Here is a 72,089-nt window from a genome sequence, read left to right as displayed (position 1 = left end):
TGATTCGAAATATCGGGTTGTCACACACACTATTGGTGCTAGGCTCTAAAACTCCAAGCAATCAACCACAAAAGAAAGGTATGTTATTCTACTTAAAGTTTTATATTACAAGTACCCCATAACATGCTAGTTAGGTTGTAAACCTTGGAAATCAAATTTGCATGTATTTTAGAGAAAACATAGATCCAAGGTTTCTAGGGTTGCATGTACACCATAGGAGTGTTAGAATGCTCAAAACCCAATAGTGGTATCAGAACCTAGGCTTCTTTTCTTGATACTTGATGCAAACTTGTTGAAAAATCTCTAAAATCTGTTGTCTGTTGCATGAACTCGGCGAGTCCATCGTGGGACTCGACGAGTCCATGTGTAAATTCATCCTACTCGTCGAGTAGGTTCTTGCACTCGACGAGTAGGAGCCCCAGAATATAGCTTTTTGAGTTTTGCTGCTGGAAATTGACTAGAAACATTACCCTAAACTGTTTTGGTGTTTTAAAACTTGTTTTTGATGGTGTAATGGTTATGCTAATCCATTTACAATGGCTAATATCAAAATTCCTTGTAAATATGATTCTTGAAAATTTGATATTGATGTTCATGTTCTTATGATCTATTGTTAGATCATAGGAATTATTTGATGAATTGTTTGATGATTAATTCTTGATCAATTATGTGTTTTAATGGAATCCATAATTTGTCCTCAAGTTATGGATTACCAAAAGTCACTCTTTTAAAGTCCATATTAAAACACATAGGTTACATAAAATGAAAGGTCACTCATTTTAATGAACCATTAACTCATAAGTTATGGAGTTGAAAAGTCTTGAATAGTTTCAAAACTTGCCCTCAAGTTTGGAATTTGTAAAGTCTCACATATTAATACATTAAGTTCCAAATTGAACCTTAGAATTTTAAAAGTTTAAAATTCAATCCTTATACTTCTATAAAATTAAAAGTTTAATTATTATATATATGTATAAGAATAAGTCAGTCTTACCGTTAGTAGGCCTCATTCACGAAGCCGGTCTATAAGGGGGGTATAAGGTTACTGCCTATAAAATGGTGGTTTAATGGGTGTCCACTCTCACCCACCGCTTCCTTGACTGGTGGAGGGTCATTAGCCGAACGGGTAGGATAGGACCTTAATCCTCATTAAAAGTATAATGAAATTATAAAGTAACTAAACCTTTATTAATTCCCAATCTTAGTTACTTTAGCAAAATGTGAAATAGGTGCTAACCCATGTAATTACACTTTGTACCTTACCAAGTCGTTAGTGGAGCGTGTTTGGTTAACCGGCACACTAACAAGGACTAGTAAGAGTGGCAAAGGGTGACTTATGTTTTATCATAGATCGGTGGAGCGTGTGTGGTTAACCGGCACATCGATTAGGTGATAAAATTAAGGGTACCAAGTCAATTTGCATGGTTATTCACACCTTGTTTGTGATCCTCGGCATCGCAGTCACAAACGTGAGAGGGCACAATCGAGATTTAAACAAGTCATTTAAAGTTCAATGTATCTCAAAAGATCTAGGAGTTTCAAATCCAATTAAAACTTATTAATTTATTTTGTTTATAATGGTGGAAATTGGTAAATCATCATTTACCCACCTTCAAATATTTTATAGCTTGGATTACGGCATCCCTCTTCCAAGTTATGAAATAGTTTGTAGGATCCTAGCCTTAATATTTCATTTGGGTGACTTATTAAGGACTTCTTATCTAATTAAAACTTGTCTTTCTTTCCTTTCAGATGTCTTCCAACACTGCTACTGGCTCAAACCCTACAAGCTCCTTTTCCCTCATGAACTTGTGTGGGAAAGTCACTTTTGATGGTTCTAATTTCAATGAATGGATTAGGAACATCAGAATGATTACCCGCTATGAGGACAAGGAATATGTCCTTAACAAGGAGCTTAAGTTTATCAATGAGTCCACTGCTACTCCTGAGGAGATTGTGGAGTATGTTGCACATGAGAGGGATGCTACTAAAGTGTCTTGCATTATGTTAGCAACGATGACTCCCGAACTCCAGAAATCCTATGAAGATTTCTACCCCTATGAGATGCACCTGGATCTGATGGAAAGGTACCATCAGAGCGCGCGTCAAGAGAGGTATGAAATCATCTCCTCCATGATAACAGCCAAGATGAAGGATGGTGAACCCATCACCGGTCACTTGCAGAAAATGCAAAGGTTCGTGGACCAGTTGCTAAAGCTTAATGTGGACTTCCCTGAGGACATGGCGATTGATATCATTCTCCATTCCTTACCTCGAAGTTATGATCAGTTTCGTATGACTTATCATATGAACAAGGAGGAAGTTACACTTAGCAAACTTCAAGGACTTTTGAGGACCGCTGAAAGTGGCCTTAAAGGTAAATCGACTGTTACTTCTACTCCTACTCCTACAACAGCCCCTGTTCTGGAAATTGGGCAGGGAAAGGGGAAGAAGAGTAAGACCCCTTCGAAGGGTACCAAGGGAAAGTCCCTTGATGTCGTCTCTTCAAGTGGGACCAAGAAAGGTCCTATTCCTCCTTCTTCAAACCCAAAGGAAGCACAATGCTTCTACTGCCACGAAAAGGGGCACTGGAAGCGAAGCTGCCCTAAGTACTTGCAGGATGTAATGGATGGGAAATTTAAACCCACCCATGTAGGTATTTATACCATATTGTCTAAAAACTCATCGCATACTAACTCTTGGGTGCTTGATACAGGTTGTGGTATTCACATTTGTACTGATTTGCAGGGCCTAAGAAGTTGTGAGGAAGTGGAACACGGGAAGATAAAGTTAATCATGGGCAATAGGAAAGCATCACCTGTGACCAAGATTGGAGTTTATTCTTTATTTCTTAATAATGGGTTAACTTTAGATTTGAATAAATGTTGGTACTCGTCAGAAATGGCGAGAAATATTATTTCCTTTCATAGTTTGTACGAGCAAGGATTCACATTTTCATTTGACAATAAATTTGGTGCTATTGATGCTTTTTATAATGATGTGTTTTATTTTAAAGCATTACCTTGTGATGGTGTATATGAAACTGTGTCGATTGTAGAGAACTTAGGGAATAATGTATTTCATATTGATTCTTCGATTACCTTGGATAAAGCATCCTTGTGGCATTGTCGTCTTGGACATGTTAACAAGAAGCGCATAGGCCAACTCCAAAAGGTTGGAGTCTCGGAATCATTTGACCTGAAATCAGATGATAGTTGCGAGTCTTGTTTACTTGGAAAAATGACAAAGTCACCCTTCACTGGTTCTTGTGAGAGGGGTGAAGGTTTGTTGGACCTCATACACACAAATGTGTGTGGACCCTTCAAAACCGCCACAACAGATGCTAATCGCTATTATGTGACTTTTACTGATGATTACAGTTGATATGGATATATCTACTTAATCAAACATAAGTCAGAAACCTTTGAGAAATACAAAGAGTTTAAGCAGGAAATGGAGAATCAACTGGGCAGGAACATCAAGATGCTCCGATCCGATCAGGGAGGAGAGTATCTTAGTATTGAGTTCCTTGACTATCTTAAGGAATGTGGGATTGTCTCACAATTGACACCTCCTAGGACACCACAGTTGAATGGTGTGGCTGAGAGGCGCAATCGAACGTTGTTGGACATGGTTCGTTCCATGATGAGTCGAGCTTCATTACCAATCTCATTCTGGGGGTATGCCTTAGAGACTGCCGCCCATATCCTTAATCTAGTCCCTACCAAAAAGGTTGCCAAAACACCTCACGAGATGTGGACCGGAAAAGTTCCAAATCTAGACCACATCAAGATTTGGGGTTGCGAGGCTTTCGTGAGGCGCGAGTCTCACGACAAGTTCGAACCTCAAAGCGAGAGGTGTATTTTCATCGGCTACCCATAAAAATCCTTTGGTTACCTCTTCTATAGACCTAGTGAGAATGTGGTCTTTGTGGCAAGGAGATGAGTCTTTCGTGAGAGAGAATTTATAAGCCAAGGAGACAGTGGGAGTCAAATTGACCTTGAAGAGCTTCAAGAGTCAAGTGGTGAAGGAACCTCAAACACTAGCGACCAACCTGAGGAGGAAACTCCTGTTGAGCCGATAGATGAGTCCGTACCTCTGATGCGTTCCACTAGAGTTAGGAGCACACCTAACTTTTATTATGGTTATCACATCACTACTGAAGGTGATACATTTATCAGTGACAGTACATTGATAGATTTGGATGAACCTAATAATTACAGGGTGTAACACCAATAAAATTTAGGTCAAAAATAAATTGTTCAATAATCTTAATTGGGATGAACAAAGTGGTAGAGATTGTAACAAGGTTTCCAAAAATATAAAGAACACTGAAATCCGAGTTATAATGAATAAGTTATGACCAATCGAAGATCCACGACAAAACCGGCAAAACATTGTTCAGTGTAAAAAGTGAATTTTCAATAAAAGGCTTTTTAGCCATAACAATCTAAATGAAAGTTGTATATTATGTTAAACCGAGAACTTTCATAACAAGAACGTCAAAATCTGCCTTCGTATGAGGAATTACGATTTTTCTAAAGTTCAGTATAGCAATATACAACTAAAAACTCGAAATAAACATCGAATGATTTTTAGCCGATACAACCTAAACGAGAATCGAAGGTCTCGTCAATAGTAGTACAACGGTAAAAAGACAGACGAAAACGGACTTCGAATAAAGAAGTTATGAATTTTTTACGGATTTCCTGTCCCGGTCTGTTAAAAATAATAATATTAAAAATAAATTCAAAATTAGCCGACGAAGTCTAAACGAAAGTCGTAGAGTATAATTTTACCTACGCGTGCATATAAAGAATGTCGAAAACGGAGCTCGTATGCGAAATTTATGAATTTCGCAAGTTTCAGGCATAAAAATCGAAAAAAATATTGAAAACCGGGAAATTTCGCATGGTCACTATTCGGCCACGTCACCTCGCATGCGAGGCTTCCCCGTGTCCGCCCCGTGTCGTCTTCTGATTCGACCGAAGGCGAGGTCCAAGCGAAATCCGACGCATGTTGCCTCCTCCTCGCATCCGAAGCGCGATCCACTCCAGTTCCGACGTGTGGCTTCGCGGTGGCATCTTCCGAGCTCGGACACGTGCATCCCTCGCCTGCGAGACGCATGTGCTGCTGACTCCTCCCTTCGCATGAACCCTCGCAGGGTATAAAATAAGGTGCGAGATCCTCCGGTTCCTTCACCATTTTTACCCCATTTTTCATCCTTTTTCACTTCTTTCACCTCCCTAAACTTTCTTACAACCCCCAAAGCCCCGATATCATATCTATAACCCGAAGCAAGCCCCGAAGCCCCAGAATTCTCGAGAAGCTAAGCTCTTTCCAGTCGAAGTGCTGCCTGCGTAAAGACTGGTTTTAATAAAAAACTCGCGGTTTCTTCGAGAAAGATCATTTATAGAAACGAAACGCTGCCCAAGTCACCACTTATCAGGTGAGTTCATACCCCTATAATCTACCTTTTTAATGGTTTTAAATGCTTTTTAGGGGGGAATAAAAGTTTAACACAAGCTAATTGTGTTAATAATTACATGTGATGTTAATCACATAAACGATTTCCTTATGCGTTTAATTACCAGATGCTTCCAAAATAACTTAAAGTCATGTAAAATCTTTAAAGTCATGTATACACTTTTCAAAATCACATAGACCCTTTTTAAAATTTTGATAAACTCTTTTAAATATGTTTGTAACTCTATAAGTATATAAATAAGACTTAAAGGAGTTTATCAAGAAAAGGATACGTATAATACTTTTAGTATATACGTATAATACTTTTAGTATATGGATAATATATTAAAGAAGTAATAATACATCATACCGGGTTTGCATTAACAGAGGTATAAATACAACGTACCAGGGTTAGCAATCACGGGGTAATAATACATCATATGGGGTTTGCATTAACAGGGATACAAATACAACATACCAGGGTTAGCAATCACGGGGTAATAATACATCATGCCTGCTTTGCATTAACAGGGGTACTAATACAACGTACCAGGGTTAGCAATCACGGGGTAATAATACATCATACCGGGTTTGCATTAACAGGGGTACAAATACAACGTACCAGGGTTAGGAATCACAGGGTAATAATACAAACTAATTTATGAAAACAACAAGAAATCTATTTTCTAGATAACTATACGAGATCTAAATAACTTTGTCAAGAAAAGGTTATAATTCAATATTTACTCAAACTAAAATGTGATGGTACATTTTTAGGAAATAGCAATACTTGTTATGTTATATCCTTGTAACCAGAATCTCCTGCTAGCTACAGTCCGACAGACCAGCCATGGGGTGACTAATGTCACACATTTAGATGCGACACCAGTAGGTCGTCGTGTTCATTCTAGTCCAGCATGGTTACAACTTTATCACATTTTAAAACCCTAATTAAGCAAGTTAATATTAGAGTAGTTATTCAGAAACGGTTTTATGGGGATTTTAAACTACTAATCAGAAACGGTTTTTTGGGGATTTAAAACTATTAATCAGAAACGATTTTATGGGGATTTAAAACTACTATTTAGAAACAGTTTTATGGGGATTTAAAACTACTCATTAGAACGGTTTTATGGGGATTTAAAACTACTTATTAGATGGAATTAATCATTCACTCTCTTTAAACTAGTATAACATAAAGGACCTTTAGTGGCTAATTCTATAATTCCTTAGTTTATACATCAGAGTTATGTATAAGTAATATCCGATTGACAGTGAAATGTGTGACTTCCGCCTTACTTCCTGTTCCTTGTTTGGTTGTTGGCTTAGGGAAGATTCACCCATTTAACTATCGATTCGATATTAGGTTATATATATCTAGTATAAACTAACTAATTGCAGAGGAAACTATTGAGGTTATCATTTTATCACATCAGGAAATATAGGATTTTCTGGAGGAACCAACAAACTTTTCCAAGAACTTAGAGTATACTTTATATAACTAAAATACTTATGAACTCACCAGTTTAAATACTGATCTACTCTTTCAAAATAACTTGTATTCTCAGGAATCCAGTAGACAGGTACACTCCTGAAGCTTTTGAGAAGACGACCTAGTACCGTGCTGTGACTCTTGTCTTCTACTGTATCTACTTTGATGTTTGAATATGTCATGTTTAAACACTTACGTAAAACTTATACTTATTAATGCAATGGTTGTTTGTACTTTTATTACTATATTGCACGTGTTGTGTTACTTACATGACGTCCTCCGCTCATAACGTTTCCGCCGTTCTGGTTTGGGGTGTGACAGATTGGTATCAAAGCATTGTTTATAGTGAACTCAGTATATCAGTCATAAAAGATATACAACTATAAACCCATTTGGATAAAAACACTCTGACCAAGAGTTATACTTTAAAAATATAACAATATTTTATAAAAGTATAAGTACATGCAGAATATATATACTAGAATGAGTATCACAAGAAGAACAAGACAAAAGTATTTGGATATTGGACATTACAGTTAAACCTGGACAGTTATGTAATCATATCTGGGATCAATATAGCCTGATCAACTATATTTATTTGAGATATGACCAACATGTGTTTGGGAGTGATTGTAGTGTTGCAACAAATCTAAAACTTACCTAGGTAGCAAAAGAATTCTAGATCCAACCATAAAGGTTAAAATACTATAGGAGTATTTTAGGATGTTATAACAAGAAAACTGAAAACTTATCAACTTCTTATATCTAGAAGTCCAAGAATCAAACTTATAATTAAAATACCATGGAAGTATTTTAAATTACATAAATAAACTTTTGGGAAATTTTAAAAGATCTTTTATGGTAAGTCTATAATTACTAAGTGGATACATTAAGGTTATATATAGTTGAGATTTTATAGACTTAGAGTATGTGATTTTCACTCTACTTCCTTTTCCTTGTTTGGATGTGGTTTTAGAGTAGGATTACTTATTCAAAGTTCTATTTGATCTGGAATATATATAATCGGTACACACTATGTGATTATAGAAGGACCATAAAGGATCACCTTCGTAAAAATTTAATTTTCTCATAGATTCTTTAGATATTCCCATGCTCGTATAAACCCCTTAGATAGATGTAGTCATTCCAACAATCAATAGAAGCGTCAAGGAGGATCCAACAGAATTTCATTAGGAGAATTCTGAGAAAGAAACAGATGAGAAATAAAAAAAACTATAGAAATCATTTAGTGCCCTTACCCTATTACGGACACCAATGAGAGATTCGCATGAACTTCCGAGATTCAAAATCTTCATTACAAAGTAATGGGGATCAGTGTCAGAATCGGAAGTAAGATAGCTCAGGAATTCAATATACCTATGGAGAAGAAGGACACCCTATTGATACCAGGAGAGAACAAATCATTACCGCCCAGAATAGAACAGAGAACGGAGGAAAACCACGCGTGATTCATGTAAAGTGTTTGAGCGCCTTTTCTTCTAAGTAATAACTAGTAAATCGATTCAACCTAGTGAGTTAGTATTTACATTACTCACATTAGGTTTTGAGCTTATCGTCTTTCCCTAACACGGCTAATAACAATAAATCGGATCACGAAATCTCAATTGATAGTGATTACTTCTCAAATTCATAAGTCTATATTATGTAGACTTTATTATGAATTGTTTTCAAATCATTTCGAAAGTTGGAAAACGATATCCACCAATCGAAGGTAACTTAGTTCGGATGACACTCGGTTCATAACCATTCTAGAAACTTATTTCTGCTCCTTACCAGGACTGCATCATAGGGATGCAGGTTGAATCATTGAGAACAATATAACAAAATGAAAGACTTATATGTAGATACAAATGATTAGAATACATCTAGAGCCAATGATAGTCGCTCACGAGCTCATTTTCTTATCATGTAACAGAATCATGCCTCTGAAGAAACGTAACCAACCCACCAGCAAAACACCAATCCTCCAAATAGATGCGACTCCTTTTCAAGTTGCAGTCACAACAGTTGTAGCAGCTGTCATGGCACACCTTAATGCTAACAACGCAAATGTTAGTGGTAATGCTATCGGCAACCCCGATCGTGGTGATGACCAAGTACAGCAACGAGTACCTGTTCGTAAGGACACTTCGAACCTTAAGCCTAATATCCTGAAACGAAAGTTCAAGAACAAGAAAGAGGGTTGTTCAACTCAAGAACCTAACAGAGGGCAACGAACTGGGGCAGTCAATACCCCCATCAGCCCTGTTATTCCAGCACCGACCACGCCGTACTTAGGAAACCTCCCACACTGCAGCAAGTGCAACTACCATCATCATGGAGTTTGTCGAGAGTTGCATTGCAATAGATGCAACATGAAGGGGCACACCGCCCGTATCTGTATAACTCTGATTGAGTTCATCACCTCAACTACCAATGTTGGAACCATTCCAATATGTCACCTTTGCGGTGAAATAGGACATTACAAGAGGGACTGTCCAATAGAAGAACGACGGGGGAGCAGGAGGAGTTTGACCCCAATGCATGGGAAGGCATCAAAGAACCCTGCTATATTTTTGGTACGCTTCCAAACCCAAATAATTATCTATAATTATGATTACTCTCCAGTTCAAATTAAATCACAACATTCATATAAAATTTGAAACCCTAACAGGTAAGCTATGATGACTTAGGGTATACATAAGGGTCATTTATAATTAAGATTTGTAGACTTAGAGTGAGTAATCTCATCTCATTTCCCGTTCCTTGTTTGGTTGTGGATTTAAGGCAGGGTTGCTCAGTCAAAGGTCTTACCAATCTTAATTATACATGACTTGTATACACCAAGCGATTATAGAGAGCCCTAGTAAGGATCATTTCATAGAAATTCATAATTTCAAATTATCAGAACCCTCGTATTGGTAATACCCGCCAATTTCGAATCAAAAAGGAGATTCGTAACAGTAATAATAAAATAAAAACAGAAGCGTTGAAAACTTAGGTACATAGGATAGTTCATCATCCTAGTAATCATTCCTCCCAGAACGACTAAATATATGTTTCGTCAAGAAGTTCTGACATCTTCATCTGACATGGTTTGGCTTGGTCCTTACCATGCAAAATTCTTATGCTGTGTAAAAGAAATTTTTCCATAATCAGCCGTAAGATGAAATTCTTCCAATCCATAACGCAAACCCTTATGTCATCTCTAATTTCAAAACTTCAGAAGTACCCATGCGAAGGTACCACGCCCTTCTAGCCTACTCAGTAGACAGGAAACTTGAAACGAAAAGCACCGAAGTCAGTAACCACTGAAGTACCCTAATAGATCTCATAGGATAATCATTGTACCGCATGTCAAGTTCAAGAATAGAGACTAAGAACTCATTAGGTTAATATATCGCTGCTAAGTGTATACGCGAGAGTGGTATATAATTTAGACTTAACAAGATTTAGGATGTGTAATTCCGCCCTATCTCCTGTTCCTTGTTTGGTTGTGGACATGGGGCAGAGTCACTCATCCGAACGTTTTGTGAAATCTAAATTATATACGACTTGTATACACGAGGTGATGGTGGAGGAGCCAAGTATGAGTCTTATCATGAACTTCGGAGCAAAAGCCTTCATCATATATTCTACCAGGAGGAATTCAATGTGAGACCACGATAGTGGGTCGAGCTACTAAATGACTACGAATTCGAAATTCGTTATCATCCCGACAAATCCAATATAGTAGCTGACACCCTAAGTCAGAATGAGTACTCAGGTCGTAGAGCTAATCATTGACTATGATAACCCATTTAAATCTGTCCACACAAAGTAAGGAGGTTCAACAGGAAGCCTTGAAACCTGAAAATGTGGCAGGTGAAACCTTGGGAAGAATGGATAAGAACTTGGACAAATAAGTCAAAACCGTATGCTTCATGTCATTAAAAGACACACGGAAGATAAAGAAACTAACTATTAAGTGTGTCCGAGAGATTATCTAGACTGCACGGTGTTCCAAAATCTGTTATCTTTGTTCGAGATAGTAGAATCATCTCCCAGTTCAAGCAGTCACTTCAGAAATCTTTGAGAACTAGGCTAAACATATGAATAGCCTACTAATCCACAAACCGGCAGACAGAATGAAAGAACGATTAAACCATTAGAAGTCATGCTAAGAACGTATGTGATCGACCTTGGTAAAACATGGGATACCCACTTACCAATAAGTCAAGTCCTTTATCATGCTAGCACTTAAGTTTCTCCATTCGAAACCTTCTGTGGTCGCAAGTGCAGATCCTATCTACACTGGACTAAATTAGGTAACATGCAACTAGCTAGAGGCCTAAGTTCCACACAACACCTTCGCTTGTCCGAAATTCATACGAGAAACTACCGAAAAGAGAATACGAATCAGGAAGCGACATAAAGCTTCCAGAGTTAATCAGAGAAGCTACGACTTCGATAAAAGAAAACCCTTGGAATTCCAGGTTGATGACCTTGTCATATGAAGGTCTCACCCCGGAAGGGCAAGATACACTTCAGAAAGTGTGGAATACTAAATCCAAGGTACATAGGACCATTTGAGATTCTTACCAGAATCGGTCTTGTAGCTTATAAACTTAAACTACCAGAAAAATTTAATAACATTCATCCCATCTTTCACATATCTAAAGAGGTATCTAACCGATGAAACACTTGTTATTTCACTCGATGAAATCAAGTTAAATAAACGTCTACACTTTGTAGAAGAACCAATAGAAATCATGGATAGGGAAATCAAAAGAACCAAGCAAAGTCTTATCCCGGTAGTGAAGGTTCGTTGGATTGCAAACCGGGGACCTGAATTCACTTGGGAAAGGGAAGATTAGATGAAACAAAAATATCCACATCTTTTCCGTAGTCCATGAGTATCACTTTAGACTTAATTTCGGGACGAAATTCCCTCTAACGGGGGGATAATGTAACACCAGTCAAATTTAGGTCAAAAATAAATTGTTCAATAATATTAATTGGGATGAACAAAGTGGTAGAGATTGTAACAAGGTTTCCAAAAATGTAAAGAACATTTAAATCCGAGTTATAACGAAGAAGTTATGACCAATCGAAGATTCGCGACAAAACCGGCAAAACACTGTTCAGTGTAAAAAGTGAATTTTCAATAAAAGGCTTTTTAGCCATAACAATCTAAATGAAAGTTGTATATTATGTTCAACCGATAACTTTCATAAAAAGAACGTCAAAATCTAAGTTCGTATGAGGAAGTTATGATTTTTCTAAAGTTCAGTATAACAGTATACAGCTAAAAACTCAAAATAAAGATCGAATGATTTTTAGCCGATACAACCTAAACAAGAATCGAAGGTCTCGTCAATAGTAGTACAACGGTCAAAAACACAGACGAAAACGGACTTCGAATAAAGAAGTTATGAATTTTTAACGGATTTCCAGTCTCGCTCTGTTAAAAATAATAATATTAAAAATAAAGTCAAAATTAACCGATGAAGTCTAAACGAAAGTGCTAGAGTATAATTTTACCTACGCGTGGATATAAAGAACGTCGAAAACGGAGCTCGTATGCAAAAGTTATGAATTTCGCAAAATTCGGGCACAAAAATCGAAAAAAATATTGAAAAAGGGGAAATTTCGCATGGTCACCATTCGGCCACGTCACCTCGCATGCGAGGCTTCCCTGTGTCTGCCCCGTGTCGTCTTCTGATTCGACCGAAGGCGAGGTCCATGAGAAATCCGACGCGTGTTGCCTCCTCCTCGCATCCGAAGCGCGGTCCACTCCGGTTCCGACGTGTGGCTTCGCGGTGGCATCTTCGGAGCTCGGACACGTGCACCCCTCACCTGCGAGACGCGTATGCTGCTGACTCCTCCCTTCGGCCGAACCCTCGCAGGGTATAAAAGGAGGTGCGAGATCCTCCGGTTCCTTCACCATTTTTACCCCATTTTTCATCCTTTTTCACTTTTTTCACCTCCTTAAACTTTCTTACAACCCCCCAAAGCCCCGGTATCATATCTAAAACCCGAAGCAAGCCCCGGAATTCTCGAGAAGCTAACCTGTTTCCAGTCGAAGTGCTGCCCGCGTAAAGCCCGGTTTTAATCAAAAACTCGCGGTTTCAAAAATAAATATCATTTATAGAAACGAAACGCTGCCCAAATCACCACTTATCAGGTGAGTTCATACCCCTATAATCTACCTTTTTAATGGTTTTAAATGCTTTTTAGGGAGGAATACAAGTTGAACACAAGCTAATTGTTTTAATAATTACATGTGATGTTAATCACATAAACGATTTCCTTATGCGTTTAATTACTAGATGCTTCCAAAATGACTTAAAGTCATGTAAAATCTTTAAAGTCATGTATACTCTTTTCAAAATCACATAGACCCTTTTTAAAATATCGATAAACTCTTTTAAATATGTTTGTAACTCTATAAGTATATAAATAAGACTTAAAAGAGTTTATCAAGAAAAGGATACATATAGTACTTTTAGTATATACATATAATACTTTTAGTATATGGATAATATATTAAAGAAATAATAATACATCATACCGGGTTTGCATTATCAGGGGTACAAATACAACGTACCAGGGTTAGCAATCATGGGGTAATAATACATCATACCGGGTTTGCATTAACAGGGGTACAAATACAACGTACCAGGGTTAGCAATCACGGGGTAATAATACATGATATCGGGTTTGCATTAACAGGGGTACTAATACAACGTACCAGGGTTAGCAATCACGGGGTAATAATACATCATACCGGGTTTGCATTAACAGGGGTACAAATACAACGTACCAGGGTTAGCAATCACGGGGTAATAATACATCATGCATGCTTTGTATTAAGAGGGGTACTAATACAACGTACCAGGGTTAGCAATCGCGGGGTAATAATACATCATACCGGGTTTGCACTAACAGGGGTACAAATACAACGTACCCGAGTTAGGAATCACGGGGTAATAATACAAACTAATTTATGAAAACAACGAGAAATCTATTTTCTAGATAAGTATACGAGATCTAAATAACTTTGTCAAGAAAAGGTTATAATTCAATCTTTATTCAAAATAAAATGTGATGGTATGTTTTCAGGACATAGCAATACTTGCTATGTTATATCCTTGTAACCAGAATCTCCTGGAGGGAGAGCGGGCATTATGTGTATAGATCTATACAGGATCGATAATCCCACATCCCGACTGCTAGCTACAGTCCGGCAGACCAGCCATGGGGTGACTAATGTCACATATTCAGATTCGACACCAGTAGGTCGTCATGTTCATTCTAGTCCAGCTTGGTTACAACTTTATCACATTTTAAAACCCTAATTAACCAAGTTAATATTAGAGTAGTTATTCAGAAACGGTCTTATGGGGATTTAAAACTACTAATCAGAAACGGTTTTATGGGGATTTAAAACTACTAATCAGAAACGATTTTATGGGGATTTAAAACTACTATTCAGAAACAGTTTTATGGGGATTTAAAACTACTTATTGGAACGGTTTTATGGGGATTTAAAACTACTTATTACATGGATTTAATCATTCACTCTCTTTAAACTAGTATAACATAAAGGACCTTTAGTGGCTAATTCTATAATTCCTTAGTTTATACATCAGAGTTATATATAAGTAATATCCGATTGACAGTGAAATGTGTGAATTCCGCCTTACTTCCTGTCCCTTGTTTGGTTGTGGGCTTAGGGCAGATTCACCCGTTTAACCGTCGATTCGATATTAGGTTATATATATCTAGTATAAACTAAGTAATTGCAGATGAAACTATTGAGGTTATCATTTTATCACATCAGGAAATATAGGATTTTCTGGAGGAACCAACAAACTTTTCAAAGCACTTAGAGTATACTTTATATAACTAAAATACTTATGAACTCACCAGCTTAACTGCTGATTTACTCTTTCAAAATAACTTGTATTCTTAGGAATCCAGTAGACAGGTACACTCCCGAAACTTTTGAGAAGACTACCTAGTACCGTACTGCGACTCTTGTCTTCTACTGTATCTACTTTGATGTTTGAATATGTAATGTTTAAACACTTATGTAAAACTTATACTTATTAATGTAATGGTTGTTTGTACTTTGATTACTATATTGCATGTGTTGTGATACTCACATGAAGTCCTCCGCCCCCGAACGTTTCCGCCATTCTGGTTTTGGGGGTATGATACAGGGAAGCCATGTCAGGCATCGAGTCTGCTAAATGGAAGAAAGCTATGGACAATGAGATTCAGTCCATGTATGACAATCAAGTTTGGAACTTGGTTGACAATGTACCAGGTCGTAAGACAGTTGGGTGCAAATGGATCTTCAAGAAGAAGACCAGCATGGATGGGAAGGTGCACACTTACAAAGCACGACTGGTGGTGAAGGGCTTTACTAAAACTCCGAAAGTTGACTATGATGAGACCTTCTCACCAGTAGCGAAGATTAAGTCTATTAGGGTTATGCTGGCCGTAGCTGCATTTCATCATTATGAAATATGGCAAATGGATGTCAAAACCGCTTTCCTTATTGGAAAGTTGGCTGAGGATGTTTACATGGCTCATCCAGAGGGTTTTGTCGATGCAAAGTACCCTAATAGAGTGTGTAAGATTGAAAAATCCATTTATGGATTGAAACAAGCGTCTCGCAGATGGAATCTTTGCTTCGATGAGAAAGTCAAAGAGTTTGGTTTTTCGAGGAGCGAGGATGAGTCCTGTGTATATGTCAGGGCTAGTGGGAGTATAGTTAGTTTTTTGGTACTGTATGTGGATGACATACTACTCATAGGAAATGACATCCCAACTTTGCAGGAGATTAAGTCCTGGCTTGGGAAGTGTTTCGCTATGAAGGACCTTGGAGAAGCTGCCTATATCCTAGGGATAAGAATACTGAGAGACAGGAGTAAAAGACTAATTGGACTTAGTCAGAGTACCTACTTGGATAAGTTGTTGAAAAGGTTCAACATGGAGAATTCCAAGAAAGGAGACTTACCGATCCAGCACAATGCCAGACTGAGTAAGGCTCAGAGTCCGAGTATAGAGGCTGAGATAGCAGAGATGAGTCGATTACCATATGCTTCCGCTGTTGGCTCGATCATGTATGCTATGAATTGTACTCACCCTGATGTGGCCTTTGCTTTGAGCATGGTCAGCAGATATCAGGGAAACCCTGGCAAGGCTCACTGGACTGCGGTAAAGAACATTCTCAAGTACCTACGGAGGACTAAAGACTGGGTTCTTACCCTCGGTGGTAGTGATGACTTGAGAGTAGCAGGGTATAGTGATGCTAGCTTTTAGACTGGTAAGGATAATTTCCTCTCACAGTCAAGCTGGGTCTTTGCCCTAAATGGATGAGAAATTACTTGGAAAAGTTCCAAGCAGGAGACAGTAGCTGATTCCACTTGTGAATCAGAGTATATAGCAACGGATGAAGCGGAAAAGGAGGCAATATGGCTGAAGAACTTCATTGGAGACCTTGGAGTTGTACCAGCTATACAGGAGCCTATGGAGATTTTCTATGACAGCAATAGTGCGGTTGCCTTAGCCAAGGAACCAAGAGATCATGGCAGATCCAGACACATTGACAAAAAATATCACTTCATAAGACACAAGACAGAAGAAGGACTCCTCGTGGCAAAGAGGGTATCGTCAGAAGAGAACCCTGCAGATCCCCTCACGAAGGGACTAACTAGGGTTAGGCATTTGCAGCATGCGGGGAGCATCGTGCTGAGAGACGATATTAGTTTTAATAATTAGATAGTTTTTCTAAAACTTGTAAAATGTAATTAACATTTGATGATTAAATAAAAGTTGTTATTTATTTATGAGTAAAGTGTTACTATCCTATATTGATCGTTTACTATTTTTTCAATTTTGCATGTTTTGACTTCCAGAATAATTATTTTATTCAAAACTCTCCACAGTCGGTCATACGTTGGAAGTAGGTATTGAATTAAGACTGTTATGAATTTGGCTTGTAAGATTTTTCTAAGGTGCATTAGACATTGCAATGGTTGCTACAACATTCATGAGTGCTCATAAGTTCTAAGTATTGGATTAAACCCACACTCACTTGTATCACTTCATGGAATTTATCTCGAGTGATCGTGAGACGGTAATATCATATATATCTTCAAACCTAGAGATATAAGTCGTTGACTATGAGTTGGTTATCCATTGATTGTACGAAAACGCATCAGTAACTTGATGTCATAAAACGTGCTTTTGTGCTTAATTCAACTTGTAGTTAGTACAAGCATATGAGTCGAAGTTTATCTGTTCCTTCTAGCAATAGAAGCGATATCTGGGCCCCTCGATGATTTGGTTTTGACTTATGTATCGGGCCCGGTCAGAACCTAATTGACGTGTTCAATTTAGTTCTATGTCAAACAAATCAGAGATCGAGAAACAACTGCTGGACAATAAGTACGACCTTGTTCCATGTATTTTTCCGGCTGATATCTTGAGAATAGAGGATTATATGATCACTTATCTAAAATTGCGCTTCATAGTTCAACAAAGTTTTAAAAGAGCTATGATTGCTCGTTGGTTCCTGAAGTTATACTTGCAACTATAGTTATCAGACTTATCCAATTGGGAAACTGTTGGATAAGGTGTCTAAGTCTGTAACTATATTTGGTATAACTTGACCTGAGCCGACATGGTCCATTTGGGTTGCACTTCACCTAACAATTTGTATGGATATACTTTTGAGAATAAGATGCTTATGATCTATTAATATATTATAAGTTATAATATATTAATTATATTATTTAATTAGTGTTGATCAAGAATTAATTTTGAAATTAATCTAATGATCAAAAGAGGCTAATTAAATATGGACTATTACATATATATATATATATATATATATATATATATATATATATATGGATTGGGCTAAGATTTATTTAGGATGGGCTAAGAGTATATGGAAGTCCATGGAGCTTTTAACCCATGGATCCTAGGTAAATGAAGAGTCATGGGTATTAGGGTTTAAACCTAATCATCCATAGTATATAAAGAGGTCCTTGGTTCTAGAATTGGCACTAGTGTGTGTGAGAAACAAGGGTGGGCCGATTCTAGCAAGCATTAGATTCTCTCAAGTATTTCCAAGTTGTTTTGGGTGATTTGTGACACCACTTGAGGCATCCACACTATTGGTGCTAGGCTCTAAAACTCCAAGCAGTCAAGCACAAAAGAAAGGTATGTTATTCTCCTTAAAGTTTATTTTACAAGTACCCCATAACATGCTAGTTAGGTTGTAAACCTTGGAAATCAAATTTGCATGTATTTTAGAGAAAACATAGATCCAAGGTTTCTAGGGTTGCATGTATACCATAGGAGTGTTACAATGATCAAAACCCAACAAGGAGATGGGTGTTCCTTAAAAGAGAACTCATATCCCAAGAGGACAGTGGGATGCAAATTGACCTCAAAGAGCTTCAAGAGTTAAGTGATGAAGGAACCTCAAACACTAGCGCTCAACCCGAAGATGAAACTCCTGTTGAAGCAATTGACGAATCCTTGCCTCTAAGACGTTCCAGTAGAGTTAGAGTGGCACCTGAGTTTTATGGTTTCCATATTACTACAGATGGTGATACATTTATCAGTGATAGTACACTGGTAAATTTGGATGAACCTAACAATTACAAGGAAGCCATGGCAGTCCCCGAGTCTACAAAATGAAAAGAGGTGATGGACAATGTGATTCAGTCCATGTATGACAATTAATTTTGGAAGTTGATTGACAATGTACCAGGTCGTATGACGGTCGGGTGCAAATGGATCTTCAAGAAGATGACCGACATGGATGGGAAAGTACACACATATAAGGCGCGATTGGTTGCGAAGGGCTTTACTCAAACTCATCGAGTTGACTATGATGAGACCTTCTCACCAGTAGAGAAGATTAAATCTATAAAGGGTTATGCTATCCATAGCTACATTTCATGATTATGAAATATGGCAAATGGATGTCAAAACCGCTTTCCTAAATGGGAAGTTGGCTGAAGACGTTTACATGAGTCAGGTAGAGGGTTTATTCAATGCAAAGTACCCTAATAGAGTGTGTAAGCTTGAGAAATCCATTTATGGATTGAAGCAAGCATCTCGTAGATGGAATCTTTGTTTCGATGAGAAAGTCAAAGAGTTTGGTTTCTCGAGAAGCGAGGATGAGTCTTGCGTACATGTCAAAGCTAGTGGGAGTATAGTTAGCTTTCTCGTATTGTATGTAGATGACATACTGCTCATATGAAATGACATCCCAACCTTGCAGGAGGTTAAGTCCTGGCTTGGAAAGTGTTTCGCTATGAAGGACCTTGGGGAAGCTCCTTACATTATAGGGATAAGGATAATAAACAATAGGAGTAAATGACTAATAGGACTTAGTCAAAGTACCTACTTGGACAAGGTATTGAAACGTTTCAACATGGAGAATCCCAAGAAAGGAGAATTGCCTATCCAGAGCAATACCAAACTGAGTAAGACTTAGAGTCCGAGTACTGATGTCGAGATAGCAAAGATGAGCGAAGTACCATATGCTTCGGCAGTTGGCTCGATCATGTATGCTATGACTTGTACTCGCCCTGATGTGGCTTTTGCTTTAAACATTGTCAGCATATATCAAGGGAATCCTGGTAGAGCTCACTAGATACAGTGAAGAACATTCTTAAGTACCTGTGGAGGACTAAGGACTGGGTCCTTACTCTCGGTGGGAGTGATGACTTAAGAGTGACAGGGTATAGTGACGACAACTTTCAGACCGACAAAGATAATTTCCGCTCTCATTCGGGCTGGGTATTTACGCTAAATGGAGGAGCAGTAACATGGAAAAGTTCCAAAAAGGAGATTATAGTTGATTCAACGTGCGAATCAGATTACGTAGCAGCAAGCGAAGCGTCGAAGGAGGCAATATGGTTGAAGAACTTCATCGGAAACCTTGGAGTTGTACCAGCTGTAAAAGGAGCCTATGGAGATTTTCTGTGACAACGAGGGTGCGGTCGCCTTAACTAAGGAACCGAGGGATCATGGCATATCCAGGCACATCGACAGAAAATATCACTTCATAAGACATCAGGTATAAGAAGGACTCCTCATAGTAAATAGGGTATCGTCAAAGGACAACCCATCAGATCCCCTTACGAAGGGACTGGGTAGGGTTAAGTACCTGCAGCATGCTAGGAGTATTGGGCTGAAGGGCGATATTAGTTTTAGTGATTAGATACATGTTTAGAAACTTGTAATAGATTACATGTCATTGACATTTGATGATTAAATAAAAGGAGTTTTATTTATGAGTAAAGTTACTATTCTGTGTCAATTGTTTACTATTGTTTCATTTTGCATGTTTTGACGTCCAGAATAATAAGATTGTTCAAACCATCCACATTCGATCATACTTCGGAAGTAGGCTACGAGGTTAGACTGTCATGAATTAGCTTGTAGATTGTCTAAAGTGTTTAGACATAGCAAAAGTTTGCTACAACATTCATGAGTGCTCCTAAAAGAAGATTTGAGTATTGGATTAAACCCACGCTCAAATGAATCACTTCATGGAATTTATCACGAGTGAATGTGAGATGATAATATTGTATAGTCTTCAAACCAAGATATATGAGTTGTTGATTACAAGTTGGTTGTGCATTGATAGTACGAAAACGCATCAGTAACTTGATGTTGTAAAACGTGTTGTTGTGTATGATTTAACAAGTAATTAGTACAAGCATATACGTCGAAGTTTATCTGTTCCTTTTATCCTAACATGATTAAAAGCAATATCTTGGGCCCATTGATGATTTTGTCTTGACTTATGTGTCGGGTTCGGTCAGGATGCAATTGATGTGTTCAATTAAGTTCTATGTCAAACAAATCAGAAATCGGGAAAAAAATTGTTGGACAATGAGTATGATTTATTCCATGTCTTTGTCCACACGATATCTTGAAGAATAAAGGATTATATGATCCCTTATCTAAAGGACGCGTGAAAGCTCGACATCGGCTTTTAAGAGCTACGATTGGTAATCGGTTTTACTTGTAGTTATAGTTATTAGACTTATCCAAGTGGGAGACTGTTGGATTAGGTGTCTAAGCCGAAAACTATAGTTGGTATGTACTTCACCCGATAGTAGCATGGTCCTTTTGGGTTGCCTTCACTAGAACAATTTGATGGGACGGATATTTGAGAAAGAGGTTATTTGTGATTTATTAATATATTATAAGTATAATATATTAATTGAGAAATCATATTATTTAATTGGTATTGATCAAGAATTAATTTGGAATTAATTTAGTGATCAAAAGAGACTGATTAAATAAACAGGGGCTGATTATGTAAATCAGTGATACATATAGTTTGGGCTAATAATCCATGATTGATTAGTGACAGGCTAAGCTTATGTGACAGTCCGTGAGGTGTTGTTCCAAATGGGTTATTGGATTAAAAGACTAAGAGTATGAATTAGGGTTTACAAGTGACCCTTCGAATTCTACACTATATATGTAACCCCTAAGCACCAAAAATTGACATACAAGTATTATAAGAAGAGTATAGCCGATTTTTAGTGCCTCCAAGCTTTCTCTCATTGTCCTCTAATTGTTGGCGGTGTTTGTGACTTATTAGAGGCATCACATTTGAGGTGCTATGCTCTTGAAAGGCCAAGTTCGACAAGCTACAACAAGAGGTATTAATATATCTAGTTTTTATGTTTCAAATATCAAAGTTGTATGCTAGTTAGGCTTCATGCTTTGGGAAAATGAAAATTGCATGTATAACTAGAGAAAACTTAGATCCAAAGCATTAGGGTTGTATGTGCACCATAGGGATGTTATAGTGCTTAAAACCCATCAAGAACTAGGGTTTTGTGATGACAAATTCTTTGAAGCTTTTTCCTCCAGATCTGATATCCTCTTCTTACTTTCTTCAGGATGCTTCTCCAGATCAAAAATGTACAAGTCGCTTTCCTTTTCATTAAGCTTTTTTACTAGATCGCTACTATTCTTCTCACATTGTCCAAGGTTACTGCAAAGAACTTGTACCAATACTTGTAAAGGTCTGATCCTAATCATTAAGATTACAGATTGGTTATCTGTTATATATATATATATATATATATATATATATATATATATATATATATATATATATATATATATATATATATATATATATATATATATATATATATATATATATAACTGCCTAATATACATAAGATCACAAAGATCATAGGTTCACGTTGACGCTGATAAGATCTGGTGTTGGTGTTGGTGGTCAGCATCACTACTAGAAAAATATCCTTTTACGACGCGCAATGCGTGTCGTAAAACACTCAGACGATGCGCAAACGCGTGTCAAGGAAGGCCCTGTCATAACGAGAGACGACACGCTTTTGCGCGTCGTCTATTTACGACGCGCATTTATGACACGCATTTACGACGCGCAGTTATGACACGCAATGCGTATCAAGGAATGCCCTGTCATAAAGGAAGACGACACGCATTTGCGTGTCGTAACCTTACGACGTGCGTGTTTATGACACGCAATGCGTATCAAGGAAGCCTCTGTCATAAAGGAAGACGACACACATTTTTGCGTGTCATAATTTTAAATGTTTTTAAAATTATATATTTTTGATACATTTACTAATTTTCAAATTAAATAACACATTAAAAGTCTCATAATACAAAATAAAATACTATAAACAATAAAGATAATTCATTGCACTAATATGTCAAAATTCAAATAATCATTCCAATAGTAAGTAAATGTAACACATTGCTAATATTGCATAATATTTATTATAGAAAACAAAACATGTACAACATTAAAAGAAACCCATTACTAAATTCTCCTTTGACAATTTCCTTTCTAAAAGAATAACCTGAATAGATAAATTGCAGTGTAGTCTATAACAGGCTCTGAGATAAAGTTGGTTGCCCGTGAATACCATTCTGCATCTTCTTCCTACTCGAAAGATAAAGATAAATCTAAAACAAATTAATCAATTTTCTAGATAAATATTTGCAAACAAACTCGTGGAATAGATAAATTATTATATCACTATATGAAAAAAGGTATTCGTATACATACTTGAACATGTATTAACTATTTTAACAAATAGAAGCAATTTGGCAAATGTCAACAAAGAGTTTGATAAACACCAGATTTCGCAAATGTCAACCTATAATTACCTTACTAAAGAGAACAGTTTGAACCCTTTATGTCAATATATGATCCTTGTTGAATGGAGTCCTTTCCAGGGGTAAACTTACTGTTTATCACAGTTTTTGGATGGTAACTGTCATGAAGCAGACAAAGTATTAGAAAGATAACAATTGTAAAAAGGAAAAAGGATCTGCAAGTGTAGAAGGATGCTTTGATTTCATTGGTATCACCCATCCTTTTGTAATTCACCTTTCAAAACTCTAAAACAAAATAGAAGAATAAACATTAGTTAGTTTGACTCAAAATCGACACCTAAGTTTTTTAATTATTATTATTTGGCATAGAATAAAATGTGGTTATGGATTATACATTAAGGAGCTTTCCCACAATAGTAAAATCAACAGATACATCATAGATACTAACTATTATCTAGTCACATAATCAGTATCATCAGTATCAGTATGTCTGCTATATGCAGTGACCAAGAATGGAATAAACAGGGTAAAAATTAAACAAACTAATAGAACATCATTGAAACCCAAATAACAAAATGGAAGGTTGTAAGCCTTTAAATACACTTTTACCATCGTTATTGTTTGGATCTACAGCAAGCCTAGCATCATTATCAGCCAAGAAAGCAACCTTTTCCTGAAAATTCCTTCAATGCGTATAATCTTGTCCCCTGTTTGAAGTAAATCTCGTAAAGTATGCATGATTGGAAGACTAGCTCCAACAGTGGCTTCATAAATGTAATGAGTAAATGATTGCCTTTGAAGAGCTCTCGTGTTCAAATACTGTAATTAAAGGAATGGAATGGAATGAGTGATTACATTCAATTGTAGGAATAGAATTTTAATATTGTTACCTTATCAAGTGGTAATGACATGAATTCCTTCTCGCAACCAGTCATGGTAGTGATCTGCTACAACAGTACTTGTTGTACAATCTACTATTACTGTATTAGGAATAAAGGGATTCCCATGAACATGTTGAACAAACTTTTCCAAATCAGCTTTTTCCCTTTTCTCCTTATGAACTTCTTTCCATGTAGAAAGGTCAACACCCCTACATCACCAAAATCAAAAAATTAAAAATTAATATAATGATCAATGAAATTTTCAACAAATGAAACTTACGTGTCACTCAGCAGCATTTTCTTTGATCCAAGGATTCCCATGACACGTAAATCTGTGTTGGATTTTTCCTTTAGCACTGCTGCCTGAAAAACATGCAAGTTATAAATGTTTAGATTCATAAGCAATTAATAAGAAATGATATGAAATATAAAATATAAAATATACGTGTTCTCTAAGCTGATTAAGTAAAGCGGCACCAATAAGCCCAGGCCCAATAATACCCACATCTATTGATGTTTTTGAAAGATAGAATCTTGAATGAACTGCTCGTAAGGCTCTTACACAATCTTCCTTTTTTACAACTACAGTGATGTTGTACTCGGAGCACCCTTGTGCTATAGCTCTCACATTAATATTAGCCTGAATTTCAACATTTAATAAATAAATATCATGCTATATTATAATGTATATGTATGAATTAAATTAGAAAAAGGTGTTACCTTTGCAAGTGCATTGAATAGAGTTGCACTGACACCTGGAGTACTTGCCATTTTCTGGCCAGCTGCTGCAAGAATGCTAGAGTTTGGAATCACTGCCACCTGTCACAAAAATGTAACTAATATTTATTATGTAAAAAGTTGGTGAAAATTGTAGGTGAAAGTTTTTATAAAAAAGGTCAACAAAAAGGTCAAAACCTGAGAAAGACGTCCAGCACTTAAAGCTTAACGATATTTATTTATTTATTAAAGTAATTTACTTTTCTTTATCTCTCCTGGTGTTATATATTTTCCAATCATACTAATGATTAGAGTGATGTAGAAACTAATATTACATACTAGGTCAATGCATGCAACATGATATGTGTCACAAAAGGCATTCAAAATCTAGTAATTGGTGGAAAGGAATTTATACAATGAATAAAATAAACAATAAAATAAGCAGTTAAAATAGAATACATAAACAACATAGTAGAGAGTACAGACCTCCTTGTTAGTCTTTGTAGGGGTAACAAACACTTTTCTTTACCAAGATAAGAAACAAAGTCACAGGAAAGAAAACTCCACAGGGGACAAAACTTGACAAATGACAGGGAAGGGTAAAACCGGAATAAACAATTTAAAGAAGGCTACACAATGAACAGAGCAACACAGAAGATAGGAAAGGGACATGAGATAATCTGAGGCAAAAGTGCTTTTATTCACTGAACAAGAAAAACAATAACAGGGTACAAATTACAACGTACACTTGCCTTCCAATTTAAACTAGAAACTCAACAGAAAAATAGGAACTACCTAGCTACATGCTAAAGACCAGGAAAGCATCTTCACACGTGGTCTTTTACTTATTCAATGAGAAAGCTAATTAAAATTTGTGCAGGAAAAACCCCTCAACTCTGAATTATTTCAACATTTTCCGTCCTAATTCAGAGTTCTCAACCTTCTTCATGCCAATCAGTTTACACATTTCTTCATGTTTCACTTTAGCCAAAGCTTTTGTAAGTAAATCTGCCTTCTGTTCCTTTCCATCTGCATGTGAGACTGTGATATCTCCATTCTCCACACACTCCCTGATAGTGATAAAGTGAAACCTTATGTCTATATGCTTACTTCTTCGGTGAAAAAACTGGGTTTTTCATGAGTTCTAGTGCTGACTTGTTATCCACATACATTGCCACTGGTGGGATGTTCTGACCTGTTATTGATGACAGGAGCCTACGTAGCCAAATGCCTTGACATGCAGTCATAGTGGCTGCCATAAATTCAGCCTCACATGAAGATAGAGCTACACATCTTTGTTTTTGTGACCACCAAGAAACTAGATTTCCATTCACATAAAACACCATCCCTCCTGTACTTCTTCTATCATCCAAGTCCTTTGCATGATCACTATCCGAATACCCTGCAATATTAATTTTCTTTTCGCCTCTTGTGTAGACCAAACCATGGTCTAAAGTGTCCTTTATGTACCTGAGAATCCCTTTCACAGCTTGTAGATGAACCATGGTAGGTCTCTCGATAAAGCGGCTCACTACTCCAACTGCAAATTCCAAGTCTGGACGGGTGTGAGTCAGGTACCTAAGTCCACCCACTATACTCTTGTACTCAGTGGGATTGACAAGCTCTCCATCTCCTTCTTTAGTCAGCTGTACCTTGTGTTCCATGGGACTTTTGGTGGGATTACACTCAAGCATACGAGTCTTTTCTAGAAGATTTCTAGCATATGCTTCTTGTTTCAATGAAATAGAGTTCTTGTGTTGGTTTACCTCAATTCCCAGGTAGTAGGTTAGGAGACCAAGATCACTCATTTCGAATGTTGCATTCATCTCCATCTTGAACTCTTTCACATCAGCAGTAGAGCTTCCAGTCACCAACAAGTCATCAACATAGACTCCAATAATTAAAGTGTTTCCATTCTTCAACCTGGTATATACAGAGTATTCCTGGGGGCACCTTTTGAATCCAAGACTTTTCAAGTAAGCATCCAGACACGAGTTCGATGCCCTGGGCGCTTGTTTCAGCCCGTAAAGTGCCTTTGTCAGTTTAAGGACCTTGTTTGCTTCACCTTTCTTTTCAAAACCTTCTGGTTGTGTGACATACACCTCCTCTTCTAACTTCCCGTTCAAGAAGGCCGATTTCACATCAAGGTGATGAACACCCCAACCATTCGAACCAGCAAGAGCAAGAATAACACGAACAGTTTCAATTCTGGCAACAGGGGCAAATACCTCATCATATTCGATTCCATATTTCTGCATATAGCCTTTTGCCACGATCCTAGCTTTGTGCTTCAGTATCCTTCCAGTCGGGTCTCGTTTTACTTTGAAGACCCACTTCAATCCAATTGGTTTCCGATTTCTTGGGAGTTCGACTAGATATCAAGTTTTATTTCTTTCAATCGAGGCTATTTCAGCCTCCATCGCCTGTACCCACTCCTTCTTGCGACTAGCCTCGGTGTAGGTTGAGGGTTCATCATCGCTGCTTACCATAATTAATTCATCCGGTGGCAATTCAATTTCTTCAGTGTTTTCATACAAATCAGTGAGCAATCGTTAGCGTTTTGGGGCTCCGCCACCTGTGGAGCTTAACACACTGCTTGGAGTCGTTACCGGAGTATGGAAATTTGGAGTAATTGATGAACCGGGTGAACCCGGTGGTGTACTAGTGGATGTATCGTAATGACTTCAGTGGCCTGGTGAGTTTGTGGGCTGAGGTGATTCGGCCCAAGCATTATATTTGACCCATTTTCATGATCAGGGGTATCTGACACCCGTTCTTCTTCATCGCTATTTACCTCGTCCCCGAAGTCAAAGCCTTCAACAGTGAACGTCATCTCAGGTGTCGGTTTGATCTTAGACGTAACCTCCCATACCTATCTCCGATTTTCTTCAAAGATTACATCCCTGCTTACATATAATAAGCCTGAATTAGGGCCTAGAAGCCTGTGAGCCTTTGTGCCTTTCTATGTTCCAAGATACACCAGTTTCTTGCTTCGATCGTCCAATTTCTTGAGGTGCCCCTTCGCTACTTTCATGTGAGCCACACAACCAAAAATTCTCAAGTGACCAACATGTGGCTTTCTTCCGGTCCACAATTCATATGGTATAGCCCCATCTAGAGCTTTGGTGCTTAGTCGGTTTAGCACATAAACTGCGTGACTCACCGCGTCGCCCCACAATACATCGGGTACCATCATCGACTTCAGGCAGCTCCGAGCCATCTCAAGCACCGTTCGGTTTCGCCTCTCTACTACCCCATTTTGCTGTGGGGAGTAGGGTGGAGTGTAGTGGCGTTCCAATCCAGTTTCACTACAGTACTCATCAAATTGCTTTGACAGGAACTCACCTCCACGATCTGTCCTTAATACCTTTAGCTTTTCACCGGTTTCAATCTCCACCTTGCTTCTAAAGTTCTTGAAGGTACGAAAAGCTTCATCTTTACTTTTCATTAGATATACCCACATGACCCTGCTGTAATCATCAACTAAAAGCATGAAATATATGTTGCCTGAAGGTGTTGGAGGTGAGACTGGTCCACAAAGGTCCCCATGGACTAGTTCCAATTTATTCCTAGCCCTGAAACTTGTGCTTGCTGGGAACGGGTTTCTTGATTGTTTCCCTTTCAGACATCCTTCACAAGGCTCTGATGGTATCTCCATCTTGGGGATCCCATCAATTAATCCCTTTTCAGACATGGACTTCAAGCAGGTAAAATTTACATGGCCTAGCCTTGTGTGCCACAGCCATGTTGGATCACTTAGATTAGCTATTAAACACCTTGGTGCAACCTCTTCTAGTTGGATTTTGTAGAGCCGGTTTGGAGACTTCTTCAAATTCATTAGCAACCTTCCAGTATCATCATGAACCCACAGGAAAGGTTCCTTAATTCTGATCTCATCATCTCCTTCAGAGAGTTTCCCAAGGCTAATTATATTGCTGCAGAGATCAGGTATGTAATATACATCCTTCAATCTTCTTTCTTCCCCATTCTTGCACCGGAGTAGAATCGATCCTTTCCCTTCGATTCTTACTTTGGTTTCATTCTCGAATTTCACAACCCCATGGATTTTTCTGTCCAGGCTTTGAAACTTGTCTTTGTCCCCAGTCATGTGGTTGTTGGGCCCAGTGTCAAGGTACCACACCTTGGACTGATTCAGGGCTCCCCCATTTGGCTTCACCTCAGGTTTCACTTTTTCTTCATTTAGAAGTACTTCCTCTGTCTCTTCAAAGGCTGATAACAGCAAAGCTGGTTCATTATCATCATGGACCAGGTTAACCTCTTGATTTCTTTCTTTCTTTGGGTTCTTGCACTCTGTTTCATAGTGCCCAAACTCCTGGCAATTGTAGCACTGCCCACCACTTCTATCTTGACTGCTGGAAGTACCTTTGCCTTATGGTGACCACCTCTGCCACGGCCACCACGACCTCTTCCTATGCCTCTTCCTCTGCCACGTGAGCCACTGAAACCACCCCGGTTTGTCTTTGCTTTTGAGTCAGCCTCACTTTTCTTCTTGTTCTTCTCTGACCATTGTTGATTGGTCATGAGGAGTTTTCTATCTTCTAGTTCAGCATGACATTTCATCCGTTCTTCATATGCCTTAAGCCTTCCTATCACTTCTTCAACAGACACGGTGTTTATATCTCCAAATTGCTCAATTGTTGAAGCAATTTGGTGAAACTTGGATGGTACTGCCCTCAGTAGTTTCTGCACAATGTAGGACTCTTCTATAGTGTCCCCAAGAGTGCACATGGTGCTCACAATGTTGCATACTTTCGCAGCAAAGTCATCTATCACTTCTGTCTCCTTCATTGTCATGGCCTCAAACTCTGTCTTCAATGTCTGTATCCTAGCTGTCTTCACCCTATCTGCTCCCATAAACATGGTTTTCAAGGCATCCCATGCCTCTTTGGTTGTCTTCTTCTCTGCCAAAGAGAGTAACAGGTCTTCAGGAATACCTTGATAGATGGCTGCCAAAGCTATCTTATCTTTCTTAACTTCCACAACTCTGTTCTGAGTCCTGGGCTCCACTGCCTCCCAAACTCCTTGAGCTTGCATGAAGACTCTCATCTTTATAGCCCATGCACCATAATCACTTCTGGAGAGCATTGGGTAATGAAGAGTGATCTGACCTTCCTTGTCGCCATTTCCATTATTTTCAGTCATTTCTTTTCGAGACTGATACTTGGGCATGCACCTGAAAGCTCTGATACCAGATGTTAGTCTTTACAGCGGTAACAAAGACTTTTCTTTACCAAGATAAGAAACAAAGTCACAGGAAAGCAAACTCCATAGGGGACAAATGACAGGGAAGGGTAAAACCAGAATAAACAATTTAAAGAAGGCTACACAATGAACAGAGCAACACATAAGATAGGAAAGGGACAGGAGATAATCTGAGGCAAAAGTTCTTTTATTCACTAAACAAGAAAAACAATAAGAGGGTACAAATTACAACGTACACTTACCTTCCAATTTAAACTAGAAACTCAATAGAAAAATAGGAACTACCTAACTACATGCAAAAGACCAGGAAAGCATCTTCAAACGTGGTCTTTTACTTATTCAATGACAAAGCTAATTAAAATTTGTGCAGGAAAAACCCCTCAACTCTGAATTATTTCAAACTCCTTGCAGTCCTTAGCCTTCTTCTGTAATCTGTTGTACTGCTCAAAGAATAACATCCTAGAAGAAATTCCCACACTTCAGGTCTTATTGACGGATCTACCCCCTACACACAAATTAAAAACATTAGCGAAGTTCTATTCTATGCCTAAAAACTGGAAAATAAAATAATATTGTGTACTTATGGTAATAATTATCCCACATAATAGAGCTAAAAGGTAAAAGAAGAAAGATGAAGAAAAAGTAAAAACTTACCCCCAAAATAATCAATTTCAGTGCTTTCTGAAAACCAAAAACCTTTCCATCACTATTAAGTGTTGTTTGCCACTTTTCTGGTTTAAGCATTTTGTTTATCTGCATAATGTTCACTGCTAGCCGTAAATAAATCAATAATAAAAATAAATAAAAAATAAAATAGTAATTTGATGGGTTTGGTTTGGAATTTTGGATTCCTCTCCATGGTGTTTTTGGCTGCCATATGGACCGAATTCAATTCCTTCAGATTCCATGTTTGATGAATTTCATTATTCCTAGGGATGGGAGGAAGGGATTCTATTCATTCATATTTTTCATTAAAAAAGATCAAAATACCCTTTTTATACTTATATAAAAGTAGAGTGAGATAAATACCTGAGAAATCATGATGAAATTAGCTCCAACATCTTTTACAGCACCAAAAATGGCACTTGATGTACCTAGAACACCAGCCATTCCAGTTCTGATGAAAAAAAAAAGTAAAAAAAATTGTAAAAGAAAATGATAAAGTGGACATAAAATGCAAGAAAAACTCAGCCCTCAACATTGACAAGGGCTAAATTGTCTATTGTTGCAAACCCTTTTATATATTTCATCAAATTCTTTTTGTCTTCAGTTTCATTAACTTCATTAACATCATTAACTTCATTAACAGGTGATCTTGAAATCTTTGTTCCATGTGCAGAGAGGTTGAAGATGTTTCTTATAACAATGGGAATGTCATATCTCATCACTAGAATTATAGTTCTTGGATGTAAAACATTTGCCCCAAAATATGACTGCATCATCCAAGTTATAAATAAAATTAAGGGGCAGTTTTGTCCTTTTTTCTCATTAAGTCATGTATGGAAAAACTGACTGAATGAGTAATGATAGGTAAAGAATTGGTTTCTTAATACATTAAGCCAGATTCTGTGCTTAACTCGTTTCATTAAGTTCATTAAGTTAAAAAGAAACAGCATCTAAGAAGACCCAAAAGGGTATGATTATAATTTATAAAACAGAAAGAGAAGAATAAGATTACCATTTCCCATGCCTCTCGAACGAAACCTTTTCTTTAGTTCAAGGTTTTTCTTAACATCTCCTATAAACTCTAAAAAAACTCTAAAAACTTGGTTACCAATACACCCATTTATTATTTTGATAACTAAATATGAAAATTTTCACTTCGTAATATGCTAGTTTGGGTACACTTAGGTGCTGTTTGTTTTTCTGAAGCCAAAATGTCTGCAGTCTGCGGACCACATCTGCAAGCCTCTGCAGCAGAAGAGGTGGACCAAACGTCTGCAGTCTGAAATAAGAAGACTGTTTGTTTTTTAACGCCTGCAGGCTGCTTAAATAAACTGAAATTTTAAATAAAATGATTTTACAAACATAAAATGATTTTCCAACACCAACATTTTAATAATAATAGTCTTATAACATTGAAAATAAAATTCATGCATCTAAATTAGTCATACAATAAAAAAATTGGTTTTACAATAACAATTTCATTTAAAACAATTCAATCTATATTGTGCATCAACTGATCAGCAATTTCATCCCGTAACTGAGTCATATATTCACGGTCTGCTGTAGTACCATGTGTTGGAATCCCGTCTTCATCATCATCAACACCCACATTGTTATTTCGAAACGAGACATTGGGTTCATCGTATCGTGCAAAATACTCATCACTCATTCCTTCTCTCCTTATAAAAATATGAAGCGCGAAACATGCCATGGCAATGTTTCTTTGTGTCACAAACGGGAATGGTGTCATCCTCTTCAATATAGGGAAGCGTGCTTTCAAAACACCAAAAGCATGCTCAATGACATTTCGAAGTTTTGCATGTCCATGGTTAAATTTTTCCTTATTGGTCAATGCACGTCTTTGACGAAAATCTCCAAGCCAATACCTCACATTACGATAAGGGGCCATAAATCCTCGTGTGTGTGCATACACGGCATCACAAAGATAATATTTGTCTGTAAAAAATGCAAAACACTAATCAATTTACAAACTAAGATAAGAGTATTTAAAAAAAACAAAAACTTACCGGGTGGTCGAAACGGGAATGATGATTGTGGATCGGTTATTGCTTCTGATAATATTCTAGAGTCATGCGCTACCCCTTCCCACCCGGCCACAACAAATGTGAAAATCATATTGAAGTCACAAATTGCCAATACGTTTTGGTAGCAGTCTCCCTTTCCCCTACTTCTATATAAGTCTTGTTTCTTAGCAGGGACAACAGCATGTATCAAAGTGCCATCAAGTGCACCAACCGCCCCTTTGAAAACCCGTCGTAGCCTCCTATTATGTCCTGGAATATTTGGATTCGGATTAAAAGAAGTTGGTACTATAACATCTTGTGCGAAAAGCATCATTTTTTCCAACACTTCATAAAAACATTTATGAATTGTTTGCTTCGAGTGTTGAAATTTCCGCTTGATAATCACGTAACGTTGATTATGGCCGATCATCATCAAAAACATGGCCATCTTTTCCTCAACCGATACATGTTTGCTATCCTTTAATGAGTAATTTGCTCTAAAATGAGCACATAGTCGTACAAAAGAGTCACGGGACATGCGTAGTACTTCAACACATTGTAAACGATTACGATGTAACAACTCCAATGTGTATTAATGTCCTGTCATTTCCGAATCATTACCCCGCAATCGTTTCACACCCCTCTTCCAAAAAAAACGGATGTACAGGTACATAAGAATTACGAGAAGTAACTTTTGATCGTGATCCATTATGAACCTAAAATCAACAAAGTAGAACTTTAAAAAACATTACATTAATCATATTTCAAGTAGCAAAAAAAACATTACATAAACCATATTTCAAGTAGCAAAAAAACATTAGATAAACTATATTTGACGTAGCAAATAAACATTACATTAATCATATTTCAAGTACCAAAAAAACATTAGATAAACCATATTCCAAGTAGCAAAATAACAAAAAATAGTTCCAACAAAGGCAAAAAGACCTAACAAAATAGTTCCAACAAAGGCAAAAAGACCTAACAAATAGTTTCAACACTAGAAAAATCATCGGACAATCTTTCCATCCTTCAAAACTCCTAAAATTGTACCCGTCATCTCAAGCCATCATCGTAATATCTCAGGAACATCGGGCAAATGCATCCACATCTCTCTCATGTTCATGGTCCCTCCAAAAATATGATATGAAACAAAGCGTAAAGGATCGGTAGGGCCTAACTGAAGGACCTCTAACTTCTCTAAACATTGAGGGATTGTATACCCTTTAGTCAAACTTTGTAGAGCTTTTTTCATTTCTAATGCTAAATCATCACCAGTAATAGAAGTTCCATCAGGTGAAGAAGCAGACGGTGAGGCACTAGGAGATATAGGAGTTGAGAGTTTAGCCCTTTTGTTGGGGTTACTAGATGGTGAAGCAGTATATGGTGAAGCAGCAGAAGGTGAAGCTGCAGAAGGTGAAGCAACAGAAGGTGAAGCAGCAGAAGGTGGTGGCTCATGGTGGGAAGTGTCATCACCATCATCATCTATTGCATGAAAAGGGGTGGCGGTAATCTGAAGTGGTGGAAGACGACAAGAGGATGCTCCAGCTATTGATGATGATTGGGTTGAGTAACTCCTAAAATTACCAGTAGCACTATTTCCATCAAAAAGACGTGCACAAAGATCTGGAAAAGGTAGTGGAATTGTTCTCAATGAAGCAGCCTTCGGATGCCCCTAAACCCAAATGTAACAAAAAATAGTATAAGAATATTTGGCAACTTCAAACATAAATGTTTAATATATATATATATATATATATATATATATATATATATATATATATATATATATATATATATATATATATATATATAATGTGATATACCTTCTTAAAATCATCCCACTCCTCGGCTGTTAAGTTAAAAGTGTTTGTTTGAGAGTTGTATATATTACCAGTTTTGTTTTTTAAATACACCCATCCTGTGTATTTGGCTTTCAGATTGTCATATGCGTTTTTCATTTATTTTTGACTCAACTCAAACCCAAATTTCTCCTTAAGAACTCTTCCAATCCTTATCCATGAGTCTTTCTGCAAACTCAATCCTTTTCTACCGACACTCTCTACTTCTTCAATACAAGTATCCAATAAGCATTTTAAATGCTCATTGGTCCATTGTTGTTTTTCTCCCATTTCTAATAAGCAATATATCATAGACAATAATAATTTCATAAGGTATTGTAGCATTCACAAATTGACAAATATGATTTCATAAGGTATTGCATATCATACACATTACAACAAAAAAAATAATGAGTTGAAACAATCAAGAGTATTTTCAAAACCAAATAACAATAAACAATCAACAACTAAAGTGTGATTTTCACGTGACTTGTTAGATATCGTTAGTTGACAACATTATTTCACATTTTCAGCACAAATTTTCACAGCATTATTTCACAACAATAAACAATTCACAATTGACATCATTATTTCACAGCAATAAACAATTCACAATTCACAGCATTATTTCACAGCAATAAACAATTCACAATTGACAGCATTATTTCACAGCAATAAACAATTCACAATGCACAGCAATAAACAATTCACAATTGACAGCATTATTTCACATATAGGAAAAGGCTCTTTTGCTTCTGCACTACTTATGAGACTTAAACATGAAAAGAAAAGGCAAGACTTTCTTTAATTTTCTTAATTTTCAGCAAAATAGGCTATATATTTATATTATTTTCCAGAATATCAATCAAACATACATGATACATGACTGTAGTTCCATTCTTTTTGTATGCAAAAACCTAATCTGATCATGTACTATACATGTATTGTAATAGCATATTGTGAAGGAGGAGATATACATGTATTGTAATAACATTTAACAAGAATTTGAAGCAAGAAACAAGATTTTCAGTGAATTAGAGAGTTTTCACAGCAAGATTATTCCTCAATTTCATGTTAATTTCATGTTCGAACTATAATAAAAAAAAATAAAAAAAACGCAAGGAATATGACGAACCTGTTCGCTGGTGGCGTGAATCGTACAAGTCGGCGGGCGCCTGGTCACTGGATGCCTTCGATCGGAGAGCAGGGCGGCGACGGGGGTGCTGATCGGAGGCGATGGTCGATGGATTGAAGATGGATGGGTTCTGTCCATGGAGAAATATGGACCAGGTGGGAAGGTTTGACGATGGAGGCGGATACAATAGAAGGACGCATTTTTTTTAGGTTTAAAACACTCGCATACTTTAGAAGATGTTGGCCCAAGTCTGTGTGGTGAAGACCTCACGCAGACGTTTTTATGTCTGCGCACTTCAGAAAAACAAACACACTACAAACCTTTAAGTCTGCGCCTGGTCTGCGCCGCGCAGACAAAAGAGCCCACGCAGATCTGCAGAGAAAAAACAAACACCCTCTTAATATTTTTGTAGTTTGTTATCAATCGTGTCAAACTTATTCATTTGCATCTTGTGGTTGATGGTGAGACCAAATTTAAGTCCAGATACATGAATTTCTGGCTGAAAGCGATAGCTAAATATGTGAAAAAACTATCATATAATGGTTAATAAGATCTAAATGCTCAATCATAAGCTCCCCCACAGGTCCCTGCCTATTCTGTTGTCTTGATAACAACTTTTAGTGTGCTTGTAAAATATAGAAGATACAGTTGCTCGTAGGTTATTTTCATGTACTCCATTTTTACTTTTGAGGGAAAAGTTATACGATTTCCAAACTTAAAACTAATATGTTTTAGTGTGGTGACAAAGTACTACATGCCAATATGTTTCATTGTTTGTTTGCAAGTAAACTGATTATGTTCCAAATCTTTTAGTTTTTGAACCCTAGATGTAGATGTTGAACCAAACAACTTTTGTATAAAAAAATTAGACAAACCTTGAGAGTACTTCAAAAATTCTGAAGCAAAAATCATTTTTATTTCAGTAGGGAGGAGTAGGTTCATTTAGGTACTAACAGGTCGGATCAATTGAAAATTCTGAAGCAAGAATCATTTTTATTTCAGTAGGGAGAGTACTTCAAAAATTCTGAAGCAAGACCCATCAGAACCCAAGTAGAAAATATGATCACAATATTGAAAAAACAATATGAATCTTAAAATAACTAGGTCGGATCAAGGGATTGCTTACCTGTGGACGACATGAATAACCTCCATCAATGATTGAACTCATTCGATCCATTTAAAAGCCTACCCTTTACCAAATCGATTGAAGATGTCATATTGAAGGGTGTTTGTAACTAAAATCTACGAGATTGATGATTTTAGTAAGCTAAGTAAACAGATGATGGAGTGTTGACATGGGGAAATATGGATTCGAGCCCTAGAAGCTGAGAAGTAGACGCATCTATGAAGCGGGGTACTTGCAATCAATTTGTTGGATGTGCTAGTCCGATTTTTGGGAGGATTTTGTGTGGTCCGGAGAAAAGTGCTAGTTCTTCCAAAGTTTGGGAGGATGGATCAATGTAACGGGACTTAGGTCGCCGACAAAGAGAAGCGAGCATGAGATCACTAGACCTGAGGTTGCCGGCAAGGTGAGGTTGCTGGCAAGGTGAGGTAGCCGACAAAGTGAGGCGAGGCGATCGGTTGAGATTGTCGATCGCTGCAGAGGCAGAACACCGAGAACGTTCGTCTTTCATTGGAAGTCGACGGCGATGGGAGACACTCGGAAGGGTCGAATAAGCAGCAGATGGCGGAAGGTGAATGGAGGTTTGAGAATCGAGAGAGAAAAAAGAAAGAAAGAAATGGGGTTTTCGGCGGGGATGAGCTAGGGTTTTCAGCCGGTGGAAACAAAGCGGGCTTTTTAATTTTTGGATTTCATTTCCCCCTCGGATGAAACACGCGTTTCATTAAAATTTATAAAGCGACATGGTTAGACGACACACATTTTATTTAAGGTGCCCTCCGTGTTTTTTTTTTATTAGACACTAATTTTAGGGCACGCAAAAATGCGTGTCCTCTATGCTTCATATTTTGGAAAACTGACATCAATTTTTAGGGCACGCACAAATGTGTGTCCTCTATTAGCACGTGTCATTGATTGCGCGTCCTAAAAGGCTGTTTTTCTAGTATTGCATGTAGTTTTTGACTTATTAGATCAAATGGTGTGACCTTACAACATCATCAGATAGGGGAGATTGTAAGGTCACACGTTATGATGTGATGAGTCAAAAACTACACGTGGACAACCAGCTCCAGCGCCAACATCAGTTTAATCAGTGTTATACGTTGTATATATAGAATAGATAACTGATTTGTAATCTTAGTGATTAGGATCAAACCTTTACATATCTTAGTTGCATCCCCAAAATAGTGGGATCTTCGTTCTATGTAATTGTATATATTGTACTATTAAGCTTAAACCCTAATAGAGCTTGGTGTCGTCTTTGTGACTTATTCTCTTGGCGAGAACCCTCTTTCTTAGTGCAACTATCATTGTGATCATCTTGTTCTTTGTTCTTTGTTTGTTCTTTACTGTTTGCACTTGAGTGTACCTGATCGATACGAACCTTCAAGATACCCGAGGCTGAAGACCATTTAGACCTCCAGCCACAGATGCACCCACCTATTTATTAGCAGGACCACTTCCAGGATCCTCCACAATAGTTTTCCTAACCATAATTCCAGCCACAATCACAAAGGGGACAATATATTCCAACATGGTCCCCCCTCCCCCCCCCCCCCCCGACATTCTTTGATCAATTTACCATTATGTTCTCTAATGTTCAATGCGTAGATGTTCAGAATCAGAAGAACACATGTGCCATTCAAGATGTGGCACCTAGAGTTGGTAGTCTGGAACAGATCGGAGTCTCGACTTTCTGTCAAGTCGAGGACATATGGGATTTACCCTACCGTCATGGAAATTTCCCGCCACTTGGTCCTCCAATTTAAGTCATTTATGTCCTTCCCTTAAGCATTAACGGCGATGCTTATTGTTAAGCTTGGGGTGGGGTATTCCCTTTTCTTTTTTATTTTTTCACGCATTTTAGCTAGGTTAAATATAATTGCATTCATTTTTTTTTATAAAATTCCAAATATATTTTATTTTCTTATTTTTTCCACATTTTATTTTAGAATAACATTTACTTTAGGATCATTTTTTTTATCTATTTTCTTCTCACCCATTGGATGCCATGGAACATGGTCATGGTTATTGTACCATTATTATTTTACGATCTTAGTTGTTATCTCACACATTGAACTGGGTCCATTAGGCCGGAGTTTGGGACTTCATACTTGGGATCGACTGTAGATGCTCAAAGGGATAAATGATCATTGTCAGGGCAGTTTTCATGAACAATTATACATGCAATACTAACAACTATAGGATATACTATAACAATGGATGCTTTTACCCTTTGGTCCATGCTGCTAAGAGGATCACACTTGATCATGTTTAAATCGTTAGGATGAAGCATTGGTGCTTGTCCCCGACAATCCATATTTGGTCTCTTTACATCATAATTTTTTCGATTTTCTTAGGTTTTTAGATAGTCTTTTAGTCTACATTTAGACATTTTTATTATATGTTAAAAATCAAAAGTTTGAAAATGAGCTTACAACTTTATGCTCCACACACTGGTTATTTGCACACTTAAACCATTTGGATTACTATCTTTTGATTGCACATACACACTCTTGTAACCAAATTTCGAGTCAAAAATAATTTTGGTAAAAATTTTGCTATGTTCAAGAAGCAAATTTCAAAACAAAATGTTTAAATATGAAAAATAGAAGCTTAAATAAACAATTATAATGTGCAATTATTTTAGATAGGTTATCGGTTCTATTATTGAACAAGTTTTCTTACATTTGGTCTCCCGACGATTGATATTCATGTAGATAAGTAGGTTTTATTGTATATAGATCGGGTTGTATTTTCTGCAAATTTGGTGATGCTAGGGAGTTTGTCGATTTGGATGCTACGAGAGGTTCCAGCAAACACTAAGAGAACCGATTTCTACAACGGTCGCTAGCAATAAAACCCAATAACAGGAGAGAAACTATCAAACGTGAGTTCACACAACTTTTGTGATAAGAGTGAACAATTAAAGAAGACCTGCATCCGACCCTATCCATCTGTTTTCTACCTACTACATAGGTTTTTCACAGATGCGTGTTCCATTGGGGTTATGATTGAACTTCCCTCCTTATCACTCGAAGAAGTTGTTTTGGACTGTGGTTTATGGTTCCAACGTCAACCAGATGAAAAGTTATTGGGATAAGAACAAGATTAACTAAGACCTTGTTGACAAATTTTGAACATGTTCTATGGTTCTGTCCATTCTTTTTCTTTTTAGTTTAGTTCATTTTAGTCTCGTCTTACTTAGGACAAGTAAGGTTCAAGCTTGATGTGATTTGATAGTTTCATTTTATTTTCTTCTTTTTATAGTTTATTTTAGCATATTTCATTCATAATTAAGCTAATCATCATGCATATTTTCCTTCTTGTTATTTTATGACTATTTCGGGTATTTTCTAATTTGCGAATCATAATTCCAGGTTTTAAGAAGATTAGTGGAGCGGAGATGTTCAGGACGCGTAGGAAGCGATTGGACTTTGTGGAAAACAAGGAATATTAGTCTAGAATACTAGTGGATGGTTCATTGAAGAAGTTTAGGCATTGAAATTGAAAAACGACTAAAGAATTATGTGGGCATGTAAATTGATTTGTAGAGAGGGCACGAGCTTTGGATGAATAATGAAGGTGAAATGAGCTAAAATTGAAGAAATCTTTGGGCATGGTGGACTACAAGCTAATTGGATTTGTTCTAGGCCAGTAGGCTAAGACATTGGAAGCCCAAATAAAAAATGAGCCCAAGTTAGGACATACCCGTGCAACATCACGTAGGCCACGCAAGGCCCTACAGGGGAAATTTCAGAATTCTCTCTTTTGTGCTACATGGGGAAGGTTGGTGTGCCACTTTTCAAATAACTTGGAGATCTGATTTTGGATCATTTTCTCTAGAGATTTGGGAGTTCTTGATGTCTTGGAACTTTGAAGAAACATGATCTTTGGCCTTTGATTCTTGCTACATGCCTGGTACTCTTAACTTTTGTTTAGTTTCCTTAAGTTTATACATGCTAAGATAAACTCATTTAGGTTGACTTTGGTGAATTTAATTGAATGCTTGGTTGAATGTTGAAGAAGTCCAAGAACATGTTCTCGAGTCTTTATGAAAGTGTTTTATACTTTAACATCTTCGTGCTACTTATATGTTTCTATTCATGAGCTTAAATGTATATGTAGAGATTAGTAGTTTAATTTGTTGATTAAGTAATGGATCCTCAAATTAACAAGAAACAAGTGATTATTGTGTTAGTTTTCACTTCACACAATCATAAAAACATTTTGTCCAACATGGCAGTGGAAACATTTGGCTCCTTTTGGATTCGGTGACTTTTTGGTTCTTAATGCTAGTTAATTTTCACTATTTACATGCTTATTGGAAATTGTGACTTTAACAAAGTAAATATGTTATGAGCTTCTCTGATTATTTTAATAACTAAGAAAAGTCTAGGTAATCTCAAACTTCTTCGATTACTATAGCCAAATTAGAGATGCAAGACAAGTATTGCATTTTGGATTCTAATGATGTATTTACCAAGTGTTCAATTGATGAAACCTTAAGTCAACCATCTTTTCCTCGTTGATTTTATATCAAACCTTGGTTTTGGTGAATTTTGTTTTTAATTCTTATTATAACTCTAGTTTTCTTTTAAACATCTCAAAAGACCAATATCCCCCATTTTTATATTAGTTTAGTTTTACAAGTGTTTGTACAACAAGATTTTCCTAGAAGTAACAAATGCAACCAATCTTTGTGGATACGATCCCTTTACCTTTATACATTATCTTGTGTGCTATATTGAGGGTATTTATTTTTGTTGGCATCGACAACCACCAATAGACAGAATGTAACTTCATATGATTAAGTTTGACTCATTCATAGAAGATTATTAATATCAATTTGCTCCTACTAGTTCTTAGTAAACACATATGTGATCTTCATTTTGATATAAAAGCATACCTTGTGTTTTCATATTAAAATGATGATTCCAACCTTGAGATGTTTGTTGTATATCCACAAATGGATCTTATTATTCGACTAAGACATGTAGCATTAATACCATTGAAACTTACCAAAGAAACTATCAGTTCTTTGATAAAATTTAAGTCATCTAAAAGAGTGTTAAGCTCTGTTGTAGAAAAAGGTATATATACATATGCTAGCTAGCTATAATGAAACCCACATATAGGATCAATTTATTAGTATTTCATATTATATTAGGACTAAATAAACACCATATCTTATAATGTCACATTCACTAATAATTTTGAAAGACACTTCATAGGAAAAATAAAAACAATAAAATTAGATATTGTTTTCCTAGTTCATCATCAACAGTTAAGATACACCAAAATATATGAATGAATTGGTGGACATATCATGAAGCTCTTTCAAGAAACGACTAGCATAGATATACAACATCAATTGAAAAGCAATGTTAGAGCATTTTTCCGACCTTAACAACATAGCTATATCCATTAAGTTGTTTAGCTTTCCATATATTATGATATTGTTAATTGATATAAATGTAGGAACCAGAGGATTGCCAATATCCTAAGAATAAGAAAGAAGAAAATTGATTGAATATTTTTAAACCCATCACTTAAAAAGACAATTATAGGAAAAAATAAAATGATATAGATGATTACCATGAGTAAATCGAATACTAGGAAAGAACATCAATGCTCAAGAATCAACTGAGAAACTAATTGTCTCGCCTTTAGGAAATAATATCCTTATAACCCTCCACACTCCTTAATAAAAAAAACTAACTTTCAATTTTATTAATAATAGCCATAGTAAACCCTAGACAAAAAAAGAGTGATTGGTAACCTTATACTGTATTTGGCTTTATTAAGATGTAACCCTAGAAATCAAGCGAAGAAAAAGAGAATAGTAATGGAATAAGGAAGTGTTGATATAGTTTTGTTGAGTAGATGAAATAAGAACCTACCTATATGGATGAGATTTAAACCCGGAAAACCGGACCAGAACCGGAATCAGAACCGTTAGAAGCTAAATATGTAGAATCGGTATGGGTTTAAAAAATGGTTTTATCCGCGTTTCGTGTCCAGGTTTACCTAATACGAAAACCAGAACTAGTGATAAGAACCTTAACCGTTTTTAGGGGCCAAAATCGGGTTTTATGAAAAGTTTAAAACATACATATTTTATTCGTTGGAAGTCGGATTGACATACGACTTTTAAAGCGTGTAGTTTAGAGTTTGTACATGATTTTAGAAAATATTTTTGTGATTTTTGGTTTCATATTCAATGACTTATAGTCTCCCAAAGTCAAGTTATCAAAGCTAGAAATTTTCAGTTTTCTAGCTTTTTTTTGTATTTTGTGTAAATTTAAAACATGCATATCTAACTTGTTTGAAGTTAGATTGACATGCAATTTTTTTACAACGTGTAGTTTAGAGTTGTATGTGATCTTAGACTATAATTGTTTTAGTGTTTTGTTTAATATTCAATGACTTGCAGTCTCCCAATGTTGAGTCCCCCAATGTTGGGATATCAAAGCTGGGGATTTTTAACTTTTCAACTATTTCTTTTTGTACTTTGTATTCTTTGAAATTTCTAAAACAAACATATCTCATTCGTTTGAAGTCAGATTGGGACACATTTTTTTCCCAGCATGTAGTTTATAGTTTGTACATGATTTCAGACTATAATTTTGTCATTTTTGGTTTCATATTTAATGACTTATGGTCCCCCGAATTCAAGATATCAAATCTCAAATTTTTCAAAGTACAAGCCACTAAGTAATTAACAAAAAAATTAGGGTTTCCCGTATTTTTGGGTTTCGGGTTCTAGACCCTTTTTACCTGGTTACACCCTATCCAATTTGATGTTTCCGACTCTAGACCCACTATACCTGGTACTATACTCGGAACCGAACCAGAGTCGTACCCTTTATACCAGTTTGGTTTCTGGTCCTACAAAATCTCATTAATCGTTTCCAGGTCGAGGTCCACGTGGGTCGGGTTTGGACCCACTTTCATACATACCTGTCTAGCATTGGTTGTCTATTAGTACTCTTGAAGTCATTGATTGGTTTGAGAGAGATCGACGGCATAGTTGTCCTTACATAAATATTGACTTTGAGCAATCAATTACGTTTCAGAATCTTCTAATTAAGTGACAAATTTTGATGATTACATCCCAAAGTTGTTGTTCCACAATTACTATATCATTTAAACCATTTGATGCTATTTTCCTAGGCCATATAATGTATAATGAAGTGTTGACTAAATTTCCCAATTAATCACAAACTAAGATTTCAATTTGAATTTTGAAAAAGATTAACTTGTGATTTGCTAATTATAGGCCTTCTAATTAACATAATCTAAAAAAATTTGAAAAATAATGACAAAATGACAAGTGAAAAAAAAGCTAAAGTATCAATTTTAGAGAACATATGAAAAAATATCATAAGTTATGAGAAAAACAATCATCTCCATCCGATTTTATTTTTTTATTAGTATCAATAGGGCTGTAAACGAACCAAACGAACACGAACAGAGGCTTGTTCGTGTTCGTTTGTTTAACTTTAACCGAACAACAAACGAACACGAACAACTAAACGAAAAAACTTTTTATGTTCGTGTTCGTTCGTTAAACAATTTATTGTGTTTGTGTTCATTTAGTTGATAAACGAACATAAATGAACACAAACGAACATAAACGAATACAAACGAACATAAACGAACACAAAGTCAAACGAACTTAAACGAACATTTAACAAACATAAAAAAAACTTAAACGAACATAAATAAACAACCATGAACTTAAACGAAAACAAACACGTGTTCAACGTTTTCATACAATAATAACGTTCTACTTAGTTGTTCGACAAAAACATAACAGTATAATAAAGTTTTACTTAGTTGTTTGTCATTCCATACAAAATTAACAAAATAATACTTCAAAAAGAAAAAAATCATTTCCCTTCTAGCCAATCCTTCAATAAACAAACGAACATAAACAAACATAAACGAACGAACGTAAACGAACATAAATGAACGAACGTAAACAAACGAACATAAACGAACATAAATGAACGAACGTAAACGAACGTTCACGAACGTAAATGAACGAACGAGAGCATTGTTAATGTTCGTTCGTTTATTAAATAAACGAACATAAACGAACTTCTCGCCGAACGGTTCATGAACTGTTCGTCGAACGTTCAGTTCATTTACACCCTAAGTATCAGTATATAACATTGTTTGAGGGTGTTTGGTCAAAAATGTTTGTTAAGTTGTATGATGACAAAAATATATTTTTATTAAAAAGTAGTTGAAGTAAATTATGTGATGTAAAAAGGATATAAGTTGAGAAGTTAAATTAAAAAAAATGTTCCAATTAGTTTATAGTTATTTTAGATGAAAGTCATAAACACTTTTGAAAATTTATAAATTCATAACTTTTTAAAAATATATTTTTAAAAGTTTAAAAAACTCATTTTAAAAAACATGATAAGCCAAACATATTTTTTTTACCTTATTATCTTTTAAAAAAACTAATAAATAAATGAGTAAGCTCTTGCCAAAAGAGCATAAGCAATCCCAAACACCCTATTTATTATTAAAAAATAAGCGCTTTCCCTCCGATAAACTCTTTGGGTGTTTGGATAGGGAAAAAAGAGGGTGCTTATTGTTTATTGTTTATTCTCACCACAATAAGCTATGTTTAAGTGTTTGGATAGAAATCCTTAAAAATCAGTTTATTGTGGTAGGGATAAGCTAAATAAGTTGATTTTAATAAGCATCTCTCCCCTTTGCTTATTGTTTATTCCTCCCCTCCCAATCCCATCCTCCCCGGCTCCCTGACGGTGGAAGTCACACCTCCGGCGAAACGCTACTCCCCGGTCTCCATCATCATATTCACATCCTGTGAAGGGGCTTTTTCTTTGCTGCAGAGTGTAAATCCTTGTCATTGTCTCAGGAAGAATAGCAATAAGGATGAAATCGTTGATGAGGCAATCACCCGCAGATAACACTAACTTCCATATTCGAATCATTGATGAAGCAAAGAGGGTGAAAACGATAAGTTCATTCATAGCCCTTTCAAATTCCGCTTCTAGATCCATCTTCATGCAAGGTGCAATCACCTCCTCCGAAGCAGAAAACCCTTTCTCGAGGAGCCTTACTATTTCCGACACATCTTAAGGTGTTTTTTCAGATAAGGTCTGAAAACAGATTTGCAAACCCTTTGTAAACCCTTTTATGGTAGATTTTAATTTCAGGGTTTTCTTTCTGCTAACGTTGGCTCTCAAGCTGCATCAACTAGGCCCACCTCAATTTGCTCGAGCATCATGTTGAGATAAGGTAATATATAATCCAGCTCAGAAGCTCTGGCATATAGCAAGTGGCAGAGACAACATGTAATTGGAAATAAGCACCAAAGATGCAGCAACAGAGGCACAGAGTGCATGCATACATAGGATTTTAAATAGTTGACCAAATGAAAGCTCCCAGTGTCAAAATAAAGGGAAAATAAAGTTTGATGCCTCTTCAAATTCCGTGGTATAAAGGCCTACCATCATGACTTGCCTGAACTTCAACAGCTGCTGATGATAACATTAAAGCCAATAACAATTCAGTTATCAACAGGGAGGTATGGCGCATTTATCTCTTGTTTCATGTTAAACTCTGGTACCCTCTATGAGATAATAACAAACTGAAGAGGATTTTCTGGGAGAGAACATATGATATTAGGGTTCATTTTTGTCTGTGATGGTGATGGGGAGGAGAGTTTCACCTGATTAAAACTTCTTCTAAGGATTTCTCTTGGAAATTCTGTATGAAAATTCGGATTATTACAAAAAACAATTTTTTTGTGATTCCTTTATATTGTTGTATTAGCTTTTATGAATACCAAGGATTTGACTTTACTGATTAAAATATCAGACAGAACCCATCAGGCCATCACATATATATGACTTTTATATCTCAATAATTCATGGAACAATTTATCGTCAATGTTATATTTATTCTATGAATTTGGCATCTTTGATTTTGTTTTTTTAACTGTTATTAATATCAGGAACAATTTATTGTCAACGGCTTCCTATTTTATTAATTCGTCTCTCCTTTGATTTTGTCTTTTTAACAATTATAAATATGGAGAATGTAACTTTATCTATCGAAATAATTGGCTACCAAGCATATTTGACAGCAACATAACCATTTATCAACAGAAGTTGACTTTGACTGGGTTTATAAAAACCACCACAATGTGCATCCATTACTCTTAATTTGATTATAAATCTAGTATAAAATCACAAATCACTGGTAGCTTCCCATAACTCATAATGGTTGTTCTTTCTGAACTTTCAGAAGGATCTTCATCTTCTTCATCAACTCATGGTCATAAATATGATGTATTTTTAAGTTTTAGAGGTGTTGACACTCGTCACAGTTTCACTAATCACCTTTATAACGCACTCATGCATGCCAATATCACTACCTTCTTAGATGATGAAGAGATTGAAACAGGGGAAGATCTGAAACCAGAGTTGGAGAGTGCGATTAAAGCATCCAGAGTTTCTATTATTGTGTTGTCTAAGAATTATGCTACTTCAACGTGGTGTCTTGACGAACTGATGCTGATCCTTGAGCACTATAAAGCATCCAGCCATATTGTCATGCCTATATTTTATCATGTTGAGCCCACCGATGTCAGGAAGCAACAAGGTAGCTTTGGGGATGCAATGGCTAAGCATAGACGGATGATGAATGCAGAGGCAGATGCAACTAAAAGAAGTAAATGGGCTGAAAAGATGGACCGATGGAATAAGGCGCTTACAGAAGTTGCTGATTTTAAAGGGAAGGTTGCAAATGGCAGGTAACCACTTTCTTACCCATATTTCCTTACTTCTTTTATATTATGATAAATTAGAGCACAAAAAGTCAATATCATCTTCTCCGCATGCGTTTCAAGAGTACTCTGCGTTTCAATACGTTTCTTTGTAATTATCAAGTAGGCATATTTTTTATGCATTTAAATCTGCATAAAGACATGCTTAAAATTAAATCTAGTTTTTGCATTTAAGTGATCTCATAAATTAATTCATATAGTTAGTTTAAACAATCTTTGCTAACTTTAACACATTTTCTATGCGTTTATTATTATCATAAATAAATTCATTTAAATAAACCATTTTAATTTTACATGCTTCTTACTAAAATATATTTTTGAACAGTTGTAATGCATCTACTATTTTTTTTATATCATTCTACCTTCAAGTCATAATCCCTGATCATGATATTGTAATGCTCTTACTTGTATGTAGTAAAGTTTAACTTATAACTATTCCCTGAAATTTTGTTCTGATTCATGTAAAACCACGCTGATATTTAAGTTTGATGGTTTTGTAGAAGCACAATGAAATTTGTTGGCCGGTTAACAAAATCTTGTATTACATTGGTGGTTCTGGTAATATTGTGGATAAGAAGATGATAATAAATTAATAATTACCTTGCACATTAATTGATACTACGGTTATAAGTACAAATCTGATGATATTTATGATGAGAAAAACTAAATTAAATTATAGATTGATATGATATAAATTTGATTTGGGTCTTTGGAAAAATTATATCTTGAATATAGCATGTTAGTTTTGGATTGGGTTTTGTGAATCTTACATGAATAAATTTCTAGGCTAGAGGTGGAGTTTATCGATGAAATTATTAAGGAAATCTTTAGTAGATTACGCATATCCTCAAGGTTTCCACTGTTAGGATCGAGACACTTAACACACACAGAGCTCACGAAAAAAACAAGAACACAAGGATTTAAGGTGGTTCGGTCTATTTCTGACCTACGTCCACACGAGGGTAACTTGAAGTTTATATTTCTTTGTTACACTAGATACAAGTTTTACAAATACAGATGAATCTCTTATATAGAGATGGAAATCAGAAGTAGTCAAAAAAACACAACCGGGTCTTCAGCCAACCTTTGAAAAAACTTCACATTCAACAATTGTGGCTTCACAACTTCACATTGTTCCTGCCATTTTTGACCAGCTGTGGCTTCACATTCAACAATCTCCCACTTGAAGCCACGGAACAATCTTCAACTGTGCTTCAACTGTGCATCTGTATTTGATCTTAACTCCTTCCTAGTTACCCTGGCCTTCTCTTCAATTATCCTGAAGACCAGTTGAAGCTATGCAAAGCTTCAACTTTTCTAAGGTGACAACCTTAGTCAACATATCAGCTGGATTTTCAGTTCCTTTGATCTTATTCAACTTCAGAGTGCCATCATTAATTCTTTCTCTGATGAAGTGATATCTCAGCTGTATGTGCTTTGTCTTCGAATGGAAGACGGGATTCTTTGCAAGATGAATTGCACTTTGATTGTCACAAAATAATGCACAATCATCTTGTTCTTTGCCAAGTTCGTTGAGAAAATTCTTCAACCATATAAGCTCTTTGCTTGCTTCAGCAACTGCCATATACTCTGCTTCTGTGGTTGAAAGGGCAACACTTTTCTGTAGTTTGGACATCCAACTTACTGCAGTGCCGCCCACTGTAAAGACATACCCTGTGGTGCTTTTGTATGAATCTTTACAACCACCAAGATCTGCATCTGCATAACCATTCAGAACTACGTCTTTTCCCTTAAAATTTAATGCCGTCTTTGAAGTCCCTTTCAAGTATCTCAACAACCATTTAACTGCTTCCCAATGTTCTCTTCCCGGATTGGACATGAATCTACTAACAACTCCCACTGCATGAGCTATATCTGGTCTCGTGCATACCATTGCATACATGAGGCTACCAACTGCGGATGCATAAGGAACTTTAGCCATTTCTTTCTTGTCTTCATCTGATCTGGGTGACTGAGCTTTAGAAAGCTTAAAGTGACTTCCCAAAGGTGTGCTTCTGATCTTGGCATCTTTAAGGCTGAATTTCTCTAATACTTTCTCAAGGTACTTTTCTTGAGATAGTGTTAAAGAACCATCTTTGTTTCTGAATATACTCATCCCGAGTATTTGCTTTGCAGCTCCCAAGTCTTTCATTTCGAACTCTTCAGACATCTGTTTCTTCAACTTCTTGATCTCTGACATGTCTGAACCGGCAATCAACATATCATCTACATAGAGTAGTAGAATGATATAAGAACCCTTAAACTTCTTGATGTAACAACAATGATCATTGTCACATCTCTTGTAACCAACTTTTCTCATGAAGTTATCGAACTTCAAATACCATTGTCTGGGTGCTTGTTTCAGACCATACAAACTCTTCTTCAATTTACACACCAAGTTTCCTTTGCCTTTATCCTGAAAACCCTCTGGTTGTGTCATGTAAATGTCTTCATCTAGGTCACCGTGTAGAAAAGCTGTCTTGACATCTAGTTGCTCTAGATGCAAACTTTCTGCTGCTACAATACTGAGAACAAGTCTGATAGTGGTCATCTTCACTACTGGAGAGAATATTTCATTGAAATCAATTCCTTCTTTCTGTTGAAAGCCCTTGACTACTAATCTTGCTTTGTACCGTTTGGTACCATCATGTTCATCCTTGACCCTGAAAACCCATTTATTCTGAAGAGCCTTCTTCCCAACTGGAAGCTTTGTTAAGTGCCATGTGTTGTTCTTCTCAAGCGACTTCATTTCATCTTTCATTGCTAGCTCCCACTGCAATGAATCTTTCAACCATATAGCTTCAGAGTAACACTGGGGTTCACCGTTTTCTGTCAAAAGAATGTAGTTGACAGATGGTGAGTATTTGTTTGGTGGTCTGGTGACTCTGGAAGATCTTCTTAGTTGAACTTGAGGTGTGACTGGGGACTCTGGAGTTGGAGGACTGGTTTCTTCATCTTCAGAATCATTACTGGAATTATCCCCTGAGCTCCCACTGTCAGTTGAATCATCCCCAGATTCAGGGATTTCGACTGGAGCTTCTTTCTTCTTTTCAACACCTTCAAACTCAACATACTCCTTCTGATCTTCTGGACTTTTGTTGTTTCTGTCTTTGTATAACTCAGCTTCGTTAAAGGTGACATTCTTGCTTCGGATTATCTTTCTGCTCTCACTATCCCAAAGCATGTAACCCATTTCATCCGACCCATAACCAATGAATGTACACTTCTTGGTCTTTGAATCAAGTTTATCCCTGTCACCATCTTTTAACAAACTGTAAGCAGTACAACCAAAGACTTTCAGGTGTTTGAGACTTACTTCCTTCCCTTGCCACATTTCTTCTGGTAATTTAAAATCCAAGGGAACACACGGTGAACGGTTAATCAAGTAGGCTGCAGTATTAACTGCATCAGCCCAAAATGTCTTAGGTAAACCAGAATTCAACCTCATGCTTCTAGCCCTTTCATTCAGAGTTCTATTCATTCTTTCAGCTACACCATTCTGCTGAGGGGTTCCTGGGACCGTCTTGATCATCTTTATCCCTTGCTTGGCACAATAGTCAACAAACTCCTTGCTTATGTATTCACCACCATTATCCGACTTCAGGCATTTTACCTTCAAATCAGTTTCATTTTCAACAGCAGATTTCCATATCTTAAAAGTATCAAATACATCAGATTTATTTTTAAGAAAATAGACCCATACCTTGCGTGTTGAATCATCGATAAAGGTTACATAGTAGTTTTTGCCTCCTAGAGATGAAACTGGTGTTGGTCCAAATACATCCGAGTGAACAAGCTCCAACTTCTGAGCTTTCGGTGTCTTCCCCGTTTTTACAAAAGTAACCCGCTTTTGTTTCCCGAGAACACAAGATTCACAAAATTCAGTTTCGACTTTCTTCAAGTCTGGAAACTTTCCTTTCTGAGCCAACATCTTCAATCCCTTATCGCTCATGTGTCCGAGTCGTTGGTGCCATAAATTAGATGGACTCGGATTGGTGGTTACTGCATGAACACCATCACCAGGTATCTCTACCATGTATAGAGTGCCTTTCTTCTTTCCTTTGGCAATCACCAAGTTGCCTTTGATCACTTTCCATTGTCCACCCCCAAAGTGAACATTAAACCGTTCATCATCCAATTTTCCAACTGAAATCAACTTTCTCCTTAAGTTTGGGATAACCCTGACATCTTTCAATGTCCAGTTGGTTCCCATGGAGGTCTTCAAATCTACGTCCCCAATACCCGTAACATCAAGCACTTGATCATCGGCCAAACGAACTTTGCCAAGATCACCTGTTTGTAGGTTCTTGACCATATCTGGGCATGAGACGGCATGGAAAGAAGCACCTGAATCCATAATCCAGGATTCCACTGAATTCTCAACACAGCATATGAGAAAATCTCCTGATTCTTCAGAGGATACATTGTTTACTTCTTTCTTTTCAGCTGGTAGTTTTGGGCATTGGCTTCTAAAGTGGCCCTTTTCTTTGCAATTCCAACATTCAATATCTTTTCGGTTCTTGGACTGCCCCCTTTTTCTGGACTTTGATCTGCCTCGACTACGTCCTCTTTCGTTTCTTCTTCCTCTACTTTCTGTATGCAATAAAGAACTAGAACTAGAACTAGAAGTCTCATCATTGCTTCTCCGTCTGATATCTTCATTTACAATCAAGTCACGAATACTCTCGAAAGTGAGTTTAATAGTGCCGGATGCACTACTAACAGCTGTGACGGTGCCTGACCAACTATCGGGCAAAGATGATAAAAGGAGGAGCGCTTGTACTTCATCTTCAAACTTTATTGCAACTGAGGCTAAACGAGATATAATCGAGTTAAACTCGTTTATGTGAGCGGTAACTGACATGCCTTCCTTCATTTTGGTGTTAACCAATTGTTTGATGAGGAACACTTTGTTGGAAGCGGACGGCTTCTCGTACATGTTGGACAAAGCCTTAAATACTCCATAAGTAGTTGTTTCATTAACAATGTTATACGCAACACTCTTTGCCAATGAAAGCCTAACTACACCCAAGGCTTGTCGATCCAACAACTTCCATTCTTCATCATACATGTCATCCGGTTGTTCGCCCAACATAGGCAAATGCAAACTTTTCTGATACAACATATCTTCAATTTGCATCTTCCAAAATCCATAATCGGTTCCATCAAACTTGTCAATTTTGATTTTACCATCTTCTGCCATTTTTGCAATTTTCTGAAAGAACAGGGACCTGTCTTGCAATTTTCTGAAACTTCAGGGACCAAATCTGAGTTTTTCAAATTCTGCTACAGTGACGCTACAGTGTCGCTACAGTGTCGTCTTCTCCGGCAGGTCTCCGGCGTACAGTGTCGTCTTCTCCGGCAATGCTCCGGCGTACAGTGTCGTCTTCTCCGGCAAAGCTCCGGCGCTACAGTGTCGTCTTCTCCGGCGAACTGGTTTCCCGGTCACTATTCCGGCGAACCTTTGGCCGGCGATTTGGACGTCTTCCGGTGGTCGAAAAATTCAGAAAAAAATATTTTCGGAATCTTCGGAACGAGACCTTTCCAACGGTATACACTAAAATCGTTTTTGACGAAAAAAAATTTCGACCAAAAAACTTAAAATCACTTTCTGGAGCTACAACCTTGCTCTGATACCACTTGTTAGGATCGAGACACTTAACACACACAGAGCTCACGAAAAAAACAAGAACACAAGGATTTAAGGTGGTTCGGTCTATTTCTGACCTACGTCCACACGAGGGTAACTTGAAGTTTATATTTCTTTGTTACACTAGATACAAGTTTTACAAATACAGATGAATCTCTTATATAGAGATGGAAATCAGAAGTAGTCAAAAAAACACAACCGGGTCTTCAGCCAACCTTTGAAAAAACTTCACATTCAACAATTGTGGCTTCACAACTTCACATTGTTCCTGCCATTTTTGACCAGCTGTGGCTTCACATTCAACATCCACTGCCACAACTTATTGGGGTGGACAATTCCATTGAATTCATCACTTCATGGCTGAAAGATGCATCCTCAAATACGACAGATATGCTCACTATTTTAGGTATGGGTGGGATTGGGAAGACTTCTTTGGCCAAGTATGTGTTTACGTTACATTCTCATGATTTTGACACAAGCAGCTTCATTGAAGATATCAGTAGGAGATGTGATGAAAAATCTAAAGGGATACTTGATGTGCAAAAACAATTCTACGATGACATTTCAAAACGAAGTTCAGTTCAAGTTTATGATGATTATACATACACCACAATGATAGAGGGTGCAGTAGCCCGCAAAAAAGTATTTCTAGTTCTTGATGATATTGGTAGTCTTGACCAATTAGATGTGTTACTTGGAAGCAAAGGTTTTCATCGTGGAAGTAAAATCGTAATAACAACAAAGGACGCATGGTTGACAGATAGTTGTGAACTATTCAAAACGAACGCTAAACCCAAGCATGCAACATACACGCTCGAAGGCCTAGTTGAGATCGAATCACAGAAGCTTTTTTGTTATCATGCATTCATGTGCAACGATCCCAAGGCGGGTTTCGAAGAGGTGTTAAAGGAGCTAGTGAATTATTGCAAAGGACATCCAATGGCTCTTAAAGTTTTGGGTAAGTCTCTACACAATCGAGATATAACTTATTGGGAGGGGTACATAGACAAGCTAAAGAAAGAAAATGATTCCCCTATCAATAATGTATTGAGAATGAGTTTTGACTCTTTGCCATCAGAAAATGATAAGGAGTTGTTTAAGCATATTGCTTGTATTTTTGTGGGAATGGATATACATGTTACTATAACAATATTAGAGGCATGTGATAAAGAAACAAAAACCGGGATCACGAATCTCATTGACAAATGCCTTCTTAGTATCGGATGGAATAATGAGTTGATGATGCATCAATTGGTTCAAGAGATGGGAAGGTTTGTGGTACGTGAAGAATCACTTCACAAGCCATGGGATCGAAGTCGATTATGGGGTCATGAGTCATTTGGAGTGTTAAAACAAAAAAAGGTAAAAGATTATGTATACTTGTTCGTCGAACTGTTCGTCGAACGTTCAGTTCGTTTACACCCTAAGTATCAGTATATAACATTGTTTGAGGGTGTTTGGTCAAAAATGTTTGTTAAGTTGTATGATGACAAAAATATATTTTTATTAAAAAGTACTTGAAGTAAATTATGTGATGTAAAAAGGATATAAGTTGAGAAGTTAAATTAAAAAAAATGTTCCAATTAGTTTATAGTTATTTTAGATGAAAGTCATAAACACTTTTGAAAATTTATAAATTCATAACTTTTTAAAAATATATTTTTAAAAGTTTAAAAAACTCATTTTAAAAAACATGATAAGCCAAACATATTTTTTTTACCTTATTATCTTTTAAAAAAACTAATAAATAAATGAGTAAGCTCTTGCCAAAAGAGCATAAGCAATCCCAAACACCCTATTTATTATTAAAAAATAAGCGCTTTCCCTCCGATAAACTCTTTGGGTGTTTGGATAGGGAAAAAAGAGGGTGCTTATTGTTTATTGTTTATTCTCACCACAATAAGCTATGTTTAAGTGTTTGGATAGAAATCCTTAAAAATCAGTTTATTGTGGTAGGGATAAGCTAAATAAGTTGATTTTAATAAGCATCTCTCCCCTTTGCTTATTGTTTATTCCTCCCCTCCCAATCCCATCCTCCCCGGCTCCATGACGGTGGAAGTCACACCTCCGGCGAAACGCTACTCCCCGGTCTCCATCATCATATTCACATCCTGTGAAGGGGCTTTTTCTTTGCTGCAGAGTGTAAATCCTTGTCATTGTCTCAGGAAGAATAGCAATAAGGATGAAATCGTTGATGAGGCAATCACCCGCAGATAACACTAACTTCCATATTCGAATCATTGATGAAGCAAAGAGGGTGAAAACGATAAGTTCATTCATTGCCCTTTCAAATTCCGCTTCTAGATCCATCTTCATGCAAGGTGCAATCACCTCCTCCGAAGCAGAAAACCCTTTCTCGAGGAGCCTTACTATTTCCGACACATCTTAAGGTGTTTTTTCAGATAAGGTCTGAAAACAGATTTGCAAACGCTTTGTAAACCCTTTTATGGTAGATTTTAATTTCAGGGTTTTCTTTCTGCTAACGTTGGCTCTCAAGCTGCATCAACTAGGCCCACCTCAATTTGCTCGAGCATCATGTTGAGATAAGGTAATATATAATCCAGCTCAGAAGCTCTGGCATATAGCAAGTGGCAGAGACAGCATGTAATTGGAAATAAGCACCAAAGATGCAGCAACAGAGGCACAGAGTGCATGCATACATAGGATTTTAAATAGTTGACCAAATGAAAGCTCCCAGTGTCAAAATAAAGGGAAAATAAAGTTTGATGCCTCTTCAAATTCCGTGGTATAAAGGCCTACCATCATGACTTGCCTGAACTTCAACAGCTGCTGATGATAACATTAAAGCCAATAACAATTCAGTTATCAACAGGGAGGTATGGCGCATTTATCTCTTGTTTCATGTTAAACTCTGGTACCCTCTATGAGATAATAACAAACTGAAGAGGATTTTCTGGGATCAGAGGTTCTTTACGATTCATTTACCGAGATCTTTAGTAGTGTTGTCACTTGAAAATAATAATTTGTCAACCGAATCCTTTCCCATGGACTTCAGTTGCCTATCCATGTTAGAGGCTTTAGATTTAGATAACAATCCTATTGTTTCCATGCCCAACTGTGTGAGAAACCTTCCAAGGATTGAGTTTCTTTCTATGAGTAACTGTAACATGTTGACGTCCGTTGAGCATCTTCCACATATACTAAAAATTTTCATACTTTTTCATCGTTCTAAAGAGCGGCCTTCGCTACGAAAAGTTGTATTTGATCCAGAAATGTCCCCACTTAGGATTTTATCAGGGTACACGTTGTGCGCTCTTTCGTCTTTTGAATTTGAAGGGATTATCAAAATCCAACCAATGACAGGTGTTGAGGGAAGAGAATTACGTAATTTAGGCTAGGCTAAGCTACACTTCCATAAGAAACAAATCCGAGTTTGCTCTGATACATTATTTAGAGGACCAGAGGAATCTGAAATTCAGGTTTGCTCTAAGTTAACAATCTGTCTTTGTGTAAATATGTATGTATATATAATTATTATGGTAATTAATGAAGGTGGTTGTATTTGGCAGATGTATTATGAATTTGGAATATTTAGCACAATTTATGGAGGCAAAGAGATGCCGAGTTGGATTACAAATAGAAGCATGGGGCGATCAATATCATTTACCATCCCATCATCTCCTAACAACCTCAGAGGATTGAGTTTCTGTTATGTGCAGATGGCATTGAATGCTAATGTCAAATATTTGCCCGTGATCAAAATTAGTAATATAACAAAGAACCTCACCTGGATATACGAACATTACATTCAAACTGTCCATGTGGGTGAAGAGTGTTTCACATATTTAAGCCATTGGATGTTTGGGATGGATGAGATGGAATGTGGTGACAAAATTAATATTATCGTGTGGCAGAAACGATTTACTTCTGATAATAATAAACCAGTTACTAAAGAGTGTGGAGTTAATATTATGTATGATAATGGAGACACAGAGGAAGAAGAAGATGCACTGGATTATTACAAGTCATGGAATCACATTATTGGTGGAGATTTGACCGGATTTCAGACAACAACAGGAGAATACATATTGCACACCCATGGTTTTACGCGGGATGGCTTTGAATTAAATGGATTTCTTCGTCAACTGGTTAATGGTTCCAACTATAAAGGTAGACGCCATAAACAAATTATTTTGTCATGCTTGTTATTATTTTATCTAATATCATACATGGATTTATTTATTTATTTATTGATTTTTTAATCTTTCTTAACGAGAAATACTTGTCTATTCACATAACAACATCCGCATGTTAAAAGAACAATTTGTGCAAGTGGATGTATGTGAATAATAATTAATGTATTACTTTTTATCTTTTATCATCAGATGAGTACATGTGGTTTAGACTTTATCTCAAAAGAAGTCTGGCATACTTGGTGACGCACATGAGGTGTACTTTTGACACCCAAATATTTCTATTACGAATTTTTTTTCTTATAGCATCTGTAAAAACCATGTAATCTTAATTTCATTTTGCGTCACTTACACTGTACTCTAAGTTCAAAATCTGTAAGGTTGATGATTAATCACCATTCCACATTAGATGCTCATATGGTTAGAAGTTTGGTGGCCCATTAATGAAATCTTCTGTTACATCGGAGGCTTTGGTGGCCCATTAATGAAATTTGGTGGCCCATTAATGAAATCTTCTCTTACATCGGAGGCTTTGGTCTTATTATAAATAATAAGTATAACCTTCCACATTAGATGCTTATATGTTTAGAAGTGAAAATATGATATATTTATGTTGTCAAAAACTTAATTAAATAATAGCTTAATATGATATAATTTTGTTTTGTATCTTTGGAAAAAATCTAAATCTCCAATATGGAATGTTAGTTTTCTGGATTGTGTTTTGTGGTTCTTACTAAAATCAATTTCCAGGCTAAAGGTGGAGCTTATTGATGAAATTGTTAACAATATCTTCCGTAGATTGCACATATCCTCAAAGTTTCCACTACCACAACTGATTTGGATGGACAATTCCATTAAAGTCGTCACTTCGTGGTTGAAAGATGCATCATCAAATACAATAGATATACTAACTATTTTGGGTATGGGTGGGATCGGTAAGACATCTTTAGCGAAATATGTGTATGTGTTACATTTTCATGAATTTGACACCAGTAGCTTTATTGAAGATATCAATAGGAGATGTGTTGAAAAATCTAATGGACTGCTTGATGTACAAAAAGAACTCTGTGATGACATTTCAAAATCAAGTTCAGTTCAAGTTCATGATGATTCTATATACACCTTAATGATAGAGCATGCAATATCCCGAAAAAAAGTGTTTCTAGTTCTTGATGATATTGGTAGTCTTGATCAGTTAGATGCATTACTTGGAAGCAAAGGTTTTCATCCAGGAAGCAAAATCATAATAAGTACAAAGGACGCATGGTTGACAGAGAGTTGTGCACTTTTCAAAAAGAACATTAAACCCAAGCAAGCAATGTACGAGCTTAAAGGCTTATCTGAGATCGATTCACAAAAAAATTTGTGTTTTCATGCATTCATGTGCAGTGATCCCAAGGATGGTTGTGAAGACGTGTCAAAAAAAATTGTAAAGTATTGTGAAGGACATCCAATGGCACTTAAAGTTTTGGGTAGGTCTTTACATAATCGAGATGTAAGTTATTGGGAGGGGTACATAGATAGGCTAAAGAAAGAAAATGATTCCCCTATAAATAATGTTTTGAGAATAAGCTTCGACTCTTTGCCATCAGAAAATGATAAGGAGTTGTTTAAGTATATTGCTTGTATTTTTGTTGGAATGCATAGAGATGTTACTGTAACAATATTAGAGGCATGTGATATAGAGACCAGGTCCGGGATCACGAATCTTATTGACAGATGCCTTCTTAGTATTGGATGGAATAAAGAATTGATGAATATTGAATTGATGATGCATCAGTTAGTTCAAGAGATGGGAAGATTCATAGTACGTAAGGAATCACTTGACAAGCCATGGGAACGAAGTCATTTATGGGGTCATGAATCATTCAAAGTGTTGAAACAAAAAAAGGTAAGATGACCTATATATACTTGTTTAATGCATTTTGTATTTCTATATACCTGTTTATAACATTTTAAATTACATTTTCATTCCCTTTCTTTGTAGGGTACAGAAAGTGTTTTAGGCCTCACCCTTGACATGAGAATGCTTGAGAAAGTGAAGTTACATGGATCACTTGAGTTGAGAACGGATACATTGAGTAAGATGGATAGGCTAATGCTTCTTCAACTCAATTATGTACAAATAACCGACTCTTATAAGAATTTTCCAAAAGAATTAAGATGGTTGTGTATGCATGGGTTCCCTTTGAAGTCTATACCTTCAGACTTACCGATAGAGAATTTGGTTGCTCTTGACATGTCATATGGCAATATTGAATCATTTGGGATTTTTTACAGTTATCCACAACGACTTCATAAAAGGCTAAAGGTAACTTATCTCTATTTGTTACTTTTGTATTTCGAGTTGATGACATATTAACATTCATTACAATTCTAACTTATTTCGGTTTCAGCACTTAATTGGATCGTGCTCAAAAGACAAAAGATTGTTTGGATCCTTGAAGATTCTTAATTTAATTTTCTGTGAACAACTTCGTCGTATTGGTGGCTTTGACCGTCTCCCTAGGCTTGAGAGTTTAATACTTAGAGGTTGCACTGGTTTGCTTGATGTTTCTGAATCAATTGAACAATGTGATTAACTTGTGCTTGTCGTTCCAAGCTACTGCAACAAGCTTGGAAAACTACCAAGAACCATAGGAATGTTAAAAAAGGTTAAAACATTGTTGTTAAAGGGATGTAGTCTTGGTGAATCTCGAATTAAGATTAGGGATATGGATTCAACGGAAAAGCTTAAGGCTGACAACATTCTCAAGGGTATACCAAGTGATTTGAAGTTCTTTACGATTTCTTTACCAAGATCTTTAGTAAAGTTGTCACTTGCAAATAATAATATGTCTACTGAATCCTTTCCCATGGACTTCAGTTGGCTATCCATGTTAAAACGATTATATTTAGACGGTAATCCTATTGTTTCCTTGCCTAGTTGTGTGAGAAGCCTTCCTAGGATTAACTGGCTTAGTATGGTAAACTGTAGTATGTTGACGTCAGTAGAGCATCCTCCACACACACTAACATATTTGGACCTCTATTTTGTCTCTAATAAGCATTTGCTACGGAAAGTTGTATTTGATCCACAAATGTCCCCACTCTTGTTCTTAGTAGAATGGAAGATGTTAGCACCTTCGTCATTTGAAATTTAAGGCATGATAAAAATCCAACCAATGGAAGGTGTTGAGGAAAATGTATTACGTAGTTTCGGCTGGGCTAAGCTAGACTTCCTTATCGGAAGGCGCATTGGAACTTTTCTTGAGGATAGAATAGAGGAATCTAAAATCCAGGTTTGGTCTAGTTAACTATATGCCTTGGTATGATTATGCATGTATATATAGTTAATGAAGGTTGTTGTATTTGGCAGATGTATTATGAGTTTGGAATATTCAGCACAATTTATGGAAGCGAAGTGATGCCGAATTGGATTGTAGAGCGATGCATAGGGTCATCAATGTCATTTACCATCCCATTATCTCCGAAAAAACTCAGAGGATTGAATTTCTGCTGTGTGCTGACATCTCGATTTTTGGATTATGAATTCTTTTATTTGCCAGTAATAATAATTCGTAATATAACAAAGAACCGCACCTGGATATACCAACACTACATCCGCAGAGTCGATGTCATTGGAAAGAGTTTGACGTTGTTAAGCCATTGTATGTTTGGGATGAATGAGATGGAATGTGGTGATCATATTACTATTTGCATGAGGCCAAAACCATTTCATGTTGAGTGTGGGGTAAGTTTTGTGTATGATGATGGAGACGCGGATGAAGAAGAAGATGCATTGGGTTATTATAAGTCCTGGAATCACATTATTGGTGGAGATCTTGCTGTGTTTCAGCTAACAACTGGAGAGTACATCCTAACCATATGGCGATTTCTGGTGTCTGAAATTGATATGCGTATACAGTCATACGAGTCTTTATTTGGAGATGGCGCCCACTTTAAAGGTAGATATCATTCTTATGCAGTTATTTTTTTATGTAGAGCTGATAGTAACTAAACTGATAATGTTTTGATGATAAATAACTCATATTTTGATTTTCTGCAATCAATTTCAAAATTTTAATCTATTTCTTTCATTAGATGAGCAACGATACTTCAGAGCTCTCTCTCAAAGGAAGTCTAACGTACTGGAGGATGGCTAATATCCCAAAAACCAACAGTCACAAGCTTATTTCTAGTATGTTTTTACATAAATAAATATCCTTCTAGGTGGCAGTTTCTAAGTTTTATCACTCAATGGACTTACACTTGTAGCTCAGCCGACCTTTGCTCATCTCTATTGCTTTGCCATTCTAATCAAGTCCTTTTTTTTTTTAATATTTTCCAATGGAAATGAAGGTGCTCATTTTGGTGTTTTGTTGTCCCAAAGAATTACATCTTCCAAAGGTTCATGTCCAAAAATTTATCAATAGTGGGTTGGATGTATTTTTTTATATGTATTTATCTCCTCTGCCAGAAAACACATATTTCACAACAAAGTTGATCATATAACATAGTTTTTTTTTTGGGTTAATAAACTGATGCTATGCTCAAAATTTACTAACGTATATTTGTTTCCTTGGAAGGAAAGAACAAGTTACATCTGTACATCTTGTATAAGTTATCATCAAACACCACATATGCCCCCTGTATTTTGCTCTGTCCTACAATAACTTATTTGTAAAAAAAAAAAAAAAAAAAAACCTCTATCAACCCCTTGTAGGTTGGATGTCTGCAAATGTTCCTTTTAAGCTTCCCTGTGTCTCGAGTCATGCTCTAACTTCCGACTGAAACTTTAAAAGATACAAGGAAAAAAGGGGATTTAAGAGCTAATTAGAGTAACTGGACAGCTGGATGCTACCCTTTATGTTGGTATAAATATTTATATATTATACTACGGAATATGCTACAAAATGGTTGGTAGTAGCTATTTTTCAACGGATATAGCTACGGAGTTGCATTTCCATAGCTAAATCTTGAATTGTTGCTACAAAATCAAAATTTGTAGCTAATTTACTATGAAATATGCTACATGGTTGTTGGTTATAGCGAGTTTGCTACGGAACTTGGTACGTAATCCATTTTCGTAGTTAGTTGGCTACAAAATCGGTTACGGAATAAAAATACATAGCTAGTTTGCTACATAATAGAAATTCGTAGCTACTTTGTGACGAAAATTTGCTACACAATAAAAATCGATAGCTAATCTACAACGGAACTAGTAACGGAAATGTCAACCGTTGTTATTTGTGTATTTAAGTTGTTTTTGAATTTGCAAAATAGCTACAAAATCGAAATCCGTAGCTATGTGGCTACGGAATATTCCGTAGTCATTTAGTTACGGAATATGCTTCCGTAATAAAATACAAAAAAATATTTTACCAAAAAAATAAATTACAGTTTAAAATTGTGTTATGATTTTTAATTATAATTTAATTATGATTAATAAAATTCTTTACATATTTTTTATAATTTTTATTTATTCTTATTATCATTATATATATATATATATATATATATATATATATATATATATATATATATATATATATATTAAAAGAAAAAATAAATTACTGTTTTTAATTGTGTTCTGATTTTAATTATAAATTAATTATGATTAATAAAATTATTTACATATTTTTATAATTTTTATTTATTTTTATTATCATTATTTTGTTATATATATATATATATATATATATATATATATATATATATATATATATATATATATATACTAGTGGGGTACCCGCGCGATGCAGTGAACGGCTAATGCAGGGACAATGAATAGTTTATCTTTGTCATAGGATTTCTTTTCGGCGATTAATTTCCATTTAGTGGGGCTTGAATAGTTTTTAAGTGTCAAGTATATTCCCTTCGAATCTCAAAATGCTTTCCTGGACTCGAAGTGCATAACCAAATATTAGAAACCTAAATATTAAGGGCTTAGGGTTCTTGATTTTAGTTAGGTATTCATAAATGTCGATGGTGGCATGATTTTTCTGTGGGAACAATTATGAAGTTCATTTTGCAATTGTCTAATGTTAAAACATAACATCCGAACAGATGACAAACAACGAATATTATAAAATAAAAGAATTTGAAAAATAAAAAATTGTATTATAAATAAGTTGGTCATGTTGTAATAGGTTCAAATCAAAGTAGAATATTATGATTAGTTTCAGAGTAAATTACACGAATGGTCCCTATGGTTTAGGGTAATTTGCACGTTTAGTCCCTAACTTAATTTTTTAACTCGGAAGGTCTCTACTGTTTGTTTTTGTTACGCGCTTGATCCCTGTCTTACCTAAAAAAGACTATTTTGCCCTTGATTTTTTAATTTATTTAGATAAACACACCCACAACGCCACCTCCCTCACCTTATCTTACATACATCACCATTTTTTCCTATTTAAATAATAGTCTTTTTAGGTAAGATAGGGACCAAGCGTGTAACAAAAACAAACTATAGGGACCAAGCGTGTAACAAAAATAAATAGTAGGGACCTTCCGAGTTAAAAAAATAAGTTAGGGACCAAGCATGCAAATTACCCCAAACCATAGGGACCAAGCGTGCAAATTACCCCAAACCATAGGGACCATTCGTGTAATTTACGCTTAGTTTCATGTCATATTTTAAAAAACATGCAATGCATCGGTAAATATCATTTTCCATTCAAATATAAATCCATATTGTAAGTACATATTTGTATTTTATGCAATGCAGTGGTTGTATGTGGGGTTTAAAAGTATGTGTTTTTACAGAATGTCGCAGGTGTATCTAGGGGTCAAGTGTATGTAGGGGTCGAAATATATATTTCTATGAATCTATTTAATTACTATTTAGTTTATAATAATATAAAGTTTTAGTGATATACAAAATTGTAGAATTAATTTGTAATATTTTTAAGAAACTATGTTTTAAAAAAAGACCTTATAGATAAATATTTAATTTTATGGTATATATTTATTCTTTAAGTAGAAAAGGAATTAAAAATATATATGCCATCTAATATGCTTTTAAAGAAAAAATTGTTCTCAAGAAAAATTTGGATTTCTCTTTCTAAAAAAAGAAAAATTTGGATTTAATGGTTAGCACTATAGGTTTTGTTTTAATAATCGAAACTTTATAAAACTAACATATTAATGAAATATTAAAAACTAACTAATGATAATAATATGAAAATTTTATTAAAAGAATTTTTGTTTGGTACTAAACAATATATTGAACTATATTATTTTTTTTGCTTTTTTAATTTTAAAACATATACAAATGAAAAATTAATTATTTCACTAATTAAGTATTTCCATTCGTTACCAAACTCACATTATTTGTTTATAATGAAATTTTGGTTTAAGACACAAATATATTATATATGTTTCTTCCTATGATATATATAATTACAAAAAGAATATTACAACTAAATGTTTAATTTTAAGCTGTTAATTAAATATTTAAATTTAAGTTATTACTTGAATAGTTAAGTTTTTCTTTTGACATCTTTTGTCAAGATTGTTTACGTGACCTACCCTTTATTTTTCATGTGACATTTTTGTATAAGCTACTCTAGATGAGGTGATAGACTACGTTTTCCAAGATGTTGCAGACTAAAGTTATCATTAAAAAATTTATTTTAATAATCTCTCACTTCTCATTCATTTTATGATTTTATTAATAGAGTAAAATCTTATAAAAATCTGTGTTAAATTTAAATTCCTTAAGTTTCTTATATTTGTATCAAGTAAACAAATAACATCTAGTTGATATTTTAAATTTGATAATATAATTCAGATACAAAATGCTTTCTCCTTTACGTATTTTTTTAAAACTACGATCCTTTGCTTTACAAATTAGTAACCATGTTAAGACATATCGATAGTATCTTCACATCAAATTCTAAAATAATAACATAAAAATATCTCAAATGTTTTTGACCAAATTTAAACATTTCGAACAAGTTTTTATATTTTTAAAAACTTTCGTACATATTTATATATTTTGGTAAACATGATTAAAACAACTTAGTGTCTCTAAATATATACATTTTCTTAATAGTGTTTATTATTCAATAGTTGTAAATATTCTAAAAAATATATATTAATTGACATTACATCAAAGTTCATTAATGAGTTAAGAACATTTTTAATTTTTAATCGTCATTCATTATTATTTTTAAATTATTATAAGTAAAATTTTAAATTACACTATAATTTGAATACAAAACTAATATTGTCCTTCGATTTTGACATCAAATGCATTTAACTCCAAATATTGAATAATATTACTTGAAACAAAAGATATAATACAACTCTCCAAGGGCTATAATATGGTCATTTTTGTAATATTAGAACCAAATTTATAGAGGATTGGCATTATGTACATTAGATAATCCATTCTTTTCTATTGGACCCTTAAAAAACACAATACAATTGAGTGGTAGCATTGAAATCTAATCCACTACCTATTTTAACTTCAGGACGGAGTCACTTCATCTTCAACTTCCCCAAAGTCCTTGTAAGCCAACGTAAAACCTACACGAAATATGCCCAAAAGTACTAACCTCTTGCAAAGATGCATCGTCAAAACGTGAAATGATTAAATGTTTTTAAAGAATGTATGAAAATGAGACCGAATGATAAAAAACACTGGAAAAACAAAAATGCCTTAACCATACCTAACAAATAACCGGATGTGCACCACGATGGATGTTGGTGCTTGAATGTTGAAGAAAGGGATAGTGCGTGTTTACTTACACAACGACAAAGATCAAGGTACAGAGAGAGGGTCATGAATGTGGCTTATAGTGCTGAAGCAGTGAGCGTTGTTTGATGGTGGTGGTGAAAATGATAGTAAAGTGGAGGGAGAGAGAGGTTGGTGGAGTGGTAGAGTTAGGTTCTTTGGGGTGGTAAAGTTCTTGTGACAACCTGGTGGTGGATGATGGAGGATATCGTGAAGGTTGCAGCAAATGGCGGAAGCAAGGATGGTGGGTGAGACCTAGGGTTTCTAGAGATTCTAGAGAGAGGGTGAGAGGATAGGGTTTTAGAGAAAGAGAGAGAGAGAGAGAGAGAGAGAGAGAGAGAGAGTATTATGAAAGGACTAATGAGCTGGGAGATTATATATCATCTGTCTAAGCATATGTGGATATCTGTGTATATTCGCGTATAGTTATGACGTGTGTTAGTTTGAGCCTAAAGAGTGGTATATTGTGCTTTTACAGGTATTCATTTTTAACAACCGTTTCTCATTGTTTTAATTGTATTCATATGGATTAGCATTCATTTAATCTAAACCATTTAAATTAAATCCAATGGTCCACAAGTAAGCTCCTTGTTTTTAAGATTTAGTCTTAAATTTTGATACGTCCAAAATTTTTACCATTGGTCTTTGGGTTAATCTATGTGTTTTTTTTAGTTATTCCTTTTGTCGATAAGCATAAGAGTTAGTATAAAACTAGGATCGAATTTTAGCGTTCATAGGTTGACATAGGACAAGAGTTAGACTTTAGCATCCATATGATGTAGATTAAGGACCTCAGATTGGTTGTAGCCTCATAAGTTTAAGTAGGGGAGATATGTTGTGATTAATAATTATCAAGGTTGACTAGGTTCATTCAGGACAGTGGGACAATGGTTGGACTGAAGGGTTGATCGTAAGTCTTCAGGCCCGATGAGGATGATGAGAAGAGTGGTCTGGCATCATATTCCCAGTAGTTGGATGGTATCATGACGTGTCGTGAGCAGGCGTAGGAACAAGTTGCTCAAGAATTAGTTGTACGTTGGTACATGTAAGGTAGTTAGAGTCTTTAAAGGAGGCTAGTCATGACCTAGTATTCATTATGATCTAGTCGGTTGAAAGATGAGCAAGCCTTATTATGAGTTTGTCACCAATATTAGAGTACTGGTTCCATAGTTTTCAAACCAATAAATTCGTCATAGTAACTTTGGTTAAAGCTTAGGATGTTGGAACAGCTGAACCATGAAGAAAGACCGCTTGCAATCTAGGTTCGTGTGTGTTTTAAGGTTATACCATAGAAAGATGTTGTAGGATACAAAGTGATGATGATTTACCATAAGCCTTTTATAAGGGCATGTTTCAGAAGGTGGATTCTCTTAGGATACTATCGATAAATTTTCTTAGTTACTCGCTTCATAATGAGTCGACAATGTTCCTAGTTATAGGAAAAAATCGACATTTTAAGTCTAAAGGAAATTGTCAATCGTAGAGTATAAATTTTGGAAGTCCAGACCGACGAGTTCCCGGTTTTGGAAAACTTCGCGAGGGGTTCGGGAGAATGTCCAATGTGGAAAACAAAGTTTTACGGGGAATATCGATGTGACAATTTTGGCTAGATCACGAGTTGATCTCCATAAACTCCAATAAAATGACATCTTGGTGTGTTGGGAGTAGGATTTCGAGGACAAAATCTATGTAAGTAGGGGAGAGTTGTAACACCCCATTTTTACTTTATAGTTGAGCTTAATATAACTGTTTGTTTATATACTTTAAAATATAAATATATTACTTTTCAACCAAAATAATCATAATAAACATATAGAAGATGTCAATACGATTATGTGGGTATAAAGAACGCCTAAATCTGACTTTGTATGAAGAAGTTATGATTCATTGAGGTTTCGCATTCAACCCTATACGGAATAGGGCGTCATAAAAAAATGAATCGGAGATAGGTTTCTTATTAGCCTAAGTGATCTAAATGAAAGTCGTAGTAATCGTGATTTCGAGAGCGTGCATATAAAGAACGCCAAAATCTCACTCCGTAGAAGGAAGTTATGATTTTTCAAAATCTCAGTAAAACAATATACGACGCAGAAATCGAAATTTAAATCAGTTGAGTGCTCGTCAAAACAATGTAAACAAAGGTTGAAGATCTCGTAAATACGAATATGTCGATATAAAGATAGTGTAGAATGGACATTGTATGAAGGAGTTATGATTTCTACCTGAATTTTAACAATGTAAGCTCTCTAAAAAATGAATTTAAAATAGAGTGAGAACTAACTGATGAGATCTAAAGGAAAGTTGTATTGCTTGTCCAAAGCTACGTGTGGATATAAAGAATGTCAAAAATGGAGCTAGAATGCAAAAGTTATGAAAATTTGAAGATTCATGAAAATACTTGCTGAGGGGTGACGTGGTGGTACCGGACTCTCTACCCGACACGTCGACATGACACAACGTGGGCGTGACACATGGCTCCATGAGATAGTGGCACATGGAAAGGTCGGAGGTGGTAGTTGACAAAGGGATGTGGACCAAAAAAAATTGAACACGTGGCAACCAATGAGAGGGACAACGTCCACTAAGGCGCAACACGCCTAAGGATTATGGTGCGGCGCGCTCCTCTTAGACTTCTTTAAATTGAGCCGAGAAGTTTCTTATTTCCCACACCTTCAAACCTAAATCTCTCTGATCTTTTTCCACCCTTTGATTCTGATTTTTCTAAGATTCTGACCACTTTAGCGAGGCTCTAAGGTATATAGGAGCTTGACAAAAAGGAGCTTTCGGGTCGAGATTATACCCATGACTTTCCGGTTTTAACTAGAAATTTATGTAAGTTAAACTGCACTTACTATGCTTTAAGTGTAACTTATATTTATATTCATAGTCGTTATTATGAATGTATAAATATGATTTATGAGTGATTACAGTCATAATACTGATTGATCTACTTATGGGAATGATGTGTAGACTAGATTTAGTGAGGTGTTTAAAGTGAGTATTCCAAGCATTATACATTGTATACAAAACGAACCCTACCTCCGATATGATCTTACCTGGTTATTCATTATTTGATAGAACTTGAAGTATTCATTGAGATTAATGAAATATTTTGCTTTCATTACTAGATTGTCATAAGATTAATAAGTTATGGTATTATAGGTTAATACTTGCTCGGATTGTTAACCATCGGTTATGTTGCCGGAGGGATAGCTAATAGTCATCTGAGTAACTGTCCAGGTGAGTTATCTTAATGTAGAATGTATTACAATATATATCCATGTATGTTAGGATATAAAAATTAATAGAGTAGAAAGTATGGCCTCTTTGTGCTTAATGTTATTGTATTGAGTTATTGACTAGAGCCGAAAGTATAATCTTTATACGTCTATATTTTATGATACTTTAATTATTCGTTACAGATTAAGTGAGGGGTTGATGACGTAACAACGATAGGTCGGGAGCCTATAGATCCGTGTTGATGACAAAATGAAAAGTAAGACGTAAGTCTAAATACACAAATTATTGGTGGATCGGCGAAATGTCATGAGCTAATTGGTGGATCGGCGAAAGGTCGTGAGCTATTATTCGTATGCATGTATATGTATTGTGATATATGTTATTTTTGGGAACTCACTAAGCTCCGTGCTTACACATTTGATTACAAATGATTTTAGGTACTTCTTTGGATCGTGAGGAGGGTAAGGTTGCCTGTATATGCATCGACATCATCTTTTCCGCCCAAATTAATTACACTCCGATTTAATTGAATAAATAAAAATGAAAAATTTATCATGAAAATTTGGGAGATAACACAATTTCAGGTCTGTGTTAGTGAGAGTGTTAGTATAGTTGTGGGAGATTTAAACCACCCGCTTATGGTGACGATTGCATATGATTGTACGATTTCAGCTTGACGGTTTTCCAATATTATGTGATCAAGATCTTGGGAGTGAAGTTTCTTATTGACCTCATTCCCATTCCTATAGGAGAGATCAGTATAGTGACTGGTATGGATTAGCTAAGTCGGTTTGTGTCACAACTAGGAATTTTGATGCTTTGTAACTACAACAATTATACCAATTGTGAACCAACAATGTGAAAGCATGCATGATGCTTATTCAATAACAACAAAACTTCCATCAAACACTTCATACAAGCACTGCAAATAGTCAACAAAGAATTCGAAACCCTAGAAATCCCGGTTTAATTTCATTTTGGACTAGGATTTCCTTATTGGGCCTAATGGACCAATAAGCTTCCAATTTAACTATCTTGAACATAGAACTCTTAAATTGGACCCATAAACATGAAACTTAATATTTTGGGCCTTATAAGCCTAAAATGAAATAGGGTAACTTTAATGGGCCTTATGGGGTCACAACAAATTTATATAGCCCTAATGGATCATAAAAATCATTCCTAGATTTATTTGGGCCGAAAATTCACCTAATTGGATTATAATATGGGCTTAAGCATTAAAGGGCCCAATCTCTCTTCTTTCTTCTCCTCTTCTCGGCCCAACTACACAAAGGAAGGAGAAGTTGACTTTTGTACTTGCCACCTCACCATTATTTCTTGGTTCTCCATGCAAATAACTCATGTATCCAAGCAACCATCTCTTCACTCACTTCTCTTTCTCCTCTCTCTTTTTCTCTCGGCCGAAACCAACTTAAACACACACACAATCTCAAAACTCTCTCTCAAAAACATAAGAACTCTCTCCATTCTTCATCAAATTTTTGAAGTTTAGAAGCTTTTCAAGGAGATTGTTCCACAAAAATCCCCATCTAAGGTAAGTTCATGCTTGGATCTATGATCTAGATTCTTTGTTTTATCAAAAATATCTTCCTAATCCATTCAAACTCATGATCACCATCTTAGAAGCCTCTAAGTTCGAGATCTTCCAAGAAGGCTTGCTAGGATCGAAACTTTCTCCATTTCTTCCTTCTAAACCGAAAACAACAAGCAAAGGTGAGCTTCATACCCCTCTCTTTTTGGTTTTTATATGTTTTATAGGGGAGAATACAAGAAAATGTGTAGATCTATGTGTATGTGTATGTTATGTATGATTTTATGCATGTATGTGTGATTTTATATGTTTTTGTGATGACCATGTAACCAAAAGGGAAGATATCTCGAGATCTATGACATAAGAAGGAAATCAAACATGATCTAAGTTATTTTACACTAAACTAGTCAAGAATAATAACTTATAAGATTGTGATAAACATATTTCACCACAAAACTCATTTTTGGGCTTAAATTGTCAAATATACAAAAGTTGGGTTAAAAGTTGCTAAATCACGGTTTCCTAAGGGTCTAAAGGGTCAAAACAGTTACAATAATTGTTTTTATGAACATCAAGATCTTCAAAGGACTTAAAATGTAAATATTAGCTTAATGGGCTAAATTTTGGGCTTTTCGGCCCAATAAGCCCAAAATTGCTAAAATATGACATTTAAAAGGGCTGAAATGGTAAACTCTTCAAAACAGGGGATAAAAAGTGTAACAAAACTATTTCAAGGGTTAAAAATGATTTTCATTTCCAAAAAGGATCAAAAATGTAAAGTTTTTGGATTTTGGGCAAAAATTGTAAAAATTGCAAAAAGTTGGGCTTTAACCGAAAAATACCATTCTGAAAGGGCTGAAACTGTCAACAAAATACGTTTTGAGTTAAAAATATCATTTCAACAAATCTATGATGCAAAAGTGTCAAGAAAATGTTTTAAGGGCTTAAAATGACTTTTCTTTTATATTAAGGACTAAAATTGTTATTTTATAAAAAGAAAGGGGCTGAAAAGGTCAAACCACTATTTTTAAACCAATTATTTTATTTATAGAATATTGAGTCAAAAATACTAATCTACGGCTTACAAAAATCGAAAGACAAATACACGTATAACTCCAAATATCGTTATAAACAAATCGATCAGTCTCGAGTCGATACAAAACAACAATCGTTAAATCAAACTCTCCAGTAGATATGCAATACCTAAAACA

General features: G+C 36.0%; 2 protein-coding genes across 7 annotated transcripts; one reads left to right on the top strand and one right to left on the bottom strand.

Annotated features, from left to right (window-relative positions):
• Positions 1–32,095: 32,095 nt before the first annotated feature.
• LOC145126808 (uncharacterized) lies at positions 32,096–33,165 on the bottom strand. Its single transcript, XM_079062102.1, has 2 exons — positions 32,631–33,165; positions 32,096–32,559 (listed from the first exon to the last, which is right to left on the bottom strand). Exons 1-2 carry the CDS (start codon positions 33,163–33,165, stop codon positions 32,096–32,098), a joined length of 999 nt encoding a protein of 332 aa, XP_078918228.1.
• A 13,819-nt stretch (positions 33,166–46,984) lies between these two features.
• Positions 46,985–61,850, top strand: LOC145164104 (disease resistance protein RUN1-like). 6 transcript variants are annotated; one of them, XM_079082832.1, is made up of 9 exons: positions 50,343–56,047; positions 56,535–56,650; positions 56,741–57,341; positions 57,557–57,620; positions 58,115–59,255; positions 59,352–59,675; positions 59,761–60,645; positions 60,723–61,311; positions 61,448–61,850. In XM_079082832.1, the coding sequence occupies exons 3-7, from the start codon at positions 56,741–56,743 to the stop codon at positions 59,944–59,946; spliced, it is 2,316 nt and encodes a 771-aa protein (XP_078938958.1). In that variant the 5' UTR covers positions 50,343–56,047; positions 56,535–56,650; the 3' UTR covers positions 59,947–60,645; positions 60,723–61,311; positions 61,448–61,850. The 6 variants fall into 6 exon arrangements, with proteins under 6 accessions (XP_078938969.1, XP_078938961.1, XP_078938958.1 ...); XM_079082838.1 differs by having other exon boundaries at positions 50,343–56,650; positions 58,115–58,299; positions 58,372–59,255; XM_079082843.1 differs by lacking the exons at positions 50,343–56,047; positions 56,535–56,650 and adding an exon at positions 46,985–47,527 and having other exon boundaries at positions 57,165–57,341.
• Positions 61,851–72,089: the final 10,239 nt, after the last annotated feature.

Source organism: Lactuca virosa, chromosome 1, assembly GCF_052849685.1.
Source record: "Lactuca virosa cultivar CGN04683 chromosome 1, Lactuca_virosa_CGN04683_v6, whole genome shotgun sequence".
Classification (NCBI taxonomy): Eukaryota; Viridiplantae; Streptophyta; class Magnoliopsida; order Asterales; family Asteraceae; genus Lactuca; species Lactuca virosa.
This window is presented reverse-complemented; position numbering and strand designations above follow the sequence as displayed.

What these genes read in the sequence shown, in the direction of transcription:
- LOC145164104 (XM_079082835.1), top strand. Translation starts at nt 56,741, where the DNA reads ATGTATTATGAATTTGGAATATTTAGCACAATTTATGGAGGCAAAGAG. An exon ending in AAGTGTTGAAACAAAAAAAG is followed by an intron (nt 59,256 to 59,351) that starts GTAAGATGACCT and finishes CTTTCTTTGTAG; the next exon opens with GGTACAGAAAGTGTTTTAGG. An exon ending in GACTTCATAAAAGGCTAAAG is followed by an intron (nt 59,676 to 59,760) that starts GTAACTTATCTC and finishes TTTCGGTTTCAG; the next exon opens with CACTTAATTGGATCGTGCTC.
- LOC145126808 (XM_079062102.1), bottom strand. Translation starts at nt 33,165, where the DNA reads ATGTCCCGTGACTCTTTTGTACGACTATGTGCTCATTTTAGAGCAAAT. An exon ending in ATTCCCGTTTCGACCACCCG is followed by an intron (nt 32,560 to 32,630) that starts GTAAGTTTTTGT and finishes CATTTTTTACAG; the next exon opens with ACAAATATTATCTTTGTGAT.